The sequence below is a fragment of the Helianthus annuus genome, chromosome 2 (genome assembly GCF_002127325.2).
Source record: "Helianthus annuus cultivar XRQ/B chromosome 2, HanXRQr2.0-SUNRISE, whole genome shotgun sequence".
In the NCBI taxonomy this organism is placed as follows: domain Eukaryota; kingdom Viridiplantae; phylum Streptophyta; class Magnoliopsida; order Asterales; family Asteraceae; genus Helianthus; species Helianthus annuus.
In genome coordinates this window covers 30,032,659-30,104,747 of record NC_035434.2, presented here as the reverse complement: position 1 = coordinate 30,104,747, position 72,089 = coordinate 30,032,659, and the positions used below count along the sequence as shown (strand labels likewise).

The 72,089-nt window shown below is 38.5% G+C and overlaps 1 protein-coding gene, 1 non-coding gene and 1 pseudogene across 2 annotated transcripts; 1 reads left to right on the top strand and 2 right to left on the bottom strand.

Annotated features, from left to right (window-relative positions):
• Nucleotides 1-25,222: 25,222 nt before the first annotated feature.
• On the bottom strand, nt 25,223-49,458 carry LOC110880429 (annotated as a pseudogene).
• On the top strand, nt 32,451-32,556 carry LOC118489994. Its single transcript, XR_004888005.1, has one exon. It is a non-coding gene; the product is annotated as a small nucleolar RNA R71 (small nucleolar RNA).
• Nucleotides 49,459-57,817: 8,359 nt separating the features above from the next.
• On the bottom strand, nt 57,818-58,555 carry LOC110880430 (leucine-rich repeat extensin-like protein 5). Its single transcript, XM_022128952.1, has one exon. The coding sequence runs from the start codon at nt 58,553-58,555 to the stop codon at nt 57,818-57,820; it is 738 nt and encodes a 245-aa protein (XP_021984644.1).
• Between the last annotated feature and the right edge of the window lie 13,534 nt (nt 58,556-72,089).

The following is a 72,089-nucleotide window of genomic DNA, read 5'->3' as shown; positions in this document are numbered from 1 at the left end:
CTCTTTCGGTTTTGATCGTCATCGCTGCCAATTCTTGTTTCAGCCCTGCAACAATCTCAATGTATTTGTTGATTGCAGTTTGCTTTTGAAAAACTGTTGCTTTCAGAAGATTCTTCATCTGGATATCCTCATCACAAGCTCCTTTGTACAAGTTCACTTTGCTGCTTAGGAGATCATATGACTCCTTTATGCTTCTCACATTCTTTGAGCTTCTCCAATTTAGCATACTTTGTATCTTTCTCGGCACAATCTTTGCAAGGTACTAAACACTTTGCACAAGGTTTTTCAACCTCTACAATCTTTTCAACTTCAATAATTTTTTCAACTTCGATAATTTTTTCAACTTCGACAATTTTTTCAACTAGTTTCTCCACCACCTTTTCAATCACAATTGGTTCTTTCTCAACTTCTATCTTCACTTCACTCTCTTCAACCTCGACCTTCTCTGCCGATTTTTCTTTAATTTTTGCCTTATCAGCTTCTATCTTAACTTCAGTCTTTTCTTCAGCAACCCTTCTTGCTTCCATTTCTCTCTTCAGTCTAGCAGCCCTTTTCTCTTTCAATATCTCTATTTTAATATACTATAAGTATCCAATTGCTTTCTATCTTTATTAATATACTCTTCCTCATCATCAGTGTCTTCATCACTTCCTGAAGATTTAAAAATCGGTTGTCTTCTAGGACTGCTCTTAGATTTGATTGATTTTTCTTCCGAGGTTGAATCTTCAAAGATTCGAGCAGCAAATGCTTTAGAAACTGAAGGTCTAGAAGGATCATAATCATCCCAATTGAAATCTTTCGGAATCCTTTCATCTTCTTGATTTAACAGACCAAAACAAGCTTTACCCTTTGATTCTTCAATCGATATAGTATGTGAGTGTGAAGATTGTTGTTGATATGGTTGTTGAGCAACCTGATGATAAATTGCTTTTCTATGATAATCGTTGTTTCCGAAAGGATCTTGTATTCCGGTTGCTTCTCTGTTTGTATACTCTCATTTAAAATGTCCTTTTTCTCGGCAATGAAAACAAGTAACCTTCGATTTGTCAAAACCTAGCTGAGATGTTGCAGCTTCACGAAGATCATCTGATGTAGTGCGTGAAGTGATAACAAAGAACAAACACGTTGATTCAGCAAATACCCGTGTAGGTCTTTTCCCAACCCCAAAATTCAACCCAAAGGGCACGGAATTTGAAGTGAAAATTCAGTAGTTTCAAAATTCATTCTGATTGTTCAAGTTACTAGAGGGACATATAAATAAGAACAGAAATTCGAAATGGGCCTAAAAAAGATAACGGGCCAAACACAAGCCCAAAACAAAATGCCCAAAAATACTTAAAAAAACATAAAAATGCAAATAACTAATGGAAATAAGCGTTTTTTTTGGCCCCGACGATGACCCAAACTGCCATAGGCTTTTGCAGCAAGATGGAGCTTGTTCTCACGTTCGTTTCACCTGGTCGCACGCCCAAAACGGACCCCCGTAGCCCAAGTTAGAGCCATTTTAGTGAAGCCCCTTTTGTTATGCGATCTTGGGCCTCCAAATACAAAATGGCCCGCTCATGCACACTTGGGCCCGCATCACCATCTCTTCCGGTGATCTGTTTAAACTTTTCTACTCTTCTCAAAATGCTAGCTAAACACCACTTGATATCCATCAACTCAAGTTCTTCAGAATCAATCTGATCATAATCTTCTTTAGTAAGCATCGGATTTCCGATTCGTCTAGCAACTAAGCTTTCATATGACTCTAACACAGTAACAAGAGATGGCATGTGTTGCTTTGCAATATCTGGAGAAAATTTTTGACCATTTTGAATATTTAATGTAACATTGCATTGCATAACTTGACCATTAAAGTTTGTTGAACTTTGTTGTTGATAACTTGGTGTTGAGAAATTTGGTTCAAAACTTGAATAAGACGAAGAATATCCACTGCTCTGATTTGTATTGTTTGCATTTGTTCCGGAAGTACCATCAGCACTGAACGCAGTCTGAATCTTTGGACTCGGAGTGGTCTCTACTTTGCTTCCTCTGTAGTATAGACTAACATCTTGTTGAGCACCCGGACTTCTCATCGTAGCAGTTTTTCGAATTGATAGCTCATGTTCTTCCAATTTCTGGATAAACATACTCAAATTCATATCTTCAAATTGTCTGTTATGCTTTAAAATCAACAGATATGTTCCCCATTCATTCTGTGGTAACGCATCGGCTAGCTTATCAACCCATTCATCATCTTTTTTCTTGATGTCCAATCTTTTCATTTCCATGACAAGATGACAATATCTCTCAATAATCATTCTTGTTGTTTCACCTTCAAGAGCTGTAAACATATCAAAAGATTTTTTTAGTAATGCTCGTTTATTTTTTATCATATCAGCACTACCCTTAAACTTTTTAATCAACACTTTCCACAGTGATCTAGCAGTTCCCTCATGTTGAAGCAAAACAAAAATATCTTCTTTTACCGCTTGTTGGAGAATGCTAATCATCATTTTTTCACTTGTGTATTTTAATTTTTCATTAGGTAAAAATTGACTTAATTGATTTTCATTTCCGAGGTCATCTTTCGGTAAAGTATAATCTTTTTCTAAAGAAACCCATGCATCAAACTTATTAGCTTGCACCCATTTTTCAAAACGGTTTTGCCATCCTTTAAAGTCCTCAATATAAATAAGCTTTAGAGGTTTTTGGAAAGTTCCTATTTCATTCTCAATCCAACAGTTTCAGCAACGGTAACTGGAGCAACCGGGGCAGTAGCAAACGCATTGTAAAATTCGTTTTCCATGTTTCGGTGAAAAGATTTACAAAAGCACAATGTTCAAGCTAGCTGGAGTTTCAAACGAGCTGAGATCAAACAATCTGGTACTTCAAATGAGTTGTGGTTTCACACCGTGCGAACTGATCTGAGTTTCAAGCGACCTGATCAACTCGTGCGACCTGAGTTGTTCAAACCGTACGACCTGATGTTGTTTCAAGCGACCTGATCAACTCGTGCGATCTGAGATGATTTCACTCAACCCGTGCGACCTGATTCAAACCTTCAAATGGCCTGACTCAACTTCGTATGACCTGAACTCAAACCGTGTGACCTGGTTTGAGTTACATGCAACCTGATAAGCTTTTCACACGATCTGACAAGATTTTCGAACGATCTGAGCTATTTTCGAACGATCTGATATGTTTTAGGTTGATTTTGTCAGATTTGATCAATTTTTAGGTTGAATTTGGTTCTGATTTGTTCACGGATTGATTAAAACTCAGTTTTACGTGTTATATCACAAAATCAGGTCATTTTAACCGTAAATTCGTTGAAATTTTGAAGAAAAAGTGTAGAAGAATGAGTAGAAAGAAGTAGAAATCAGTTTTATCCGTGAAAACAAGCTGAAATGGTAAGAACTCTTCATCCTGAGCTCTGATACCACTTGTAGGATCGGGGATTCGATCAAACGAGTCGTTCAGAAGAGATCTCGATCAATACGAAAGGCGGAATCAGACGTATTGATGTTATAGCAGCTTGATTTGCACTTAGAATCACTTTAACTGTCGATTGTATTGATTTGAAAATGATTACAGATCGTTCGACACTTCGGCAGCACTTTGTCTCCGGAATCAGAATGTTACAAATGAAATCCAAGACTCACCTATTTATAGGAGATCCAGATCGCACGAACCTAGTCCACACGATCTGGTCCAGGTCGCACGACCTAGCCACTTCGCACGAACTGGTCACTTCGTGTGAAGTGGCTGGTTCAGACCTGTTTCCCTTTTCTCTCGAACAACGTGTCCTGGATTATCTATTCTATTACATGACTCGATACAAGATGAAATCAACAGACATATGCACTAACACATAGCCTCTACGATTCACACATAAATCGCATCTTGTAATGTTAATCAAAATTTCATAACTTCATGAATGTCAAAAATTCGACATATCTTACGATCCCCTTAACTTGGTGATCGTTTATATATATTCAAATCCGAATTTGGCCTTCGATTGATCCTTTAATTTGAAGATTTTGTTGAGCTAGGGTTTATACCCCTGTTTTCTTGCTCCCGGTCGATCGACACACACACACACACACACTATGTGTGTATGTTGTGTTTTCAATTTTATTAAATAAACTCTTGTTTCCTTTTTAACGGTTTTGGTCCCTCAAGTTTTATTTTAATTATTTGGGACTAGAACTCCATGTTTTATTACTTATTTACACATCACTAACTAGGTTAATTATTCCTAGTTAACTTAGTGGGTTCAAGGAGTTACAACCCGTTTTATTTTAAGTCCCGTTAACTCGGGCTCCTTATAAACTTTGTCTTCTCAAAGCGTTTGCTCTTTTTTTATTTATTATTAGGCTTATTTTTTTAGATCCTAATAACTACCGGGTTGATCTTTACCGCTAACGGTATTTTACCCGCTCTTTTGTATGAACGGGGTTTTATAACCAAACCCATTTTCAGGGCGTCACAAGTCTACACCCTTAAAGAGGTTTCGTCCCCGAAACCTTGCTTACGTAGTTCATTGGTTTAAACCAAACGAAATTAGCTTTGTTTTCAAGGCATTCCTTCTTTTTGGTCTATAGTTATCATTTGTATTGACGTGTGCGTCTTCCATGTGTAACGCCTCATGGGTCATAACTTTTATCACGTATTTCTTATTTTTGTCATCTATTTGACCGAGTTGTCATTTGATCACCCTGTCACTAAGTTTGTCAACATGTTTACATCACGCTAATCTTATATTGACGAGCGCTTTACATAGTTCATAACCTTACTTTGACTTCGAATGGTTTTACCGGCTAGACTGATTAGTCACCGTTACTTCATACCCCGTCATTCAGGTGTACCTTATTGCCATCCTCGGCTTTATGTGAATTCGTGATCTCATACTACTTATGTTTTGTTAAATCGTTGCTTTTGACTAAAACTGAACTTTAGTTTAACGTTTTTCTCTTTAACTTATGTCAATTACTCTTATCAGGGAATTAACGACCAAAGATTTATTCCTTTCCGTTATTATTTTACGCGGGGAATCATAACTAGTTCCCACGTTTTACATTATCGACCTGTAGGTTCTTTCACTTAGCCTCGTAGGCTATTTTATTAGATCTTCACATTTTTAAGGTGAAACCCCTATAGTTTGTTTCTTTGTATTTGTGACCCGAGGGTCATTCTGGTCCATAGACCTTAACACTTCTTCTAATCCCGAGAGTTGTGATGATCCCGTAGATTCATCTTTTATTCATGTCATCCTAAAAATATACTTTCGGTGTCAATGAACCCTTTTTAAGTTTAGAAATCATTCATTTTCATTCTTGAATTCTATGGACCTTGACTGTAGTCTAAGGCTACATTCGTTTTCTTTTTGGACTAATCTTCTGACTCTATGACTTCTTACGTCATTTACGCGTCAGTTTGTTCTCCGCTTACGGCCGTTACCCAGTTCATACCCATACTTCTTTACAACCCGTTACCCAGGTTGTTTATCTTTATGTTTTTAACACTCCTATTTCACTAGTTTGTGTTATCCTTTCTATATTCTTTTACGACCTATCAGATAGGTTCATTAATATTTCGTGCTTCCATTATTTGGTTTTACGCTTACTTGGGCTATCATGTATTTATACTTTATTTGGCCAGTTTGACATATTCGTGTGAATCCATCACTTATGACAGTCAAACTTTATTCTTTATTTAACTCATCCAACCTCGAAATAGTTGAACATCCCTATCAAAATTCTGTTTGCAAAATTTTATTATTCCTTTAGTCATAACTCATAGATCCGAGTCTTTTGACTTTTTAATCTGCGTTCCCGTCTCTTGGTTTACGCATATATTCAAAATCCCACCCATCTATCGGGTATTTTACCAAAGTCATCATCAAAGCAACTGTTTTTGTATTCATTTAGACTTCGTTTTAATTTGTTTGGTCGTCTTAGCGAAATCTATCGCTTTTATTCAACCAAATCCTTTGTTCTTTATTCAATCCGTTTGACTTGCCCGTGTGCATTTCATCACTTATGACAGTCAAACTTTATCCCTACGCCTTAGCATTCTTATTATTCGGTTTGTATTTTCATTTACTTTGATTCTTGTCCCTTCCCTTGGGCTCGTCATTCTAGTGTAATACGCTTCCGTTACCCGACTTGCGTTTAGATTTATTATAAAACATTTCACTTATTTGATCCGTTTTGGGTACCTTTTTAATTCGTCCCATTCACCTCGTCCTTACTACATCGGACATAAATGTGTCCATCATAAGAGGTTCATGGTATCATTTGTTCACTACTTACTTGGCCAGAGTAAGCGATCAACACATGACACACATGACCTTTTTATAATTTTCACATCACGCCCTATGTAAGTAACGCCTCTATTTATTTCTATATCTTTGATTTCATTCAGTAAAACTTTATTTAATTGCTAAACAACGATCATTAGTTTTACTCGTTTTGCACTTGAACATATAAAATGTTTTCTTTTTATCAAACTATTATGTAATCACATTCGTTAATGTGATCACTACTTTTCTCATTAGTATTATATTGAGAATTATTCACTTGGATAATTACTCCCGTCCAAGTTTCTATATGAACTAATCCTGTTATTGCTTTGTTATTGATAATCGTGAATAACACATGTTTCTATTTAATTTTTCTTGGAAACATCCTGAATAGGTTCTATTCAGGTTTTTCCAAGTTTTTATCTTACATATGCAACAATCAGTCTCTATGTACTTGTTGCGTATTACTATTTGTGCAATAAATCTAAAAACGTGCACCTGGTAAATGCTTCCCCTAACGTGCTTTCCTTGCTATTAACCTTATTCGCGACTGTTACACGATTTAGGTCCTTGGTGAGTATGCTCTGCTCATCATACTTCGGACTATTCCTTCGTCATATCCGCAATTTGTTCAACGCTCATCATCTTCAGATGCGAGTGTCCTTCAGCTAAAACATTCGCAAAATTTAGTAATGTCGACATCAATAATTGCCTGTCTTGTAATACCAGGCTTTCTACTATACGTGTCAACGCACGTAATTTCGTTAACTATATCAATCATTTTAATTGGGGTAACGTGTTGTTAGGATCTGAGTTTGTTTGATTATGTTGTTTAACTAAATGGGAGAGTAAATCAGAGAAAAATTAATTGAAAGTAAACTTTGTAACACAATCAAAGAAAGATAGTTTTCATCATACACGATTTCGTTAGTCAAAACATTGTATCGATTACAAAGGTTCAACTATGCATGCATGTATACTAACTCCCCCTTAGCCTGAGCTCACAAGTTTGTTCGTACAAGATGATTGGTGCAAAAGAGCTAATAGAACAGTACATGTACTGTTCTATTTATAGTACAAATCCAACCACTGAGCATCTTGGCTGACGTCACCTAGACAATGACATCTAACAGGCTAACCAACTCTAAACACTGATACATACAAAAACACTGTTACATTCAAATGCTGATAACTAAACACTGATGCTCCTATCCGCTGTTGATGCTTAAGCACTGATGTCACAGAGAAGTGCTTTCTTCATCAGTTGATCAAGCCTTTGATATAGCAGCACTTAGTCTTCAACAGAGCTTTGGTAATCAGCAGTAGATAAGTCTTCATCAGTCTTTATAACCAACACTCTTTAGAAGAACAGGTGTTAGTAGATCAGACTTTAGTATCATCAGTTGTTAGAGACACTGCCATTGGAGGGAATTAGATACAAACACTGTTATGATGGATCAACTATTTGAGAACCATTTTTGGCTTTTTGTATCATCTATTCTTCAAGTACTGATTGTATGGGCCAACAATCCCCCATAGAATAGATGATGCCAAAACACTTCTTTATTTTTTATCTTTATTCTCTCATCAGCCTTTCCCTAACTTGCCCTTTGAATTGGAGTTCAAAGTTCAGGGAATCTTCATCATCTTCATCCCTATGAAGTTGAAGTTCTAAAAGATCAAAGAGGTCAGCTGCACTAAGACCTAGTGCATCATCCCTTGATATGTGTTCAACTCTACCATTGGACTTGATCAAAGTCAATACATGTGTATTTTTATCAGACTTCCACTTTAGTATTTTTGAGTTTAATGGGTTTCTTGGGGGAGACTTTATTTGTGATGAGTTTGGGGATGGAGGTCTACTTATTAACCTTTTCACAGTTTCTTGAAGTTTCAAAGAAGCAGGATCCAGTCCATACAACAACTGATTCTTGATAGCCAGTTTCTCTCTTTTCATTTTCCTCATCCATCTGTTGTTGTCTTTTCCTTTGATTTAAGTCTTGGATGGATACATCAGAGGATGAGAACAACTTTGTAAGAGAGAGGGTCTGCTGCTTTGGCTTATCAGTGGTTTGATCTTTGTAAGCTGGTTTCTTGGGGGCTGAAGGATATGTTTCTCTTAGTTTTTCTAACTTATCATATATCTGATCAATATACTGCCTGGACCATCTTCCAATAGCCCTAGCAATCCCATACTTGGTTCCTACCAGCTCAGCTCTCTTCCTTTTGTATTCTAAGGCAAGATCTGCACTGGACTTTTTAAACTTGTTTCAGTCAGCTGCAATCTTCCTCATTTGAGGATCATTCTTCATTCTTTCACATCTGTTTGCTTCTTCCTTGAGAGCTGTGAGAGGCCAGTCTTTGAATGATGCTCTTGGGCAGGGTATGGTTTGTCTCTCATGATAAGTTCTATGAGATCTTTCCTTAGCTCCTTTTGAAGATCAGCAGTAGGAGGCAGATTTGACATATTTTTGCTTAAGTCTCTTGCAAAGTCTTCCAGTTTCCTGACTTTAGTTAGCCCATGCTGCATTCGACTTGACAAGTTGGTGTCACCTTTCCCTTTACTATCTTCTTTTGATATGTATTCAACATGTTTGGCTTTTAATTTCAGATACTCATCCATGTTTCTTGGAGTTCTGAAGCAATGAAGAGACGGGAAGGTTCTTTTGGATGGATCATCCTCTGTATAGAATTATAGCATTTCATTTTGAACTGCAACCAGTTACAGAGGATATGTTACTGCCAAAGGTATGTCTCTTGTAGGGTTGTGATCAGTGAGTGGTTGAGTTAGTGGATTTGATGTTGGTGATGGTGATGGTGTTGGTGTCGGTATGAATGGTTCAGGTGAAGTTTGAATGAATGGAGCAGAGGATATAGGAATTGGTGCAGGAATATCTTCTTCATTCTTTTCTTCTTCATGCACCATAAATATCCATTTTCTTGTGTAAAAGGATTTTGGAGGAGGAGGTGTTTTTGATTGAGGATGGGCTATGGGTGTAAGGGTTGATTGTGATGGAATTTTGGAAGTTGAAGAATCAGTGGATGGACTAATAGCTAATGAAACAACTGGTGTTTCAACCACTGTTGTCCTAACATCTGTTGAAACATTTGTTCTATCGACATCTGTTTTCTGCTTTTTGGTGGGTGGTTTTTGTGTTGAGGGTTTTGTTTTGGTGTAATAGTGGGTGGCTTTTTGGTACCAGCAGTGGTTGGCTTTTTAGTTTATTGTGGTGGTGAAGGTGATCTAGGGTATGTGGCAAGTGGAGGTTTAATATCTTTGTGTGATTTTTTTCTGTTGAAAGTGCCAAGATCCTTTGTCTTAATTTCCCAATCTTTCAACTCCTTTTGTTCCTTTTTCCAAATCCTTTCCTTTATTTCATTCTGATTCTGAATAGTCTTTTTATTAGCAACTTCTTCATTTGCTTGAATGTTCAGGGTTTCATCAATTCCCTTTTCCTTTTCTTTGACAGATGTTTCAGCAGAGGTTGCAGAAGACTTCTTTTCAGGCTCTATCTTTTGTTTTGGATTTTGTCTTGGAGTAGGCCTGCCAAAGTTTTTCATGTCATGTTTCTCCCTCTTTTTGGCATCATCATCTTCTTTTTCAAAGACAGCTGCAGGGGTATTGCCAGTCAATTTTACCAAGGCTTCTTTGATGCCCCTGATATCAGCCTGTGTATCATTATATCTTGCATCAACCATAACCCTTATGAGTTCCATTTGTGTGTTATGTTGAGCAGCAGCCAGTTCCCTTTGAGCAGATAGAATAGGTTGAACAACATTCCAAAGCTCTTGAGAGTACTATTGTGGAGTAGGTTGACTTTTGGAAGCTTCTACCAAAAACTTTATAGATTCATTGATTGTGGCAACAGTGTTTTCAATTGTAGAAATCCTCTCCGTCAAATCTTGATATTTTAAACCATCACCCAACTTAATGGGATCATCTGATTTCCCAATAGTGGTGGTTGTATCTGCTGTTGAAACAGGAGGAGTCTCCAAGTTATCATCAGCAGATGCCCCTTTTTCTTGGTACTGGGGACTTTTCTCTTCAGCAGTGGTTACCTTAGAAAACACACCATTGGTTAACTTGTACTCACCAGTGGTTACCTTGGTACCTTCAGAAGAAATTGCCTTCAAGGGAGTCTTACTTATGAAACTACTGTCCAGATGTAGATCAGTGGATCCAACATCTGTAGTAGCTGCTCCACTTGAACTACCAGCAAGAATTTCGTGAAATTCTAGTGGTGTAGCCTCCTCAGCTGTTTGTGGGTTAACCAAGTGAATTGGTTCAAACACAACCATTGTTGATGTTGTACACTCAGTTATGTGTGGGTGAGAGGGGCTGTTTTGTGTCTGAATTTCAATGGCATCAAACAGAGGTAGAATGGATGGTGGAATTTGAGATGAGGGGAGTGGTGTTGAAAGAGAATTTGCCCCGGGTGGAGGGCTGTTAAGCATACTCTCATAAGAGGGAAATACTTCATATTGTGGTGTCCCTGTGCTTACAACATGTTCCTTTTATGAGGAAGCATGAGGAGTTGAGGTTTTAGGTGGAGTGTCACACCCCGATATTTCCACGTATTACCGGTGGGGAGTATCGTGACGTAGTTGATATCATCATAGTCAATAATCACATTTTAATGCAGAGCAGAAGTCCTTGATGAAAATATTAATACAAATCGAAACGCAAAGTATAAATAAATATTATACAAACGATTGTATGTGGATCCACAGGCGGATCTAAAACATAAAGTAAAATATTGTTCGACAGACTTTAAACACTAAGAACTTGCAAGATTCTTTAATTAGTGCCCAGCAGCTTCCAGCCAATTTCGCGTAATACCTGCCACTTAGTCTTTTTGAAAATACGTCAGTTTACACTGGCAAGTACAATTAACTGACTCTTTTGAAAACATTTATGAAAATTGATTTAATTGCATAAGGCACAAATCTTTTGCAACTTGGGACAATTATATAAAATATCTTGTATGCAGATTCACATGTTTGTCGTACGTTCAGGGCCTGGGATAGAAGCCGGGACAAGATTAATAGACACACCACTAGTATAAGCCCACAAGAAGTTATCCTCACGAGTGGGATACCATTTTACATACGCAACTGCCAGGTGTATGCCTACACCCCGTGCTTAAGTCGGGGCCATTTCAAATGAATGAGCCAAGGATATGCAGGACACGGTCATTAACCCCCAAATGCTTAAATCAAACAAAACAGATTAAAACGGGTTATCTCAATGATTTAACCACTAATCGATTAAATATTCAATACTCGACCAAGCGGTAATAGTTTACCGTATCCCAAGCCCGTATAAGGGAAAATAAGTTAAAAGTATTTACCTGAGCTTAAAATGTAAAATTTGTACTCTCGGCCGTATATCCTACTCAACAAGTGTAGGTAGCCTTTACTGGGCTCCTAATCTGGAACGAAGGTTTTAATAACCTATTAGATTATTAACGGGTCTTATTTAAGTTATAAACTTAGACCGGTTAGTTTAAAGAAAGGTTTACGGTATGAAACGCGAGATTAAGTGATGACTGGATTGGAATGTGATTTAGACCCAACAAGTATGAAGAATTGTATAAAATGGGTAAACTAGATATATTCTGGATTTTGAAGCAAAAATGATAAGGTTTGATGCGTTTTGGTTAATTTATGCAAACTAGTTACATAAACCATACCGAATGCGTATATGCATAACGGGTAACCGGATAAATCAAGTACAAGTTTCGTAAGTTATTTAAAATATGTTGTGATATCAGTAGGATATCTACAATTATGCCCAAAACGAATTTAAAACCAATTTAAGCCCCGTAAGGGTATTTTGGTCATTTTAAGGTTTATAAAAGAGATTTAATAGTAAACTGAGGTTATGGTCTAAAACATTCAGTAAAAGTATTTATTTTATCAAGTTACATCAGTAAGATATCATACATATGTGAGGTTTACCATTTATGGCCAAACTATGCACCGTAGGGGCATTTTGGTCATTTCACATATGCTTTTAAGGACAAATTTGGAAGTCTGAGTTCACAACTTGTACTTACTGTAAAAATATTAAAATTTATTTATAAACTCAGTAGGTAACAAGTCTTAGGTGTTAAATATGGTTTTAACCCATACTATGCAACTATTTAGCGTAAAAGTCGGTAATTGGCGATATTGGAGATATTTATGGAATTCTGAGATTTTGATCAGTCTTGAATGTTCAAAATATTTTATTTTTCATATAACATCAGTAGGAAAAGGTTTGGTATGTTATTGATATGTAAATCTCATTTTATTAATGAAAAGGGCATTATCATCAATTACCGAATTCATACAAGAACTCTTTGTTATGGCCAGTATAAAATCTGACCAAAAATTCCAAAAATCCCTAAAAATTATATCATAACAGTAGGTAATGAGTTTGGTGCCAAAATTTGGGTTTAAACATGATTTATGTTAAAAATGCAATTTAATTAACAAAAAGTTTCATTTTACGATATCTTGCATAACATTAGTTTGAGACCAGAAACTAATGTCAAATTTATTGGACATACTTATAAATCAGTAATAAAGTTTTTTGTCCTCTCACTTTTTTCAAAAATCTCGTTTTTATAACATACGGGCATAATAGTCCAATTTAAGCATATTAACGGAATCATGCAAATAACTTAGATTTCTATGAGACCATGTAGTTATAACCTCAGAGGGTTATACTAACATATAATATGGTCACAAAGGAACCCTAAGGAATAACTAAACTAAGCTAATTCAGGTCAGAACCGAAAGTCAAAGCAAAAGTTTACTTTTGCGACTTTCGGTTGCGAACCGATCCTAAACTCAAAATTGTTGGATTGAACATGTCTAAACATGTTCTTATGATATTTACCAAGTTATTAAAGTGATAAAATTGATTTTATAGCTTCTACAATATCAGTTATAAATTTTATTTAAAAAAACTGACGCGTTTGACTTTTATTTTAACTACTTTGACCCGACAATTGACTAAGTAAACGTGATAATTAGGAGGTGCCCTTTTGAGGGATTATCACCTACTTAATTACCATCACATAGACATTTTCAATTCGAATAATGGCTAGACCGTTAGTGATTAATCACAAAGTCAAAGTATAATTACGATATCTTTGACTTTCGGTCATTACACTAAATAAAACTTAACTACAGAAGCTAAGAACACTTACAAAGGTCCTTAGCACGAAATCTTGAACTTATAGAGCTTCCTTTAGGTCCAGGTTGCTCCAGAGGTAAAGAAGTGAAGTAAAAATGAAGTGTGCAAGTTCCACATGAACAAACAAGGCCCTTTATTGTTAGTGCATGCATCTGTTGACTTCATCTTGTATCGAGTCTTAGACTAGGATTGTTAGATCAGGGCACGTTGTACGAGAAAATGTCAAAGTTTAAGATGTTTACAAGCTGATTTCGCTCCTAGGGATGATTTCGCTCCAAATGATGAAGTTGCATTTTCGAGCGGAATCACTATGCTATGATTCCGCTCCAACTGACTCTTGGACATTTCGAGCGAAATCACGAGTACTATAAATAGGAGTACAGGAGCGAAATCAGTTATGAGTTCTTGTTTACGGATACCGAGGTGCTGCCGGTTTTCCGTTTGATTGTACAAGCTGTAATATCAATCAAAAGTGTGTTTTAAGTGAATTGCTAGCTGTTTCTACATCAGTTACTTGTTTTCCGCACCTGTAACTGACAAAAACTTCTCTGATAAACTCGTTCGGGTCAGCAAACAATCCTACAAGTGGTATCAGAGCCAGGTGGAGGAGTTCTGCAGAGATTAGCTGGATTTCATCAAGATTTCTTGTTTCTACGCCTTCTTTCTTCAACAGAACAAGATTTACCGGTCAAAACCTGTTCAAACTTTCACAAACTGTGTATAAGTACCTATTAACAAATCCCTGATAGTTTGAGATCAAAATTCGCAGTAAAAAGGACAAAAATGGACCCCTGAACTGATTTCGCTCGAATGGACCTTGTCTAATTTCGCTCGAATATTGGACTGCTTCCAGGATACTGGTTCTGAGTGATTTCGCTCGAAAATTCTTTCTGATTTCGTTCCAGGCTGCCACACTTCTGATTTCGCTCCTACATACTTCTGATTTCGCTCCAATTTAGTGTGTGATTTCGCTCCAGAGTATCAAAAAGTTAATTTCGCTCCAAACTTGTTGATTGATTTCGCTCCAGAGTATTAAATAGCTGATTCCGCTCCAAAACACTTTGCTAATTTCGCTCCTAAAGGCATTTGTGTAATTTTGCTCGAAACTACATTTGGGTTAGTTCCGCTTGAAAGGTGACTGTTTTGAGAAACGTGATAAATAAACATGGATTCTGAATTCTACAATGCTTTTGCTACTTCGACTACTCCAGCTACGATTACTCAAAGCATGAACATGGAAAACGAAACCGGAACTTTACAAAAACCCCCAAAGCTTATGGGAATGGAAGAGTACCATGTATGGAAAAAGCGTTTTGAAAATTGGGTATAAGCGAACCATCTGAAAAGCCTGGGAAAGTATTGAAGTAGAATATGTTAGACCACAAAGTAGTTTAAATCATGACAAAATTATTTTCGAATTTACCGAAAAAGAAAGAGATAGTTATCGAGGAGAAAAAATTGTAAGGCCCTATAGTGGTGTAGGTTTACGCCTATCTTTATCAAACATAATTATCGGCTATTGGGCTTAGCCTTGTAGTGGGTTAGATAATATTGGGATAAGCCATGTGGGCTATTTAAGTGATTTGGGCTTGTTTGGTTAGTAATACTGTGCATGTGGGCCTGGCCCAGTCTGTAACTAGGTCACCCTATGTAACTATAAATAGGGTGAACCTAGTTCATTATCAGGTTAGACAATTTTAGAGACATTTTAGAGTGGTTGTTCAGATTATTGTTCTTCCTAGTCTTTTCGAGTTTGTGTACCAGACGGTTCTTAGAAACCGTGTGCACTTTCGTAATTCAATCATTCAAGTTCTTGTTCTTATCACTTTCATCAGTATTCAGCGCTCGTGATTGTGATTTTGATATCCGGTTGATAGTTTTGGGACTTACAAATTGGTATCAGAGCCTAAGTAGTCTTGCGAAGGCTCGGTTCGTTGGATATCATTCGAAGAACAAGAAATATTTTTTTGGATTCGAAGAACACGAAGAACAGGGTTGAAGATTCAAGAATAGTTAGAAATTTTCATATTTGATCTGCTTTGGAAAAGTATTAATTGTGTTTGCTCTTATTTCGGAGATTATTGGTGGAAAGAATCAAGGAAATTGGTTTTCAAAATTATTCCTTGATTTTCGAGATTTGATTGGCTGCCTCGTTATTGTGTGAGTTGTTAATTAAAATTTCATCTTCACGGGCTCCTTGTGCGACTACGGATTTTGAGGTCACTTGTGCGATCTACTTTCAAAATTCAAAGGCTGCAACCACCTCATTTCTTGTGCGATCAGATTATTCTTGTGCGACTACAACAACAGATCTTGTGCGATCGAAACCTCTTGTGCGATCATCAAAGTCTTGTGCGACTACGGAATTCTTGTGTGATTACGATCTTGTGCGATCCAGCAGTCATCATCAACAAACAAACAACTGTCATTCATCATCGTCTACGGCTGCCGTTATCTCACCCGATCATCATCGAAATAATATCAGTCATCATCCATCTCCGTCAAACAATCACTGATCCATTACAACACCATCACGTTCACAGCACCATCTTCATCACCTCCGTTTCGGTATCGAGTTCGAGTTCGGGTTTCCGTTATTGTCACTCACCATAACAACCACCTGAACATCACCTTCATCGCCGACCCGTTCCGAACTCCGTTCACCTGCAACTTCTGTCCTTCACCATCTCCGTCGATCTCATTCACCTGCAACAACGGTTCACCTTCGGTCATTTTCTTTGATCCTTGATCACCTCCGTCGTTAACCATCCATCACCTCTATCGTCATCATCGTATCACCGTTTCATCTCCGGTCACAGGGATTTCGAATTCATCATATTCACTGTCGTTCATCTCCGTCACTTCTGTTTCCTCATCATCTTCAACCTATATCCGACGTTAAGAATTGAAGAAGACGAGTAGTAATTGTTGTGACTGCGTCTGATTTCTGAAATTAGGGTTCGGGTGGGCTTTGATCGAAGAAGACAGTAGTTTCGTTTCTTTTTATTAATAATAATAATAATAATAATAATAATAATAATAATAATAATAATAATAATAATTATATAATTATTAGTTAATCATTAGATAATCATTGCTTTAATATTAACAATATAATATAATTATAATATTAATTAGGTTTTCTTTTATTATATATAAAATATTAAAAAAAATTATAATAATTGTTGTATTTTAACATAAAAAGGGGTTTCGTTATTGTTTGGTAAAAAATTTTTGACAGGTTTGGAGGCGCGGTGCAGAAAGTTGATTCGTGCGTGTGGTAAAGGGTTTCAGTTAAGGGATCACATATTTGGGGGATCACACTTTCGGGGGATCACAACTTCTGGGGATCATACTTTCAGGGGATCACAGTTAATCTTAAAAATGTCTTCTAAGAGAGAAGTGCTTGAGCAGGAATTTCAAGGATTCAGATACTCGTATGGTGAATCTATAGAAGCACTTACAGGCCGCTTTGCTGAACTGCTCTCTGAAATGGAGAAGGCTGAGATTGAGGTGTTTAATTGCACGAGCAACACAAAGCTTCTAGATGTTCTAAAAAGGATTCCAGATCAGGCAAACTGTAGTTGGTTTAGAAATGTTAATGAGATAATTGTGACAACCGACTGCTACTGTTACAAAATGAAGCCGGATGAGCTGATGTCACTCATCAAGTCATATAACAATGCTGACAACCAGTCTACTCAAGATATTCAAATGAATGACTACACTTCTTCTGAGGCTGAGGTATGTGTAGACGATGTTTGTTGTACTGAAAAATGTAGAAAGAAAGTAAAAGGTTTTAAGGAACAGGCTCAATCGCTTTCTATGCAACTTCAACTTACCAAATCCAGTACCTACGAAGTTAAAAAGAAACTGGATGGGTATAAGGAAATGGTAGAGGCTCAAAAACGTGACATTCGACAGTTGCATAGTGATCTAAGCGAGGCAAAATGTCGATATCTCCACTTCAAGGAACTATCTGAAAAATTAACTGTTGAATTAAACAACTTAAAATCGACTTTCGAAAATACTGAATTTAATTTCAAAAAATTTGATGTTTCATGCGAAAAGGTCGAGAAAATGATAAATCAACAGTTAAAGTATAGCAAAAAGGAAGTGAGGAATAAGGGATTGGGATTTGTATGCATACCTCCACCATACAATCACAATTACACCTCAATTCCCATGACTGATGAGGAGATAGCCGACTTGCCTGAAATGGAATATGGGAAGCCTGAGGATAGAAAGGTAGAGCCTGTTAAGCCGAAGAAAGTCAAAATCACAAGGCCAGATAAAACCAAAATTGTTCTAGAAAAACAGGCATTTGATAAAACTTTCGTGAAACCTGCTGATGTTTTAAAGCAAACCGAGACTCTAAATTTTGAGAATAATGCGAACATTGACAAACATTTTCAAGTATTAGATAATACTGTGTTAAGTTTTTCTCAAAATTCATCTGAAGTGCAACCTCAAATAAAAGAGTCTGAATTAACAGAGCCTAGAGTTAATGTAGACAACATCGAGTTTGCCATGTTAAGAGGTTTGACTGAGTTTGTGAAAGAATTCAATAAGAGCAAACAAAATGAATCTGCTTCGTCATGTGACACATCTTGCGACACTTCTGAGACATCCACTTCTGAGAAATCAGAAATGGGCGAATCACCTAGTGTCAATAGTGCATCACCTGAGGAAGCAGAGGCATCTCAAACTGAATCATCAGCTTCATCTGATTCAACCAGTGACTCCTATGAAAAGACTGACTGTGATAATTCAAAGTCAGTTGCTTCAGTGGAATCAACAAATGAATCATCTGAAACAGTTGATTCAAATTCGATCAAAGAAGAATCAGAATCGACTTCAGGAGCTTCTGTTGAGTCTAATGGTAAAACGACTATAGAAGTCCGTGCGGCAAAAAGAGAGACTGATGCTTATAACCAGGATATGCTCAATAGGGGTATAACTAATATCCATATTTTAGCAACCACTGCTGCTGACCCAAACCTGGAACAAATGCTAGCACCCCAACATCCTGACCAACCCATGGAAGTAGAAAACCAAATAGAAATGCCTGATTACAAACCGGAGGAGATACCTAGGGTACCTGCACCTAATTCTCTAGACCCAAACAATTACGACCCCTGGTGGGACGATGTTAGGGACTACGTGCAACAAAACCCAATACAGGAAAATGTGCCAATACCCAACTTAGGAGCCTACCCAGGATTAGATCCTCAAGATCCCTACAACATTAGTGATGCATATGTTAGGGAAATTTTAGAGAATCCATACCCGTACCAGGCCCCTATGCCTCCATATCAGGAACCCGTACCACAGATTCCAAACCCAGTCCTAGAACCTGCACCCCCAATGAGTGTAGAAAATGTCCAAGAACTTAGGACTTTCGGTGAGGAAATTTTAGAAAGCAGTGAAAGAATGCGACAGGTGGGAGAACGCCTCGTATGGAAATACGATGAGCGTAATATGGATTTTTGGATGAATCCGTATCAGTGAATATGATGGCAGGAACGGTAGTAGTAGTAATAATAATAATAATAATAATAATAATAATAAAATAATATATATGTGTATGTGCTAGAAAAAAAATACGGATGCCTACTATTAGTATTGTAGCTTTATATTTCAGTCGGTATTGTAATTTAAATTTCAGTACTAGTGTGTAATGATGCATACTATATAAATAGAGTAAAAGTCACAATGCTCGACGCTTTTGGTTAAAAGTGCGTGTCATGTGATTGACTATATTCAAATATTAATTGTGATATTAATATTTGGTAAATGTTTAAAATTCAGATGGCCGACGAGGGAAACCAAGATAATCTGAATAACGATAACCAGAGTAACAATAACGTGGTTAATGAGAATCTGGACAACAATAACCAGGGAAACCAAATGGATAATAGTGCCATTCAACACATAGTGGCACAAGGAATTATAGATGCAATGCCATTCATTATTCAAACGGTTCAAGAAGCGAATAATAAAAGTAAGCATAGCAGTAAACGACCAAGTGAACCGGAACACAGCGTGAACAATGAACCCGTACTTCAAGCGCCCATTCCCAAAAGAAGAAGAACCATGCCATATGGTTGTTCTTATAAAGAATTCTGGTCCTGTAAACCAATAGAATTCTCGGGCAATGAAGGACCCATTGCAACCCTACGCTGGATAGCGAAAACTAAGGCTGTTCTGAAAATAAGCAAGTGTGCTGAAGAAGATAAGATAATGTTTGCTTCAAATCTGTTTAAAAATGCAGCCTTAGAATGGTGGAACACTATCCTCCAGTCAAGAGGAAGTGATAGGATTTATAACATGGAATGGGAAGAGTTCAAAAATATAGTAGAAAGGAAAGTTTGCCCTCCCAATGAAAAGGAACAGATAGCAAATAAGTTTCTGAATCTTAGAATGGTCGGGGTAGACAGTAAGGGTTACACTACCACATTCTTTGAATATGCTAGGATAGTACCAACCCTTGCATCACCTGAACCGGTATTAATCTCCCGTTATATCTGGGGATTAATTGGAGAGATTAGACATGTAGTCAAGGCAGCTAGACCCCAAACCATAGAGGAAGCTGTAGAACTAGCCAATAATTTGATTGATGAACTAGTGCGAACTAGAGAAGAAGACCAGAGAAGAAACCTATCCCAAAAGCTTACTCAAGAATTCCGTTCGGGGAATTTCAACCGTAGGAACGTAGGTTCTACCTCGGCACCATACTGCAAAGACTGCAGAAGGAAGCATTCTGGAAGATGCTCTATTTATTGTAATTTCTGCAAAGCCCCAGGACACAAGGAAGAGAATTGTAAGAAGAAATCCAGTAATGGATTCTGCTACAACTGTGGAGAAAAAGGTCATATTAAGACAAACTGTCCAAAGTTAGCTCCAGCTGCACACAACAAGAACACTAAAAATACTAGAGCATTCGTTCTAACTGCAGACGAAGCTAGGATGATTCCAGACGTCATAGCTGGTATGTTTTTAGTTAATGATATTTTTGCTAAAGTATTATTTGACTCTGGTGCAAACCAAAGTTTTATTAATACTTCATTTTGCAAACTCCTAAATCAATCATTAACTAAACTACCACAAGAGTGCCTAGTAGAGACAGCAAATGGAGAAACCATTAAGATTTCTGAATACTTACAAGGAGCAAGAATAGAAATTTTTAATCAAAAATTTATTGCAAACCTTTACCCAATGAATCTGGTAGAATTTGATGTCGTGTTAGGAATGGATTGGTTAATAGCCAATAAAGCCAATATCTTATGTGATCAAAAGTCAATCCAAGTAAAATCACCAAGAGGTGAAAAGATCACAATTAAATGAGATAAACCATCTAGATCCACTAAATTCATCTCTGTGATGAAAACTGCGAGTTATATAAGGAAAGGATCTATAGTGTATTTGATTTCTATAATCACTAACACTAAAGGAAAAGAATTAAAAGACATTCTAGTAGTATCCCAATTTTCAGATATCTTTCCAGAAGAATTGCCAGGACTACCGCCAGACAGGGAAGTTGAATTCAGAATTCACCTGTTACCAGGGACAGCACCGATTGCCAAAACACCCTACCGTTTGGCACCCGCTGAAATGCAAGAATTGAAGAAACACCTAGACGAATTATTGGAGAAAGGATTCATATAACCAAGCTCATCACCATGGGGAGCGCCGATTTTATTTGTTAAAAAGAAGGACGGATCAATGCGTATGTGCATTGACTACCGTGAATTGAACAAAGTCACGATTAAGAATCGGTATCCATTACCGAGGATCGATGATTTGTTCGATCAACTTCATGGAGCTCGATTTTTCTCTAAAATCGATTTAAGATCAGGATATCATCAATTAAAAGTACAGGAAGAGGACATTCCTAAAACTGCATTCAGAACAAGGTATGGTCATTATGAATTTACTGTCATGCCATTTGGTTTAACCAATGCCCCAGCCGCATTTATGGACATGATGAACCGAATATGTAAGCCATATTTGGAAAAATTCATAATTGTCTTCATAGATGATATTCTAATTTACTCTAAAAGTAAAAAAGAGCATGCAAAGCACTTGCAATTACTTTTAAGTTTATTGAGAAAGGAAAAGCTTTATGCTAAGTTTTCAAAATGTGAGTTTTGGTTAGAACAGGTACAATTTCTCGGAAATTTAGTTAACCATGAAGGAATTCATGTAGATCCAACAAAGATCGAGGCAATTACCAGATGGAAAACCCCTGAGTCTCCAACCGAGGTTAGAAGTTTCTTAGGATTGGCCGGTTATTATAGAAGATTTATTCGAGATTTTTCTAGAATAGCCATTCCTTTAACTAAGTTAACCTGTAAATCTGTTAAGTTTGAATGGGGACCAAAACAAGAAGAAGCTTTTAGAATCCTTAAGCAAAGATTAACCCATACACCCATACTAGCGTTACCAGAAGGAACTGAAGACTTTGTAGTCTATTGTGACGCTTCTAAGTTAGGATATGGATGTGTGTTAATGCAACGTCAAAAGGTTATAGCTTATGCCTCTAGACAACTTAAGAGTCATGAAGAAAATTATTCAACCCATGATTTGGAATTAGGAGCTATAATTTTTGCCCTTAAGATTTGGAGACATTATCTTTATGGTGGTAAGTTTACCATTTTTACAGATCATAAGAGTTTAAGGTATGTCTTCGGGCAAAAAGAGTTGAATATGAGACAAAGACGCTGGATGGAGTTACTTAGTGATTATGATTGTGATATCCAGTATCATGCAGGAAAAGCAAATGTGGTGGCTGATGCTTTAAGTCGAAAGTATCATGAAAAGCCAAAAAGGGTACGTTCTCTTAAATTAAATCTACAAGTAGATTTAAATAATCAGATTAGAAAAGCACAAGAATCAGTAATCAAGGAGGATACTGAAAGATTAAAAGGAATGATTAAGGAATTAGAACAAGGAACAGATGGAATTTGGAGGTTCCATAAAAATAGAATGTGGATACCTAAATTAGGAAATTTACGTCACCGTATATTAGAAGAAGCTCATAAGTCTAAATATACGATGCATCCAGGAAGTGATAAAATGTACCAGGATTTAAGGAAAAATTTCTGGTGGATAGGAATGAAAAAGGATATAGCAGCTTATGTTTCTAAATGTCTAACTTGCTTACAAGTTAAAGCTGAACATCAGAAACCCTCAGGTTTGTTACAACAATTAGAAATGCCAGTTTGGAAATGGGAATTGATAATAATGAATTTTGTTACCAAATTGCCCAAAACAAGAAAAGGTAATGATACAATCTGGGTGATTGTAGATAGGCTAACCAAATCAGCTCATTTCCTACCAATGAAGGAAACTTTTAGTATGGAACAATTAACCAAATTATATGTAAATGAAATTGTTTCATTACATGGAATTCCTTTATCAATTGTTTCTGATAGGGATAGCCGCTTTACCTCTCATTTTTGGTCAAGTTTCCAAAAAGCAATGGTAACAAATTGAATCTAAGCACAGCTTATCATCCTCAAACAGACGGGCAAAGCGAAAGGACAATCCAGACAATGGAAGACATGCTTAGAGCTTGTGTAATTGACTTCGGAGGTAATTGGGATGATCACTTACCTTTGATAGAATTTTCCTATAACAACAGTTATCGCACAAGTATCAATGCTGCACCATTCGAAGCACTTTATGGACGAAAGTGCAGAACCCCAGTCTGTTGGGCAGAAATTGGAGAAAAACAACTATCTGGACCCGAGATAGTACAAGAAACAACTGATAAAATTATTCAAGTTAAGGAGCGACTGAAAGCAGCACGTGATCGACAAAAGAGCTACGCTGACAACAGACGTAAACCATTGGAATTTCAAGTAGGAGATAGAGTATTATTAAAAGTCTCTCCTTGGAAAGGAGTGGTAAGATTCATCAAAAGAGGAAAGCTTAGTCCCAGGTATATTGGACCTTTTAAGATTATTAGAAAAATAGGACCTGTAGCCTATCAACTACAACTGCCATAGGAAATGGCAGGAATACATGATGTATTTCATGTGTCGAATCTCAAAAAGTGTCTAACTGACGAATCACTCGTAGTACCTCTCAAGGATATAGAGGTTAATGAACAACTCAAGTTTGTAGAAAGACCTCTACAAATTGAAGATAGGAAAATTAAGAATCTCAAGCATAAGAGATTAGTTCTGGTCAAGGTGAAGTGGGACTCCAAAAGAGGACCTGAATACACATGGGAGCTTGAATCAGAAATGCAAAGGAAATATCCACACTTGTTCCAGTAGATCTCGAGGACGAGCTCTAAAACAAGGTGGGGAGGATATAACAACCTCGGTAAAATCGATGTCCTCCTAATAATTTTTACACCCTAATATATCTTAAAATGTCTCAACATGTCTTTATATGCACCCCGTATGTGAAAACCGAGCCAAAATAGATTATTATATATAAAAATAAATTAAAAACCCTAAGCTGAGGCGGGCCGCGTAGGGCCTCACCTTAACTTAACGCGGGCCGCATTAGGATTTAACCGGACCCCGCTGAAATCATTAGTTGATGCGGGCCGCGTACGTGTTCGTTTAAGTTAATGCGGGCCGCGAGCGACCTAGAATGTGGCACAGCCCGGTGATGACACGTGTCATCACCGTGTCAAGTCTAGAGGGTGACCCAGCCAAGCTACGCATTGACCGGAGGTCAACGCGGGCCTGTAGGCCTTGTGCTCATGTCACGCGGGCCGCGAGAGGGTGCGATTTCAGCCCTATAAATAGAGGCCATCGGCCTTCAGTCCGTCTCGCTCCTTTCCTTTCTTTCTTTCTAAATTTCTGTAGTGGCTTTATTATACCCGGGCGTTATACCCCCTAAAATAGCGAGGTTCTGCTACGATGTAAGTATTATACCCCCTGGAGACGTATTAGATAATCTGCCCGATTGATCTAGGGTTCCGTAACGGCTGTCGTGGTTCTGCCCAACGTAGTCGTTGGAATGCCGTCTCGGGGAGAATATTACTAATGTTAAAATGGGTTATTATACTAACACACGTGCATTTGTGTAAATTATAGATATTCACCAGGAAACCCTAAAGTATAAATTAAAACAGCAATGTGAGTTGATCCACTTTTTGTAAATCTTTTTGTTAACTGTTTTTACAAAACCTTAAATATTTCTTCATGTGAAAGACAGTTATTGAGTATTTGTAAGGGTACAATTATGATGGTATATTTGGGATTTTGTATACAAAATTTGTTACCACCTGGGGAGAGGAGTAACATGACCATAAGTCAGATGACAGTACCATGGATGTTAATTGGTATTACCTGTAAACAAATGTAATTGCGGATGCGCCCTCAATACTGTACACTGTGAAAAATGGTTTCATTTAAACTTCATTAAACTGGGATTCACTCACCAGTATTTCCCACTGACAAAATGTTTTTAAAACGCGTTTCAGGTAACAAAATGTGAAAGCCAAATAGAAGCCAGCTGGACAGCACTGAAGGCTTGGAAAAGTGGCAATAAAGTTACCTAAAAAGAAATAGATGTTTTACTAAATAAAATAGGGTGTATCCCTATGAAATTACATGTACTGAAAACTTGGGTTTTACCCATGTGTTTAATATTATAAAATGTGGTGGTTTACTCTGATTTAACATTTCCTAACTACGGTCCTGATGAAAATTCCCGCTGCCAAATTGGATAAATAAACGTGATACCACCGAAACTGGCTCACGGCCGCCCGTTCCCGGCAACTAGGGATCGGGGGCTGTGACATCATCTGAGTTCTCAAAAGTCATGTTATTTGTTGATCGAAGTTTACAATGACGAAAGCAGTTCGCTATTGTATTTGCACGAACATCCATAGTCCATGCTGAAATTGCAAGATTCATTGCATCTAATACATTTATTTTTGCTGGATTTGGAACCCCTAATTCATAACCCTCCAAAAGACTTCTATAAAATCGACGACGATAATGCATCTTAAAAGCTCGTATGATCCCCGGGTCACAAGGTTGAATTTTTGAAGTTGTGTTTGGTGGCAAAAAAAAATAATTCAACATTTCGTAATCCTTCAATAATTTTTGGATGAGCAGGGCAATTATCCACAATCAAGAGAATTTTTCTTCCAACCATTTTTTTATCAAGTTGGCGAACATATTCTTCAAATAACACACCAGTCATCCAAGCTTGTTTGTTATGTTGGGATTGAACCCTATCAGAGGAACAGATAATTAAAGCCAAAACTGGATCAGAACAGTGGATTCTGAATAAGCAGATGCTGATATACAAATCTCTCCCCTTGAAAGTGATTACAACTACTGATGACCTCCTATCTGCTGATCTTACCAAACTGCTGACTCATAACTGCTGCTCAACTAAAGATCTGATGGAAGACTAAAGTCCTGCTAATTCAATCTACTGCCTTGAGTCAAGCACTGCTGATCCGGACAAGTGCTGCTAGATTCACAGCAGTAGAAGGTTGCAGCAGCTGTTCTAAAGTCTGTTTTGTAATAGAATGTATTAGTAGTAGTTAACACAAGCAGTGTCTGTATAGATCAGAGGTTAGAGTTTGTTCGGAGGTTAGATGTCACTTTCATGGTGACGTCAGCAAAGATGCTCAGTAGTTTGCAAGTGCCTATAAATAGTTCAGTACTTTGTACTGTTCTATTAGCTCTTTACATCATTCGTCTTCTTTGCACGAACAAACTACTGAGCTCGGGCTGAGGGGGAGTTTGCATTCATACATCTATCTTTGTAATCGTTGTTGAAATTAAATTCAATCATTCGGTTCATTGTGTAAAAGATGTTTGATTAAAGTATTACTCTCATTTGATTGTATGCAAAGTTTGTTTTCATTTTAATTCCGCTGCACAACTCATCCATTTTCATCTTAACTTCAAACACAAAATACAATAAAAAAGAAACTCAGATCCAACAATTGGTATCAGAGCCTGGACAGTCAAATTTGATTTAACAATCATTTTGACGTAAATAGTTCAGCTCAAAACAGTTGATACTGATCGTTTGTTCGTCGTTGAAAAACAGAGTAAGGATTAATCACCACTAAAGTTGATTTCTCAGTACCTGTAAAACAACAAGAATGACGTCACAATCTCAGGACGATAAAAACAACATTGGTTCTCTCTTTAAACCACCTATGCTAAAAAGAAATGAGTACAACATCTGGCAGAGGAGGATGGGTCACATCCTCGCTCAACAAAGCACAGGTTGTTGGAAGTCTGTCATCTTTGGTCCTCATGTTCCTACAGTGCCAAGTGCTGAAGATGCTAAAAAACAAGTTCCAAAACCTGTTGAAAATTATACTGAAACAGATTATCAAAAGTTTGAACTAGATGCTAAAGCATTTAGTATCATAGCATCAGCGCTGCCCAACAAAATATATGCTGGATTGTTACATTGTGACAATGCCAAAGAGTTGTGGGACGCGCTTAAGGAACAGTTTGGAGGTACTGAAGAGGTCATAGAAAACAATAGGGAAATCCTGAACCAACAGTATGAAACATTTTGTCATGTTAAAGGTGAATCACTGACGTGATGTCGTGGGTCACGCAAATTTAATCCCCAAACAACTATAGTTAGTGGTAAGAGGGTATCGAACTCAGGGAGTATGTGGAAAATGTGTTGATTGTATAGCTTTGTATTTAAACTAATATTAAACTAAATTGCAGAAAATTAAAATTTAAGATTGTGGATTGTTGTTTTAGAAAACTAAATTAAGAACTAATTCAAATCAAAGTTGGTTGTGAACAATTAGGAGAGAACAATGATCACCCTAGGTTTCAGTTTCTTTAAACAGTTGTGTGCAATTTCACTAGAAAGAGTTACATAGACATAACTCGTGTATATGTGATTGAAGTGATAAAAGGGAACAAAGTACTCGGATTAGATAACGCGAGGTTGTTTCCCGATGACCTATTAACCAATAACCAACCCTAATCCTTCCCGTGATATCTCGGTTGCCAACGACACCAAGAACGTACGATCAAGACTAGAAATTGCAATATGGATTAACACACTACAAACAATCAAACATACACCATGACATTCAAGCAACGCAAGATATCATTCTAGAAATGCAGAAATTAAACACACAAAAGTCTTGGAAACATTCACCTAGGATGATCACCGAAGAGTTTAGCCAGACATGGCTCGGTGAATCATCATCAACATCAATCTAATGTTCATACAAATTAAAAACACAAACCGAATGATTGGAAATGTTCAAAAAGCCAGCTTCTACTCCAAATTCGCCCCCAAAATGTCCTCTAACTGTCCAATGATGAGATAATACCCAAAAGACACCCAAAAACCGATTATAATATGGCAGTTACATTTTTCCTCGCATGCTCCACCGTAAATTACGGCTCCACCGTAATTTACGGTGGTCAGCATTTTGTTACGGCTTGGAGAGCCTGGTTTACGGTGCAGAAAACAACCAAATCCATGTCTACCGTAAATTACGGTAGAACCGTAATTTACGGTACTCAGCAACTTTGTCTCCTTTGTTTTGTCTTTTGTTCTCCACTCGACCCGTTTTCCACCCAAGCCTCCAAAAACTGCTTTTGATCCATCTTTTCACTCCTAAATCGTACCTGAAACATAAGCATCGTAGTTATCTAATTCAAGATAATTACACGGCTAATTGGAGGATTATTTCATATTTTAACATGCTTAAGGGTTGTCCAAAGGACCACCCGTCACATCCCCATACTTAACCGTTGCTTGTCCCAAGCAACTCATCAACATGGTTTCAAAACAAGTGATCAAATCAAACCAAACAAAACATGCAATTTCTTTACCAACCCCTTTTTAACACCCAAGTAATACACCCCTCACAAATTCTCTCCTCTCGGCTACAAGTGAAAACTAGCAACGATAAGCTAGACACACACTAGGCAAACGGGTGGATGCACAATCAAAAGCTTGTACCTGAATCAATCATTCTCCTATAATGGGTCAAACATGAATGCAAATCAAAGGGACTTAAAGGTTGTAACGTGGCTAGGTGTATAGGTAGGAAATGGAATATATATGAGTAGCGAAAAATTCAACCCGGTCTTTTTATTACAAATACCAAAAAAAACAACTAACAAATGCGCACTACTATATACAAGACAATTAAGCCCCTTCTCTTTTTTTTTTCTTTTTTTTTTTTTTTTAATCAAGCAACGCTTTACTCTTTTTTTTTTTCAAGAAACATTACCACATTAAACAAAACTACTTCACTCACAAGACTACTAATTCTATCACTAACGCTATAAGACCGGGTCAAATTTGGGTAAATTTTCAAGTAAGTAGCTAGGGGAAACAAATGATAGGCTTTAGGCACAAAATTGGGCAACTAAATGACCAAACCCCCGCCCCTCTCACTACCATGCTCATATATATAACTTATGAGGTCCAACCCCCCAAATCCCACACTCGCTCACACCAACGACGAGGCTACCTAATGCCCTTATCCTTTCTACATTCATGTCTAACTAAGGATTCAAATCGCATTCAAGCACAAGTTCTAACGCACCCCCACCCGTAGCCACTCTCATCAAAGATTATTTATATACACGTGTGGCTACAACTCTCACCAAGAATGAAAAGGGTAATAAGGGTTGCCGGTGCATTAACTTGGGGGTAAATTAGGGCGATAAGATTTCACATTGTTTTGCTCGGCTTAAAATTTTTCAAAAATCTTACAAAAATTTCCCCCCATCCCCACACTTGGGATACATTGACCCCAATGTATGGCTTTGGGAGGCTTTGATCACTAACTCAATCAACATCCACAAAAAGCTTCTCATCTCAAACCCCAAATTTCTTTTTGTATTTTTTTATTTTATATTTTTTTTTATGTTTTTCATTTTAAACACAACACCACCAACCATCGCCAACCCAATAATCAACCACATGATCAATCACCACCCATCCTCCCAACCATAATCAACATAAACCAACAAATATATACAAACTATACAAAAGAGAAAATACCACCTGATCAATAGTAGCGCGGTCCTGGAGGCCCAAAGATGGATGACATCATATCATTCCACTCTCCAAACCCGAATGCGCCGCTACTGCTTCCCTCTTGTTGTTGTGGTCCCTCTTGCCGCAATCACATGTCCCAACACAATGCCCTCTTGCACCATGAAATGACTTTTCTCCCAACTTAGCACTAAATTTTTCTCAACGCACCTTTTCAAAACCTTTTGCAATTCGTTGAGACAAGCATCAAAAGTAGTGCCAAAAATGGAGAAATCATCCATGAATACTTCGAGCGACTCTCCAACCATGTCCGAGAAAATACTCATTATACATCGTTGAAAAGTTGCCGGAGCATTACACAAACCAAATGGCATTCGCCTAAAGGCAAAGGTGCCATATGGACATGTGAAGGTGGTCTTGTGTTGGTCATCCGGGTGTATGGCAATTTGATTATAACCCGAATACCCATCTAAGAAGCAATAATATTTTTGACCCGACAATTTTTCAATAATTTGGTCAATAAAAGGTAGCGGGAAATGGTCCTTAGAAGTGGCGGCATTCAATTTCCGGTAGTCAATACACACCCGCCACCCGGTAACCGGTCGGGTGGCAATTTGTTCACCGCTTTCATCCTTGACTACTTGAATGCCGGCCTTCTTAGGCACAACTTGGGTGGGACTCACCCAAGCACTATCCGAAATCGGATAGATAATTCCCGCATCCAACCACTTAATTACCTCCTTTTTTACTACCTCCCTTAGGTTCGGGTTCAACCGCCTTTGAGCTTCTCGTGTCGGTTTGGCATCTTCGGTTGTGATAATTTTATGCATGACGATGGATGGACTAATTCCTTTGAGATCGGCAATCGTCCATCCAATAGCACCCTTGTTCGCTTTTAACACCTCCATCAACGCTTGCTCTTGTGCCAACTCCAAATTAGAGGCAATAATGACCGGTAAAGTGTCATTATCCCCTAAAAATACATACTTCAAGTGGCTAGGCAAGTCCTTGAGCTCTAACTTTGGTGGTTCCTCCAACGATGGTTTTGTACCCGAATCGATTTCCACCGGTAGACCCTCGAATTGGTGGGTCCATGGTGGTCTACCTTCTTTCATTGCCATAGCATCTTGTGCTTCCTCTTCAACCCGTAGTGCATAAGCATGTACCTGTTCAGAAAAGTCACACAGGCAAATATCCAAACCATCCTCCTCATACTCATGCGGGTTGCATCCATCTACTATGTCTGCAATGAAACACTCATCAACACCGTTAGCATTAGAATTGTTAGTAAAAACATCCAAACGCATTTTTCTGTTTCCAAATGCCATATCAACTGTACCAAATCTACAATCGATAATAGCATGTGCGGTGCTTAAAAATGGCCGACCCAGAATTATGTTTTGTTGTTGTTTAGGGTCCGCCGATGAGTAATCCAAAACTAAGAAGTCCACCGGGTAATAAAACTCATCAATTTTTACAATAACATTTTGAACCATGCCCCGAAGCAAATTATGAGACAAATCGGCCAAAACAACCGTCGTCTCCACCCTTGCTAATGGACCAAAGTCATATTGGTCGTATAAGCCCCCCGGTAAAATGCTAACTCCGGCTCCGAGATCTAGCAACGCCTTAGCCATTTGAAAATTACCCACTTGCACATTAATCAATGGCGTGCCCGGATCTTGGAGCTTAGGAGGAAGCTCCCCATTTAACACCGCACTCACTTGCCCAGTCAAATCCACCCGCTTAGGTACTTTCTTTTTGTTTTGCCTCTTTTGTGTACATAATTCTTTTAAGAATTTTGCATAAGCGGGAACTTGTTTTATTGCATCAAGGAGTGGGAGATTTATTTTAACTTGTTTGAACATATCCCACATTTCCTCTTTTTGAGGACCCCTTGACACAATAAAATTTTTCTTTCCCGGGTCAAGTAAGGCCGATGGGAATGGAACTTGACTCGGTTCACCCTCAATTTTTTCATTCTTTTCACTTTCACCCAATCCCGGTTTTTTAATAATTGGTTCTTTTGGTTTAACCGGTGAAAGTTCATCATCACTTTCCATTCCCGTGATATCCTCAACCACCCCCTCAACCAATTCGGGTGACAAATTGGCCTTAAACTCTTTCCCACTTCTTAGAACACTAACATGGTTAATATTAACATTACCTCGTGACGAACCATGTGAAGGGTTTACCTTAGTGTCGCTTGGAAGTTGACCCTTACCTTTCTTCAATTCCGCCACATCGGTTGCTAATTGACCCATTTGGGTTGTTAGTGATTGGATGCTTTTATCACGAACCTCGTCTTTTTGCATTCGCACTTCGTCTAGTTGGTTCCGTTTTTGCATCTCCATTTGCATGCTCTTTAGCATCTCCATCACCTCGTTTCCACCCGAAAGTCCCCCTTGTTCTTGACCCGTTTGGTATTGTTTTTGATACCCTTGGTTATTCCCGCCTCGGTACCCACCTTGGTTATTGTAAGATGGCCGTGAACCAAAATTACCTTGGCTACCTTGAAAATTCGGGTTCGCTTGATTTGACGGGTTCCCATATCTAAAGTTCGGATGGTTCCTCAATCCGGGGTGGTAGGTGTTTGAATTCATGTTGTTGTAGTTCCTACCACCTCCTCCTTGACCTTGACCTTGAACCGCATTGACTTCCTCGTATTGCCCTTCCAACATTCCTTGGCAATTTTCAGCCGCATGACCTATTTCATTACACAAAGCACAAACATTATATATTTGGTTAGTGGTTTGAACATTACCATCATCTATGGCGTGCACTTGTGGTCGGTTAGTGGTTGGTCGGGCTCTCCTTGAAGCTTGGGCCTTCCTTTTTGATGTAGTTGCCATGCTTTCCAAAAACTCCCAATCTTCATTCTCATAATTCGTTCCAAACGTCCCTCCGGTGATAGACATCAAATCACGTGCGTCTTCGGCACTCAACCCCTCATGAAAGGCGTTCATCAACTCCCATAACTCAATTCCATGATGAGGGCAGTTTTTAATCATCATGTTAAAACGCTCAAACGCCTCATGGAACATCTCACCGTGTTGTTGTTGAAAGCTTCTCAATCCCTTCCGCGCATCATTGGTCTTTTGGGCGGTGTAGAATTCATCCAAAAAGGTTTGTTGCATCTCCCCCCATGTATATATTGATGCCGAAGGCAAAGTGTAGAACCACTTCTTTGCCTTATCCTCCAAAGAAAACTGAAATAAGACCAACTTGACTTCATCGGCCGAAAAACCTTGACTCCCAAAAGTGTTGCAAATTGAGTCATAAGCCTCTAGATGGAAATACGGCTCCTCCGTTGCTAACCCTTTGTACTTCGGTAAACTTTGCAACGAGTTTGTTCTTACTTCAAAAGTTCTCCCTTGGTTGTTGTGAGGGATAACCACCGGTGAAGGGTTTTGAGTAATGATTGGCCTGAAATGTGCCTCTATTCCCCTTGCTTGTTCCCTAAGATGCCTTCTTGGAACACCTAATCGGCCCCTTGGACGAATAGGACCCATTGGTCTTGGTATAGGCCCTTGTGGTGCAATTGGTTGTTGGGGCATCGGTGGGTATTGATTCAGCCTTTGAAATTGTGGGTGTACATGTTGTGGCCTAACTTGTTGCAATGGAATGGGTTGTTGGATTGTTGGCCCTTGTGGTCTTGGCCGAATGTGTTGTGGTATAATTTGTTGTTGTGGCATTCCACCAACACTTGCCATTCCTTGAAATTGACTTTGCAAATACCCAAACTCCCCTTGATCACCATAACCTCCATAACCGCACCCATCATCTTCATAACCCTCATAGTCTTCAAATCCCTCATCATAACCATCTCCTTGAATTCCCGAGGTCTGCCCAAATGGGATGGTCGAATACTGAAAGCCCGACTGTTGTTGTTGTGGTCTAAAAGATGAAGTAGTATGCACAATAGTTGAATTAGGTGTAATTGTGAAGGTAGATGATGATTGACCCGTAGTTGGGGGAAAGAAGTGAGATAATGGTGGGATTGTGGTGGATGGATCGTATGTGATGGTAGGCTCAGTTTGAGTGGTGATTGGTTGGGTGACATTGGATGGTGTAAATTCAGCGGTGGTATTAGGTAATGTAGTGTTTGGTGATGGTTGAGTGGAAGTAGGTATAAAGGATGAGGTTGTTTGACTGATTGTAGGTGGAATCTGAGAATCAGCCATGATGTTTCTCGGTGTAATAGGTGAAGTGGGTGAACCAATGATTTTGTTTTCTCGCACTAAAACTCGGTTTTGTCGTAGCGTTCTTTCAATTTCCGGATCAAACGATAGCGGTGATGACCTGTGAGAGCCTCTAGTATGCATACACCTGAAGTACCTGCACACTAAACACAACCAGCGTAAACCCGAAAATAACAAACAAAACTATTAAACTAACACACGTTGCGCACTACTCCCCGGCAACGGCGCCAAAATTTGACGTGATGTCGTGGGTCACGCAAATTTAATCCCCAAACAACTATAGTTAGTGGTAAGAGGGTATCGAACTCAGGGAGTATGTGGAAAATGTGTTGATTGTATAGCTTTGTATTTAAACTAATATTAAACTAAATTGCAGAAAATTAAAATTTAAGATTGTGGATTGTTGTTTTAGAAAACTAAATTAAGAACTAATTCAAATCAAAGTTGGTTGTGAACAATTAGGAGAGAACAATGATCACCCTAGGTTTCAGTTTCTTTAAACAATTGTGTGCAATTTCACTAGAAAGAGTTACATAGACATAACTCGTGTATATGTGATTGAAGTGATAAAAGGGAACAAAGTAATCGGATTAGATAACGCGAGGTTGTTTCCCGATGACCTAGTAACCAATAACCAACCCTAACCCTTCCCGTGATATCTCGGTTGCCAACGGCACCAAGAACGTACGATCAAGACTAGAAATTGCAATATGGATTAACACACTACAAACAATCAAACATACACCATGACATTCAAGCAACGCAAGATATCATTCTAGAAATGCAGAAATTAAACACACAAAAGTCTTAGAAACATTCACCTAGGATGATCACCGAAGAGTTTAGCCGGACATGGCTCGGTGAATCATCATCAACATCAATCTAATGTTCATACAAATTAAAAACACAAACCGAATGATTGGAAATGTTCAAAAAGCCAGCTTCTACTCCAAATTCGCCCCCAAAATGTCCTCTAACTGTCCAATGATGAGATAATACCCAAAAGACACCCAAAAACCGATTATAATATGGCAGTTACATTTTTCCTCGCAGGCTCCACCGTAAATTACGGCTCCACCGTAATTTACGGTGGTCAGCATTTTGTTACGGCTTGGAGAGCCTGGTTTACGGTGCAGAAAACAACCAAATCCATGTCTACCGTAAATTACGGTAGAACCGTAATTTACGGTACTCAGCAACTTTGTCTCCTTTGTTTTGTCTTTTGTTCTCCACTCGACCCGTTTTCCACCCAAGCCTCCAAAAACTGCTTTTGATCCATCTTTTCACTCCTAAATCGTACCTGAAACATAAGCATCGTAGTTATCTAATTCAAGATAATTACACGGCTAATTGGAGGATTATTTCATATTTTAACATGCTTAAGGGTTGTCCAAAGGACCACCCGTCAATCACTGACGCAACAATTTGAGCGGTTCAGTTGTCTCATCAATCAACTGAGGCTTGTTAAAACCACTTTTACAAACTCAACTCAAAACAGCAGGTTCCTCAGGTCACTGCCAGATAAATGGGACACAATAGCGTTTGTCACCCGAAATTCACCTGAGTTCAAGGATCTGACCTTGACCCAACTCCATGGTCGACTCCTGACCTACGAAAGGGAGTTGAACCAGAAAAGGAAGTTACAAGAGTCAGGGAAAACCGTTGATGATTATTCATTCGGTAACACTGCTCTTCTGGGTCAAGAAGAATCTGGTAGTAGTGGTAAGGATCAGGGTTATGATCACTTCATTGACATAACTGCTGGTGCAAATTTTAACAACCCTGATCCTCACTCTACAGGTTATGCATTCACTGCAAATGAAAACCATATGTCAGACAATTTAAGTTTTGAACTAAATGATCTACAGCATTTTGACCCCACTGATCTAGAGGAAATGGACATCCTGCACCAACTGGCCTTGCTAAGTGTTAGAACTAGCAAGTTTTATAAAAGAACAAGGAGAAAATTCCCAGGGTTGCATGGGAATCTAAAGGTTGGGTTGGATAAATCGAAAATCAAGTGCTGTAAGTGTAACAGGTTAGGACATTTTGCTAGAGAGTGTAGGAGTCAAACAACTGGTCCCATAATCACTCACCCTAGTTCAAATCCTAGACCTCAAAATCAAAACACTGTGCACTATGCCCAATATGCCCCTGTAGCTCATGTGAACACTGCTCACTATGCTGTTGCTCCTGTGCCAGTGCATTATGTCCAAACAGCTGCTCCACAGATTCAATATGTTCAAACCCCTGCTCCCCAGGCACAAGTGCAACCTGCACCACAAACCACTGCTCCAGTAGCAACACAACCAGATCAACAAAGTTTCTTTACTCAAGAGTTTGTTGACTGGAGTAGTATACCTGAAGACCTCAGTGATGAAAACTTTGCACTCTATGCTTCTAATGTTTCTTCTCATGATGAATTTTGTTTGATGGCATTAGAGTCAATACAGGAGGGTGTTGAATCTGAAGAGAAACAGCTGGTCTCTGAAACAGTGGATGAGGTGATTGAAGCAGTGGTTACTGCTGTGGCTAATGAAGTACTGTTGGAAGAAAGTTCAGGTACCCTGATTGCACCACTGACAGATCTGTGGTCTGTAGAAGATAAGAAAGAAGAAAAGGCAGGTGAAAAAGAAGAGAGAGCTGGTGATGAAGAGAATACTCAGTGTGATTGTGCAATGATGGCTGCTGCCAAGGTATCACCTCAAGTTCTAGAAAAACTATGTTCTGACAATTGCATTATTGCTTTTGCTAACATCAAAGAGGTGAATGAAAACCTTAGGAACAAAATCTTAACTGATGAAGTCAAATTTGAAAGATCTTTAAAAGAACTTAAAAACAAATTGGCTGAAAAAGAGAAAGAGATTAGCAGCATGAAAGAAGAGCAAAGCATAACCAAAACCCAACTCCAAACTATGGTAGAAAAATACCAAGTTTGCAAAAAGGAGTTAGAATCCACCCAGATCACATGTGAGAAATGGGTGGAATCATGCAAAGGGTATGAGGTTATGCTTGAGAAACAGATAAAAAGCAATGTGAAATTTGGGGTTGGTTATAGAAAACATGATGATGAAAACACTGCTTTTGAAAAATCTGTTTCAACCACTGATGTAACTGCTGAGTACATCCCCACAAACAAGAATGGCCAAGAAGTGAAAATCACTGACAAACTTGGTAACAAAATCACACTTGACAGACCAATGGGCCCCTTTGCTTTTGAGGAGATTGAAAATCATCAATTTAAACCAAAATGGTCTGATGAGTGTGAAATTCTTGAAAATTTCAAGCCAATGGACTTTACATCAACTGATGGTGTTAAAGCTCCAAAAGCTAAAGTCATTCCTCTTAAGGACATCCCAGCAGTGGTTAAAACCCCTGCTGCAAAGGAGTCTGAAAAAAGGAAGAAGAAAGAAAAAATTGATAACTTGTTTTGTGAATTTTGTGAGAAAAGGAACCATCTAACAAAAGACTGTTTCCACTTAAAAGCTTATGATATAAACAAAACAAGTGTCATAGTTTCGGCTGAAAGCTGCATTGTTTGTGGTAAAACAAACCACAAAACTCAAGCATGTGTGTATCTCAAAAACTTTGACATCAAAAAGAATGAGTACCTTGCTAAAACATCCTTGAGTCCATCAGCATCACCATCTGTCAAATTCACAAAGAAACAACCACTGTTTGTGCCAGTTCAAATAGCTGTCACAAAACAGCTGAACCAAACATCTGTTAAAAGAGATGTTTAGGTTACTGATGCACCTCCTGCCAATCAGTTCAGAAAAGGCAAGGAAAAATAGTCTTACCAAAGGATTCCACACGTTTATGAGGTCTACAAAAAGCCCTTTAAACCCAGAGTGAATAGGCATCCTTTCGGTTACCAGCAGGTGATTGGGCAAGACCCTCAACAGTGGTTAGCAAGGAACAGTACTAAAACTGTCCAAACCCCTGACTTAACCACTGTCCATCACACTGCATCCATACCAGACACTGTTGAGACTCCATCCAAAGCCCTGTTGGCTTTGGAGTCCTTAATGAACTAATCCTTTCACTTCATGTGCAGGGAGCTTCTGCATGCTTTGATAGTCTTTGGTATGTAGATAGTGGAGGCTCCAGGCACATGACAGGATGTAAAGCCCTCCTTAAAGACTTTAAAATCCATGGTGGGGGTGATATATACTTTGGAAATAATAGTAAAGGGAAGGTTTTGGGGTCTGGAATAGTGCAATCTGGCAATGTAAAATTTGAAAATGTCAATCTAATAGACAATCTAAAATTCAACCTTCTGAGCGTATCTCAAATAAGTGACAAAGGGTTTGGGTCATTCTTCACAAAAGATTGTTGTAGGATTGTTGGACCAGAAATGGTCAAAAAGATTGAAGCAATAATCAAAAATGGTCAAACTAAACTTGTTGCTCAAAGAAGTGGCAATGTTTATGTTGTTGACATGTCAAAAGAGTGTCCCAGAGCTGATGCCTGTCTGTTCTCAGCTGCCTCTAACAAAGAGACAGAACTTTGGCACAAAAGACTGGGGCACACAAATCTTAAGACAATAACAGAAATTTCAAAAAATGGTTTGGTGAGAGGCCTACCACAAAAATTGTTTTCATGTCCTGAACATTGCATTTCCTGTTTAAAAGGAAAACAGCATAAAAGTTCCTACAAGTCCATTGAAGAGTCCAAAACAACCCAGTGTTTGCAAATGCTACACATGGATTTGTTTGGCCCAGTTCAAGTCATGAGCCTTAAAAAGAAAAGATATTGTTTGGTTATAGTTGATGACTTTTCTAGGTTTACATGGACTTTCTTTTTGCACTCTAAAGATGAAACTGCAGGCATTTTGGAAGACTTTGTGACACAGGTTGAAAAGCAATTTGACCTTCCAGTGAAAAGCTTTAGGAGTGACAATGGCACAGAATTTAAAAATAGGGAGTTGGATGCCTTCTGTGTGAAGAAAGGGATTGTAAGGCAGTACAACATCCGTAGAACACCAGAGCAAAATGGGGTTGTTGAAAGAAAGAACAGAACTTTGATTGAGGCTGCCAGAACCATGCTTGCATATTCAGGTTTGCCATTAACTTTCTGGGCAGAGGTAGTAAACACTGCTTGCTATGTCCAGAACAGAGTTTTAATAACCCCAGGCACAAAAAGACTGCCTATGAAATTCTGTATAAAATCAAACCACTAATCTCATACTTTAAGGTATTTGGCTGCCCATGCTTTATTTTGAATTTAAAAGATTCCATTTCAAAATTTGCAGCCAAAATTGATTGTGGTTATTTTCTGGGATACTCAACCACTGCCAAGGCCTACAAAGTGTTCAATGCACGGACCAAGGTAATGGAGGAGACTTTGGATGTAAAGTTCAATGAACTTTCATCAATGAAAATCCCAGCAAATCCTGCTGAACTATTTGATCTTGAAAAATTCACTTTTGAAAATACTGCTGTCAAGACTAACAGTGCAGGTCCATCAGAGGATACAACACCAGACTATGGGTATGAAGTCATCATCCCTCAAAGGTCTGCCACAAAGGCGAAAGCATCAGTTGTTCAAATAAAGCTCAACCACTGCTACATCAACAGTTGTTGACCAAAGTAGCCCATTCACCACTGCTTCCACATCCTCAAATACTGCTGACAAAAGTCCTCAAACAGTGGATAAAAGTCAGCAGTGGTCCACTCCATTACCACCCATTCCACCACCTTTTGAAGCCACTACTGGGTCATCAAAGTCTTCAGCAGTGGTTAGCTCAGATGATACACATTTGCAGTCTTCACCAACAAATGCCATCATACCATACCAAGGAGATTTAATCTTCTTGAGATCTCATCCACCTGATCAAATCATTGGCAACATCAACGAAGGGGTGCTCACAAGAAGCCAAACCCAAAACATTTGTCTTTTTGCTGGTTTTCTATCACTTCATCAGCCAGTCAAGTACCAAGAGGCACTAAAAGACAACAGCTGGGTAGAAGCCATGCAAGAGGAGCTCCAACAGTTTAAGAGACAACAAGTATGGGAGCTTGTACCACTGCCAAAAGAGGTTAGTCCCATTGGCACAAAGTGGGTCTTCATGAACAAAACAGATGAAAGGGGCATTGTTGTCAAGAACAAAGCCAGGCTTGTGGTTCAAGGTTACAGACAGGAAGAGGGGATTGATTATGATGAAACATTCGCCCCTGTTGCAAGATTGGAAGCTATCAGATTGTTCCTGGCCTTTGCTGTCAACCACAACATGAAGGTGTTTCAGATGGATATCAAAAGTGCTTTCCTCTATGGTACATTGCAAGAAGAGGTATATGTATGTCAACCTCCAGGCTTTGAGGATCCATTTTATCCTGATCATGTCTACAGGCTAAACAAAGCCCTCTATGGCCTGAAATAAGCACCTAGAGCCTGGTATGAAACTCTTTCCAACTTTGTACTCTCAAATGGTTTCAAAAGAGGTACCATTGATAAAACACTGTTTCTTAAATGGAGAGGGAAAGATTTAATGATTGTCCAAATTTATGTGGATGACATTATTTTTGGAAGCACATGTACCAAAATGTGTGAAGAGTTTAGAGAACTCATGACAGCTGAGTTTGAAATGAGTGCAATGGGTGAGCTGCAATGCTTTCTTGGTCTCCAAGTACAGCAATTGCAAAATGGAACTTTCATTCATCAAAGCAAATATGCTAAAGACCTTTTAACCAAATTTGATATGAATGATTGTAAACCATGCAGCACACCCATGGCCACAAATAAGCTGGTCATGTCTGATGAAAAGGATGAGCTGATTGACCAAACACTCTATAGAAGCATGATTGGGTCCTTATTGTACCTAATTGCATCTAGACCAGACATCATGTTTGCAACATGTGTCTGTGCAAGAAGTCAATCAGCTCCTAGAAAATCAAATCTCATTGCTGTAAAAAGGATTCTCAGATACATAAAAGGTGCTCCCACACTTGGTATCTGGTATCTAGCTAATGGGAATATCAAGCTTTCAGGTTTTTCAGACAGTGACTTTGCTGGATGTCACACCACAAGGAAGTCCACTTCAGGAGGGTGCCAGTTTCTAGGTGATTGCTTAGTCTCTTGGCAAAGCAAAAAGCAAGCAGCAGTTTCAACATCCATTGCTGAGGCTGAATACATTGCTGCTGCAAGCTGTACAGCCCAACTCCTGTGGCTTCAAAATCAGTTACTGGATTTTGGTATCACTGCCTTAAAGACACCACTCATGTTGGACAGCCAGGCAGCAGAAAATATCATCAAAAATCCAGTTTCCCATTCTACCACAAAGCACATCGACATCAGACATCACTTTGTGAGGGATTGCTATGAAAAAGGTTTGATTTCTCTGCATCATGTCCCAACTAAAGACCAGCTGGCAGATGTGCTCACAAAAGCACTTGATACAGCCACTTTTGAAAGCTTGGTCTCTAGGATTGGGATGCTAAACATGGAATAACAAGCAACATCTTGTTTTTCTATGAATAAAAGCAACAAAATGTTTTCAGAAAATCAAAAATCCATCCTTAAAAATAGCTTAAAAATGAAAATTTCATTAAAATCCTTAAAAGTCTGCCATAACCACTGATTCTTCAAAAGCCTGCTCTACTTCAAAAAGTCTGCCCACTGCTGAAAGGCAACCTCTGTTCTCTCATTCCTTGATAACCACTGTTGTTCAAAAGCAGTGTCTTATCCACTGATATGCTACCCACTGATAGTGAAAATCATCCACTGCCCCCTTTCCACTGCTTTCATCAGTTGCTTTCACCAAAAGTACTGTCCTTCATTTTCACCAGTGGTTGTCACGTGGGCAGTACATAGCAGTCAGACTTTTTGTAACGGCTGCCACGTCAGCATTCACTCTCTCTCCTATAACATCCCCACTCACCATCAAAATAGGGTTTTACTGTCGAATTGAATTCTTAAAAATTCTCTTCTCAAAGCAGTTTTTCTTCTCATTTCTCACAAATTTTGTTCGATCGTTTCATTTCAAAAATGACAAAATGGAAGCTCTCTGTAAAACCCACATCAAAATCATCGAAAACAGCCTCTCAAAACGCAACTTCCACTGAAATTACATTCAAAAAATCTCACAATCTCCTGGGTCTTCTCACAAAACCAGGAACCACAGATGTTTTCGATTCCATTATCACCATCATGGCAAAATCAAAGTACAAAACTTTGCTCACCGCCGACGCACCCATCTACTTGGCGACCCAAAGGGAATTTTGGAAGAATGCAACCCTTGAAAAACAAGGAGACATTGCAACTGCAATCCAATCTTCCATAAAAGGTAAAGCTGTCCACATTACACCACAATCCATCTCTGAAGTCTTTCAACTCGATGACCAGGCAGGTAAAACTTCCTTCACTAAAAACGAGTTGCACATTGACTTCATTGAAAGAGGGTATGAAGCCACAATGATGAAGAAACTAACCTTAGAAAAAGGTTATTTTCCTCCTGCACCAAGATTTCTATTTCATACCCTCCTCCTATGTGTTTCAAAAACAAAACCACTTCTTTTAATGAGATCCCTATAAAGATTCAAAATCTGGGATATGCAATTCTTCAAGAAGAAAATTATAATTATTCTCGGGAAATCTTTAAAGATTTGGTTAATAATGTTGAAAGCAAATCATTCTTGCTATTCCCAAGGTTTTTAAGCTATTATTTTCAAAAGAAACTCAGTAAGGATGATTTAGCTTTAATAAACCAAGGTGAAATAACTGCAATAAACTGCCTAACATCTGAAACTTTTTCACGAATGATAGCACCTTGCAAAACACAAGCAGGGGTACCTGAGCAGAATTTAGCAGCAACCACTGCTCCTCAGGTATCTGCTGCTGAGCCTACTACTCTAGGTGATCAAAGCGGTAGACCAACTGTTTTGAAACCCACACCTACAAAACCCAAAAAGCTTGACAAAAAGACAAATCAAAAACCCCCCAAACCAATCAAAATGGCAACTCTGGAGGATGAGATACCAGAGTTAATGCCTGTGACAACACAAATGTCACAAGAAACCACTGCTGCTTCTTCCTCACAGCAGTTGGTACAAATATCTCAACCCATAACCATAACTCCTCCTGCTTCTTCACAAAAAGAACAGGTTGTACACAAAGGGCCACCACATCATGATGCTCTGGATACACTCGTCTCCATCATCCACAGCTCAATGCCCGGAGCAAATTTGATTTCTACACCTACCATCACATCCTCAATTCCACCAAAAACACAATTACTGTTGGATGCAATTGATTTGAACCAGGCATTACTCAGTCCTTCTCAATCACCTGTCAATATACCTCCACAAATGACTGAGCCTGCTGTATCATTCTTTGCTAACCCACCAACACAACCTGAGGAGGTTACACCCATTAAGTTACAAGTAACTCTTTGTGGTAATCCAAGTGAAGCAGCCACTACAACTGTTGAACCTACAGGTTTAAAGTTGGACAGTGGTTAAATCAATAAGACTTCCTTGGAGGCAATTCCTTTTATAGCACCTCTGCCAACCACCAGTGGATTTATTTATCCTACTGGCAACATCAAAAGGTTGTCAAGTGTTAAAGGAAGAAGACCCCAGTACCAAGAAAAAGGGGCATCAGTGGTTAAGGTTTGGAGTAAACTCCCTACTTCTACCACTGATAAAACCACTGTTAGTGGGAAATCAGATGATCCCATTAAATTGGGTGATGGTTTAAAGTACCAGAAATTGACGGCTCGTGTTGAAAAACTTGATAACTCTGTTGCCGAACTCAAAGATATGCTACAACAGTTGTTACAAGTACAAAAGGTACAATCCACTGCTGTTCCACCTCAAGCACCTGCTCTCCAACAGGCTCCTGCTACAAATGAGCACTGGAATCCATTTCAACCTTTTCTCCATCATCAAGCACAAATAGAAGATCAGCAACATGAAAAACATGTTCAACAATTGAGAAATGCTATGGAGTCTAGGTACAAAGACACTCAGGCTGATCTAAAGGCTCTCAAAGCTCAGATCTTGCACTCCACTCTCACTGCTCCTCCACCAGTGTTCTTCATTGATCAACTCCCCGAAGATAATGCCAAAAAGGGGTAGAAAATTCAGGAATGGAGAAGGAGAGGAATAACAGATGGTCTCTACCTCGCACCAGAAATTCCAATATGACCAAACAGATTCCTTTGCCAGATGGGAGTAAGAAAATTGATGTGACAACAAATGCACTTGCAGAAGCACTTGCATGTGTAAAAAGGGATAGAGAGGCCAAAAAGAAAGCCAGGGTGGATTATCCGGATCAGGGTACTTCAGGGTCAAGAGATGATGAAAATCTCATTGATGAAAAGAAGAAGCCTACTAGAAAAGTAAGGCTACCCAAATCCATTCCGGTCAGACGTTCAAAGTCTGCTCAAAAACCACCACCTAAAACAGCTGTTGTAACTCCTGGTGTATCAGCTGTTGTTGGTACTTCAGTAGTTTCAACATCTGTTCCCACTTCAACACACACCACTTCAACACAAACTACATCCAATGCTTTACCTCCATCACCACCAAAATCACAATCACCTCCTGTCAAAAGGCAGAAGACAGCAGTTGTTATAACTTCTGCGGTAAAGACAACAGTAGTTGGAACACCAGTTGTTTCAACAACTGTTAGTCTATCACAAACCACTGCCACTACAACCACCTTTCCATCCAAAACATCATCAGTCCCTCCTCAAATAAAGAGGAGAAGGCTAATTCCTAAAGATGATGTCACTTCACCATCCCCAACATCTTCAAAACCTTTAGCTCTTGTCAATATACCAAAACCAGTTCCACTCTCTTCTATTCCAATGCACAAGCTTTTACCTCCTGCAGGTGTTCAATTTCCTCTTGAACTGGAAGCAGTTAGAGAAGAAATAAAATCCTTTTATACTGAGGATGACCCTGCCAAAAGGAGTTTGCCTTCAATCAAAGGATATCCCTGGCCCAAAAACATTGAAGAATATTTGAAGATAAAGGCCAAGCAAGCAGAGGATATCTCGAAAAGAAACACACAAGGGAAATCTGACAAAGAAGTATCAAGATACTACCAATATCTGCTCACACAAGTCAGTTCCCTAGAACGTTTTGCAAAGAATGTCAGTCAACAAATTTCAGAAAGAGCAGCTGAAACTTTGAAGAAAGACTACATTGAAAGCATTATGTTTTACAAGAAATACAAAGGAGAGAGACACATGTACAAAGAGTGGACTGTTCCAGAGCTTGAAGCTGAAGCAGCCAGAATTCAAGATATGATAAAAAGGAAAGTCACTCACACTCCTCCTGATTGGGCAAAGTTCAAAAGGAATGTACCTGAAAAAGCAGTTGGAACTAAAGAGAATGAAAGAAGAACTGGTTGTTGCTGAATTTGGCACTAAAAGACAAGTTGCTAGATGGAAAGAAGATTTGGTCAGGTCAACCTACAAAAGGTTGGAGGAATTAAGAAAGAAAGATCCAAAAATTCCTCAAAAACCTGACTACCCTGTAGCAGCGGTTTCAAAAGGACCATCAAAGCTGCAAATCAGGAGAGCCACTGCTCCAGCTGGTAATGCCATCTACAAAAGGACATAAAGCCAGTTAGGAGCTGAAACTGTTCAAGAAATTCTTGCTGGAAATGCTGTTTTAAAAGAAGGCTTGTTAAGAATGTGACAACTCGTAGTTTGAGCCCACTTCTGTGTAACATTATGTGCCGATGTGAACTATTACGATTGATATGACGTTATGATTCTGTGTTTTGTGTTATATGAGTGCATGTATGTATGTCATAAACAAACCGAACCACACAACATGGCCTTTGGGCCGTAATATTTGTACTCGAGATGTGGGGCTCGGCCCACTCTCATGCCCGCAAACAAACACCTCTTTAGGGGTTATTGCCCTTAGTTAGTAACAACACACACACACAAGACTCTCGTCTCTCTCTCTCTCTCGGTTTAGGCTGAAACCCGACGGCATCCACACGCACAACCGAAGATCTTTCTTACTCGGATCACCTTTGTGTACTCTAATCGGTTAGTGTCTGATTATGATTGATGATATTATTCTATGTGTGATAATCTAGTATGATGATCTAGGGTTCATGATAGTATGTTTGATTTTGATGTTAACTATTAATGTTCATGAATCGGCTATTATATGTGATTACCGGATATATATTGTATGATGTGTTAATGGTATCTTGGGTTTGATTATGATTTAGCTGGGAAATTGTTATGCTTTAGGGTCTAAACCGATTTATGTTTGGTGAAAAATTGATGTTCACGCTTTGATCATGACTAGGGTTCATGAGATTTATGTTAAAACTGCTTGTTTGATTCGTTTGAATGGTAAACAAAACTGTTAATTGATTCTGATTGAATTGCCAAAATTATGCATAATCTGTTACGGAATTTAGATGCTACAAATCAGGAAAACTGTTACACACTTGGTTGCGACACATGGTTGCGAGTCGAGACCATAGTTGCGGGTCTAGTTACGACTCGAGACCCCACACCGGTACACACATAGCACAACTCGAAACCGTGGTTGCGAGTCCAGTTGCGACTCGTAACCAACGCACACCGACACAAAACAGCATGAACCGAAACCACTGTTGCGAGTCAGGATGCGACTCGTAACCAGACCATGACAAACCGAAACCACTGTTGCGACTCGTAATCTCTGTTGCGACTCGAAACCCCTCGTTGCGACTCGAGACCTTTCTTTGTTGCGACTCGAGACCATATAACCGTACATGCTGATATTGGGTCTGCACAATACGAGCCCAACTGATTGGGCTGAACACTTGGACTTTGCTTGTTTACGTGACTGTTTACGTCGATGCCTATACGTGGATTATGATGTCGAATGCTTGTACAACTTGTATACGAATCTGATTGGTATGATAACTGTGGTAGGACGTGGTTAATCGCTCTATAACTTAATTGAACTGTGTGAATCATACCGAGCAACCCCAGGTGAGTTCATTGCATTTTCTCAAGCATGCGTCCCGGTGGTTTGGGACAACTAGTAAACATTTGGACGGGAAACATTGGGTAAACAACTTAATCGGTTTTGGTCATTGCCTGGAGGGCAATGGGGGTAATTAGTTGATAGCGCTATTAGGTACTAATTATCTGGGTTTCACTATGGTTGTTTAGAGGCACACTCCTCGGTTACGTAAGGGCGGTTCCCCTAGGGTAACTAACCGAACAACATAGTGGGTTGCTAAGAGGCACACTCCTCGGTTACGTAAGGGCGTAGTCCCTAGGGTAATCTAACTTGAGCAACATCGTAACATATCATTGAATCGTATTAACATATATCTGGTAACACAACGCGTAATAACACCTTGAACTCACCAGCGTAGTCTGACACACTTGTTGCATGCTTGTAGGTCGTTAACTTTGGAACGTGGACTTGCTGTCTGGAAGTGCTGGAGTTGTCATGGATCGAAGCTATTGGATTACTCGTATTGACACATTGGTTTTGATTTATTCTGAAACGATTACTAAACAATTTACTATATGCTTCCGCTACTCAACATTATTGAATTGATAACATGTTTTATTAAGTATTTTCTATTGGTTCAATGTGATTGGTGGCTCAGACTCTGATGTGTAACACGCCTCGCGGGGGTTCCCGCAGGTGGTATTTTGGGGGTGTTACAAAGAACGTTAAAAGAAGAACTTGAACAGGAAAACTCTGCTACCACTGCTCAGCCAGTGATGAACAGGCCAGCCTCACCAAATACTTCTGCAAATAAACATCTCCCAAGAAACCCACCAGGCTCAAAAATACAAAAGTGGGCAACTGACAAACAGACCTGCGTATTGACTTTGCTCAAGTCTGGTGGAGAAGTGGAGAAAATGTCAAGGGAACAAGCTCTTGGCCTGAGTCTTGAAGATTTGCAGGATCTCCTTGATCTTCCACTTAGCAGGGATGATGAAGATACAGATGCCCTTGACTTTGAATTACAATTTAAAGGTCAGATAAGGGAGCTGTTAATGAGGCAATAAAATATCCACAAATAATGAAGGGTTTTGGCATTATCTGTTCCAGGGGGAGATTGTTGGGATTGAACTCTATCAGAGGAACAGATAATTAAAGCCAAAACTGGATCAGAACAGTGGATTCTGAATAAGCAGATGCTGATATACAAATCTCTCCCCTTGAAAGTGATTACAACTACTGATGACCTCCTATCTGCTGATCTTACCAAACTGCTGACTCATAACTGCTGCTCAACTAAAGATCTGATGGAAGACTAAAGTCCTGCTGATTCAATCTACTGCCTTGAGTCAAGCACTGCTGATGGAAGACTAAAGTCCTGCTGATGGAAGACTCATAACTGCTGCTCAACTAAAGATCTGATGGAAGACTAAAGTGCTGCTGGATTCACAGCAGTAGAAGGTTGCAGCAGCTGTTCTAAAGTCTGTTTTGTAATAGTCCACTGATTTACTATATTAGCAGTAGTTAACACAAGCAGTGTCTGTATAGATCAGAGGTTAGAGTTTGTTAGGAGGTTAGATGTCACTTTCATGGTGACGTCAGCAAAGATGCTCAGTAGTTTGCATGTGCCTATAAATAGTTCAGTACTTTGTACTGTTCTATTAGCTCTTTACATCATTCGTCTTCTTTGCACGAACAAACTACTGAGCTCGGGCTGAGGGGGAGTTTGCATTCATACATCTATCTTTGTAATCGTTGTTGAAATTAAATTCAATCATTCGGTTCATTGTGTAAAAGATGTTTGATTAAAGTATTACTCTCATTTGATTGTATGCAAAGTTTGTTTTCATTTTAATTCCGCTGCACAACTCATCCATTTTTATCTTAACTTCAAACACAAAATACAATAAAAAAGAAACTCAGATCCAACATGTTAGCACGGTACTCACAGTTCAGACTGTTCAAGTTTACATTCTTGAAGCACCTTGGTTTAGCATATTTCCCAATAATCCATAAAGGAAGTTTTTCCGAACCATCCTCATTACAGCAAATAGCAACAGTTAGTCTTTCCTTGTCTTGTTTTTTCCCTTCAAGCTGCATTGTTGCAAGGGAATGATCCGGTTGAAGTCTAAAAAACAAACCTGTTTAAGATCAAAACATGTAAATAATTACATCACTAAAGTACAAAATATAAAATAAAATAATAAAAAAGCAAACCTGTTTCATCCATATTAAAGATGTCTTTCATTTCAAACTGATCAACTTTGTCTCTTATCGATTTTAATTTGTCCTCCATGCCCTCCATTTCAACAGATCCACTCTCTCCAAAACGTCGGAAATTTTTAATTCCATATCTTGCGCTGAACTTTCCAAGCCAACCAATAGAAAAAGGAAAGCCTGGAGTATCCACTGGATACATATCTTTCATGAACTTTTTCGCCTTCTCGATGATTAGTTCACCTGCCATATTCACATGTTCTTGATATTGAAGAATCCATTCATAGAGAGATTTTTCTAGGTCAGGAAATTTTGCCGGTTTGTGTCGCTTAACATCGCCTCTTTCGGGAGCAAGTGAGAGATACTCTAAAGACCGCTTAACTGTATTCGATATTGTCGCTTGACTCACCTGCAGACCATAGTTACTATGAACTCATTCTTGCAATTGCTTTTGAGTGAGACTTGGATTATCTTTGTTGTGCTTGCATAATGCTCTTCGAATCTCGTCTGTCATTGTTGTTTTTTTTTTCACACCTTTAAGATGGGAAGCCATGTTGTGTGTATGATTTGTTTGTGTTAACCTATTTTGATCTTGTATTTATATAGAAAATATTTTTAATGTCCATAAGGTGATACATTGAACACAAGAAGCATAATAAGGTGGGAGATTGAAGGTTTCTTTCAAGTTGGGCCATTCATTTGATATACATGCATTGTATACAATAATTAAGTGGAAGCTTGAAAGGTGTTTGTAAACTAAGTATTCTACTATAAATTAATAAAATATTAATTAATATATAAATTAATAATTATTAATTTATCGATTAATTAATAACTCTTTTAATTAATAAATTTTGGTGGTCCCAAGTGTATTATTTTATAGAGTTTCTACTGTAGAAAAGATTGAAATTGAAAGAATTAGAAGACTCTTACAAAGTTATTCTAGTTCTGATTATATAATTGACCGAATTTATCTAACTGTTGCAGGTCTTGAAGCATTTCAAGATGAAAAGCCAAAGAAGAAGGATACTGGTAAGAAACAGAGTGTTAGTTATAACAAGTGTCCGCCTCCGATTTGGGATGGATACTCTCCTAGAAAACCGAATGAGATATAAAGTTAAAATCCGAAACAACTGATGAGTTACCAGAAAACATTGACATCACGTTCACATCGTCTGACACTGATCATGAGTCTGAGTTAATAAAAAAGGTGGTCGATCAGATGTTGGAAACAGACGAGGAGTCGGAGTCAATGTCTGAGTCTGAAAGTCCGGGATCATCATCAGTTGACAGTAAAAAGTTGTCGGTTAAACGGATCTACAATAAAGAATTTCTTTTATCAAAATCTAATTTGAAGGATGAAAAGTTCGAAGTTGCATACACTTTGAATGATTCTGACAAATTATTTTCTGATAAAGAATTTCCAAGAAAAGTGTTCAAACTGAAAAGATCAAAAAGGTTTTCAAATTAACAGAAATTAATATTTCTAAAATAAAAGATGTAAATCTTAATGCAAAACCTAAAAAATACACTTCAAGAGTTCAGCAACGGTTAAACAAGAAAAAAGGTTACAGTTCTGATTCTGGTTTTCAAAAGAAACCAAATCATAATGGTAATTTAAAAAAGAAAGGCTTAGGTTTTATTCCATCTGAAAATTATAACCATGAAAAAACTTCTAAAACAAATACAAAATTTGTTCCAGGGACAAGTTGTGAAGAGGAATCAAAAAGCTCATTCTGGAAGCAATCAAACAGAGAATTCCTTGCCAAGAAGCAAGTGAAAGTGAAGAATGGAGCTTAACAAAGAAAGGAAACAAGAACCTGTTACAAATGCAATGAAGTTGGTCACATTGCATGGAACTGTTCTCAAGCGGTAAAAACAAAACAGGAAGTTTCTAAAAAACTCAAAGAAAAAGTTGTTGAGAAAAATGAACCACCAACTTACAAATTTAAAATTTTTGAAAATTCAATATATGAAGTTGGTGAGTGTTCAAAGACAAGTTTTTATAAAAAGAGAGCTAAGCATGACAATCAAATGTGGGTCGTTAAGAAGTTTGTTGAAAAATTTGGTGATGAATCTGATTCCACAAAGTCAGAGGAGCTACAAGTTGAGGTTAAAAAAGAAAACTCAGTGCCTCCAATAGATGATGTTAATTTTCCACCATTGAGGGCTGAGAATTTTAAATCAAAAGTTGGTAAGGTTGAGATCTCGAATCAATTCTATTCTGAGAAGAAAGAATTTGATGTTGAGAAAGTGTTTAATGGAAATGTTAAAAAGATTGTTGGAAAAATGGTCGAGGGAAAGGCTAAAGGGGTAAAAGATTTTTATGAAACAAAGAAAGCAACTTATTACCCAAGCGAAGTTGAGGAGGAAACATCCAAGTTTGGTCAGGCTTGGATGGCTGTTTTTCACAAGTAAAATCCTGACTTGCCGGAACTCGCAGGTTGGTAATTGGGGAGTAGGAATCGGCATCTTTCTTGAGAAATTAACAAGTTGGTAACTGTGATATTTCGATTCTTCAGTAGTTAATCAGGGACATTAAGTTGTACATGATTTTCTACAAATGGTATTTTTGTGATATTGTCATATGTTTTTCAAATGGTACAGAAGTTAGTGAATTTACAAGTGGTTGAAAACAATATGATGAGTTTTCCCCTACAAGTGGTAAAATCAACGAAACTTATTTTCCGGAAAAACCATTTTGATTAAAATAAACTTAAGTGTTTTGAAATCATAATGGGAGAATAGTTTGTTGTAAGGGGGAGTTCTGATTGTTTATGCCAAGTGGATGGCGAATTGAAGCAATTCACAACTGTTGTTATTTTATTTGTATAGTTTGTTTTCAAGTTTCTTTAAATGTTTTTGAATTTTAGGGGGAGTAAGGAAATTTCAGAAAATCCAAAAACATTAGAAAATTTGAAAAAATCCAAAAACATGATAAAATCAAAAAGAGTTTTGTTGTAAAAAGAGGAAATGATAGTAAATCAGTGGACTATCAGAGCATGCTTAAGAATTGGAAAGTCAAATGTGATAAACGGTCTCACTATGGATGTGCCAGTAGGTTTTTGCACATTCAGTAGATTGTTTTCGGGATATAAACATAAATATCAAATACTTACTTATATCATGGGGAACATCTCTCGGATATATGGGTAACCCCCGAAATCTTGTTTGAAAGATTTTCTATTTCTGACATACTAGGTCTTTGTGCGTGGTGATATCTGGGGTATTATACCAGGACTTCTGATTTTGCGGGAGCAATAGCCTAGTCCTCGTATAATACTTTGCAAAAGCTTTAATCTTAAAGCCAGCCCTCTACTAAAAATTTGAAAAATATCGAAAGATATGTATCAATGGCAGTTGAAGAAAAGATCCCCAAACGGGACACACCTAAAGACGAGCGGTCATCTCTCTGCATGAACGGATGTTCTGACCTGAGCTTTCACGGTTTCGCATTTACCTGTTTACAGATATCATTAGTGTATATTCATCTGTAAGACTGAATATAGAAGTCTGGATACGGGAGTATATTTTGAGGTGGGACACGCGAATAACTTCAAGTTCTTAAAACATTAATCTCGTATCTCCAAACTGTTGAACTTTGTGTGAAAATTTAAGTGGATCAGTATACTGACAATCTAAGTGAATTGTTTAGAACTGAAAATGTTTAAAGCTTAACGGTGTTAGTGATTTGTCTAAAAAACTGATATGATCCTCTTACACAAACTCACAAAAAGATTGATTGTAAATATTTCTTTATTGCATTTCTTTAAAATCAAAAATCCAAAAAGATTTTAAGTGTGTTTTAGCATAAATTAAAAAAACTCAAATCGAAAAAGATTTTCTACAACTGTTGTTGAAAAGCTGATTTTCAAAATTCCATGCTAAACATGATGAACATCAATTTGAGGGGGAGTTTGTATAATGAGAAAAATATTTGAGTGTTTACTTTCAAGTGGTTCATCAGATTTTAATTCTTGCATGTGGTATATAAATTTGCCAAATTTTAAATTTGTGAAATTTATAAGGTTGAGACTGTGCAGGTTAGTCAGGGTTCAGATACTAATTCAGAATGATAAAGAGCCAGGTTCCAATACCTGTGGACTTTGTGATTTCAAAACGCCAAGCTGAGATCCCAGTATATCGAAAGGGGGAGTCTGAAGTCATCCAAGGGAAGATTATTTGTTCGAGGGGAGTTTGTTGGTGCTAAAGAAAAGAGAAGAGAAAAGATTAAAGAAGTTTTACACTGTCAGATACTTCAGAAAAAGCAGACAGACAGATAAAGACTGAAGACGTTGAAGACTCGACTCTTAAGACTCGTCAACATCCGAGGGGGAGTCTGTTGGTGCATACGTCTGTCGACTTCGTCTTGTATCGAGTCTTGCATTGTTCAGGGCACGAAGTTCAAGAAAACATGTCAAAAAGCTAATTTCGCATGAACTAGGTAATTCCGCACGAAATTACCATCAGGTAATTCCGTACGGAATTAGCATGTATATCCGTTTGAATTGTAATTCCGCTTGTACCTGATTTCGTTTGAATCGTTTGGTGCGGAATCAGTCAGCCTATAAATAGGGGTCAGGTAATTTCGTTTGAATTAATTCATGTATGTGTGTTTCCGAAGCCGAGGTGCTGCCGAAGTGTCATTTCGCTGTAAAACTGTGTCAAATCAATCAGAAAGACATTTAAAGTGAATATCTAGCTGAATCAATCTCAATATGTCTCTTTCCGCCTTTCATATTGAGTAGAACGCCTCTGAGCGACTCGTTTCGGTCGGTAAAACGATCCTACAAGGTTATTCTCCCAGAAAACCAAATTGGAACAACTCAAAAGGCAGTCAATATAAAGTTAAAGTCTGAAACAACTGATGAGTTACCAAACAACACTGACGTCACATTCACATCGTCTGACACTGATCATGAGTCTGAGTTAATAAAGAAAGTGTTCGATTAGGTGTTGGATAAGGATGAGGAGTCAGAGTCAAAGTCTGAATCTGAGAGCTCAAGTTCATCAGTTGACAGTTCGAAATCATCGGTCAATAGGGTTTACAATAAAGATTTTATGTTATCAAAAAATAATTTAAATGACGAAACAATCAAAGTGGCGTATACTTTGAATGATTCAGACAAATTATATTCCGATGACGAATTTCCAATTAAAAATGTGAAAATTGAAAATATTAAAACGGTTTTTAAATTGATACGAATAAAGTTTTCAGAAATAAAAGATAAAATGGGATTTTCAAAACCTAAATATACTTCAAGAGTTCAACAACGTTTAAACAAAAAGAAAGGTTTCGGTCCAGGTCATCAAAAGAAACCGAATCATAAAAGCAATTTCAAAAAGAAGGGGTTGGGTTTTGATGTTGAAAATAATCAAAATATTAAAGATTTTAAATCAAAAACTGTATTTGTTTCAGGAGCAAGTTCTGAAGAAGAGAAAAAGAGCTCATTCTGGAAGCAATCGAACAAAGTGTTTCTTGCAGAAAAACAGAAACATGAGAAGAATGAAGCTAATCAGAAAAAGGAGACAAAAACCTATTACCGATGCAAAAAAGTTGGTCATATCTCCTGGAACTGTCCAATGGCAACCAACATACAACAGGGAGTGTCTTCTAAACTCAAAGAGAAAATTGTTGATAAAACTGAACCACCAATGGACAAATTCAAAGTGCTTAAAAATTCTACATTTGAAGTTGGTGAGAGTTCAAAAAGGTTTTACAAAAGAAGAGTGAATCTTAATAACCACAAGTGGGTTGTTAAGAAATCAGATGTTAAATATGGCGATGAATCTGACTCGTCAAAGTCAGAGGAGCCACAAGTTAATCTAAAAAGAGAAAATTCAGTTCCGCCAATGGATGACGCAAACTTTCCACCATTGTGGGCTGAAAATTTCTAATCAAAAGTTGGAAAAGTGGAAATCTCGAATCAATTCTATTCTGAAAAGAAAGAATTTGATGTCGAAAAGGCTTTCTATGGCAATGTGAAACATATCTTTGGTAAGATGGTCGATGGTAGGCCCAAAGGGGTAAAAGATTTCTATGAATCAAAAAGGAATGTTCAAAGATCAAGTGAAATTGAACAGGTTACACCCAAAGCTGGTCAGGCTAGGGTGTCTGTATTCCATGCTTAAAAAATCCTGACTTGCCGGAACTCCCAGGTTGGTAATTGGGGAGTAGGAATCGGCATCTTTCTTGAGAAATTCACAACTGTGATATTTCGATTTACAAGTGGTATTGTTGATAAGAACTTACAAGTGTCATATTTCTTGAAAAATGTTTGTGTGAAAAACCTACAAGTGTTTGATTTTTACAAGTGGTTAAAGGAAAGGAAAAGTGATTGTTTTTACAAGTGGTTAATCAAGGTCATTAAATTGAACTTGATTTTACTTTCATACTAGTGGTTAAAGAACAATGTGATGAAACCCCATGATGTGTGAATTCAACAGAACTAATTTTCAGGAAAACCCATTTTGATTAAAACAAACTTAAGTGTTTTGAAATCATAATGGGAAAATAGTTTGTTGTCAGTGGGAGTTCTGATTGTTTACATCAAGTGTATGGCGAATTGAAGCAATTCACATCAGTTTGTCATTTTATTTGTACAGGTTATTGCGTTCATTTTCAAATTTTCCTTGAAAATCAAAAATTGAAACATATTTTTTATTTTAGGGGGAGTAAAAAATTTAGAAATTTTGAAAATTTGAAAAATCTAAAAACATGATAAAATCTAAAAAAATCCAAAATCATTAAAAACACATTTTTGATTTTTTCAAAAAAAAAAAAACTAGTCTGAGTTTTTGTTTTGAAAAAGAGGAAATGATAGTACATCAGTGGACTATCACAACATGCTAAAGAAATGTAAAGAAAAATGTTTTTAAACGAGTCTCACTGATGATGTGCCAGTAGACTTCGCACGACTAGTAGATTGAATTTGAGATATAAACCTAAATATCAATACTTACTTATCTTGTGGGGAACATCTCTCGGATATATGGGTAACCCCCGAAATCTTGATTCTGAGATACTAGGTCTTTATGCTGTTTGATATCTGGGGTATTATACCTAGTCTTCTGATGTTGCGGAAGCAATGGCCTAGACTTCGTATAATACTTTACGCGCTTTAAAAAGCTTACCCTCTGCATAAAAATTGAAAAATATCGAAAGATATGAATCAATTGCAGTTGAAGAAAAGATTCCCTAAAGGGAACACACCAAAAGTCGAGCCTTCATCTCTTTGACTGAACGGAAGTTCATACCTGAGCTCTCAAGGTCTCGCATTAACCCAGATACAGATATCAAATTGGTATACTCACCTGTAAGACTGAATCTAGGGAATTTTGATACTGGAGTATATTCAGAGGTGGAACACGCGAATAAGTTTAAGTCCTTAAAACACAAATTCGTATCTCGAATCGATTGAAACTTGTGTAGAGGTTTAAGTGGACAACAATACTGACAATATAAGTGAATTTGTTTAAAACTTAAAGTCTAAAAAGGTCAACGGTGTTAGTGATAAGCCTCAATAACTGATATGATCCTCTTACACAAACTCACAAAATATTGTCTGTAAATATTTCTTTATTGCATTTTAACATACTGCTTTTCATTAAACAAAAGCCCAAAAAGATTGTGTTTTTAGCATAAAATTTTGAAAAATCAAAAAGATTTTATTTCATCTTATTTTCGGCAACTGATGTTGAAAAGCTGTTTTTCAAAATTCCGAGTGCTAAACATGATGAATAACTGGTTTGGGAGAGTTTGTTTGAAATGAGAAATGATATTGAAATGATTAAATGGTTCATTAATTTGAAACAAAATTTGTGTGTTTTGAATACAAGTGGTTTATTTGAGAAATGTTAAACGATATCTACAAGTGGATTCTAAAATTGTTAAATTTTAAAATTTGTGAAATTTACTTTTGGGTAGAGTATATGCAGGTAAAAAACTTTAAAAGAGCGAAGTTTCGACTCCAGAGGATTTCCGCATAAGCATATGCAGATTAGAGCCAGATTTCTGATTCTGTTGCTACGGAGAGCCAGGAGACGTTACTGAACATGTGAAAGCCTGTAGATAGAAAATTCCAGACTGTGATCCCAGCTTATCGAAAGGGGGAGTCTGAAGTCGTAAGAGCCAGATACAGATCTTGGAATAGCGCTCGAGATATAAGTTGCTAATGCTGAAGAGTTTAAAGAATCAAGATATCTGATCAAGAAAATTAGAGAGAGGATAGTGCCAGATTGAGATTCTGATAAGAAGAAGAGAAAGATTGATGAGGATGCTTACAGAGAAAGACATTTTGGAGAGAGCGAGAAGACTGATCAAGACTGAAGACTCGACACACTGAAGACTCGTCATCATCCAAGGGGGAGTTTGTTGGTGCATATGTCAGTTGACTTCGTCTTGTATCGAGTCATGTAATAGAATAGACAGACCAAGACGTGTTGTACGAGAAAAACGGGAAACAGTCCAGAAGCAGTCGCCTCGCACGAACTGACCAGTTCGTACGGACAAGACTAGTTCATGAGGACTGGGCCAGGTCGTGCGACATGGGCCAGGTCGTGCGACCTGGGCCAGCTCGTATGGGTTGTTTGGTGCGACCTGGGCTTTCCTATATATAGTGGGTCTTGGGATTTCATTCGTAACTTGGAGAACTTTCTAATTCCGGTAGCGAAGCTCTGCCGAGGTGTCGCCAGCTCGTGTAATAGTGTTATATCAATACAATCGACAGTTAATCTACTTCTAAAGTGTATATCAAGCTGAATGAAGATCAAATCAATGAATTTCGCCTCTGATTTAGTCTAGAACTCTTCTGATCGACTCGTTTTGATCGATTCCCCGATCTTACACTAATAATCCCTCTTCTTTTCCCCTTAATGAGGTTTGCCAATCCTTTAGAAGACCGCGGCGACTTCTACGCTCTTTGTCTACCCTTTGTTCCACCTCATGCAACCTCTGGAGAATTTCTTGTTGCTGTGGTTGCTGGATTTGGGGTTGAGGCGGCTACTGCTGCTGAGGTTGAGGAGGTGGTGGGTATTGATACTCATATCCAGGGTACCTAGTTGGGTACGTAGGTGGAAAGGGCCCAAGGTAGAGAGCATTGAAGTTTGCTGCCTCTATGTACGGATCGACAGCAGGTGCATTGTTGTAGTTATAACCCGAGTAAGCTTGCTGCTCAAACGGGTTGTACCCAGCTGCACTTGGGTACGATGGAATTGGGTTTTCATAACCCATGGGTGGTCCAGGTGCGACTGGTGCGAAGTCGACTTCAGAAACGGCGTTTGGAGGCCCACCCATTTGCGGGTCTTCATAAAGCATAGGGTAGTTAGAGGAGTGTTGGGGGGTGCTAAAATGAAAACCCCCACGCACGGACATCCGTGCACTTCTTCTCCGCCTCGATGGTTCTAGAGGTGGTGGCTGCTCTGGCGCTGGTGGTGGCGGTGGCGTGACCGCCTGAAAATGTGGGTCCTCAGAAGGGACCTGCTGGTGTGGCGGCGAGTTGTGGTGAGGGGGAGTATACTCCCACTTATACGTGCTCCATCTTTTGGCCCAGATATCAGGGCCCCTGTAAGGCGAACCATGAAAAGATGATCCGCTGGAAATCTCAATGGTATGCGTCGGCGTCCCTGATGGCGGCATCTCAGGATCTGGATCATCGTCCACATCCATGTTTTGGTACTCGGGAAAATGGTCAGCTGATCCCAAAGGGTTTTGGCCATCTGGTTCTTCAATTTGGTTCATTGGGTTGAACCAGCTCTGGAAGTAAGGTGTTGCAAAGGAATGTAAGAATGGTGTGAGTTGTGGGACTCATCGCCCTGATTCAGCCAGAAGGAGTCATGGTACGATGGTGAGGAGCTAAGCGAAACAGAACGTCTCGCAGGCTCAAGGTAGGTCCTCCAGTCCTCATGAGGACTTGATCCGAGTTATGCAGAGGGTGTGCGCCGGTGAGATGGCCCAGCTTCATGATCGTTCCTAGTTACTATCGGTGCTTTTCCTCATCCTCCACATCCTCTCACTCTTTGTGGCATGTTTGCTTGTAATCCTGTCAAAACAAGATAAACAACAAAAAGATATAAACCAATTAAGATTAGGATTAATCCTTGGTCTTTTGCCTAGACTCGGAAGTCAAGGAATGTGCAACTGTGTCATTGAGGTTAAACACAAAAGGCTAGTGTTTAATTCCCTCAATGTTGGCTCTGATACCAACCTGTCACACCCTGATTTTTCCACGTATTACCGGTGGGCCCGGTGGGGAGTATCGTGACGTAATTGTCATCATCATAGTCAATAATCACAGTTTAACGCACAACGGAAGTCTTGTATGAAAATATTAATACAAATTGAAACGCAAAGTATAAATAAATATTATACAAACGGTTGTATGTGGATCCACAGGCGGATGTAAAACATAAAGTAAAATATTGTTCGACAGTCTTTATACACTAAGAACTTGCAAGATTCTTTAATTAGTGCCCAGGAGCTTCCAGCCAATTTCGCGTAGTACCTGCCACTTAGTCTTTTTGAAAAATACGTCAGTTTACACTGGTAAATACAATTGACTGACCCTTTTGAAAATATTTATGAAAATTGAATTAATTGCACAAGGCACAAATCTTTTATAACATGGAACAATTATATAAAATAATCTTGTATGCAGATTCACATGTTTGTCGTACGTTCAGGGCCCGAGATAGAAGCCGGGACAAGATTAATAGATACACCACTAGTATAAGCCCACAAGAAGTTATCCTCACGAGTGGGATACGATTTTACATACGCAACTGTCAAGTGTATGCCTACAACCAGTGCTTAAGTCGTGGCCATTTCAAATGAATGAGGCGAGGATATCCAGGACACGGTCATTAACCCCCAAATGCTTAAATCAAACAAAAGAGATTAAAACAGGTTATCTCAATGATTTAACCACTAATCGATTAAATATTCAATACCCGACCAAGCGGTAATAATTTACCGTATTCCAAGCCCGTATAAGGGAAAATAAGTTAAAAGTATTTACCTGAGCTTAAAATGTAAAATTTGTATTCTCAACCGTATATCCTACTCAACAAGTGTGGGTAGCTTTTACTGGACTCCTAATCTGGAACGAAGGTTTTAATAACCTATTAGATTACTAACGGGTCTTATTTAAGTTATAAACTTAGACCGGTTAGTTTAAAGAAAGGTTTACGGTACGGAACGCAAGATTAAGTGATGACCGGATTGGAATGTGATTTGAACCCAACAAGTATAAAGACTTGCATAAAATGGGTAAACTGAATACATTCTCGATTTTGAAGCAAAAATGATAAGGTTTGATCCGTTTTGGTTAATTTATGCAAACTAGTTACATAAACCATACCGAACACGTATATGGATAACGGGCAACCGGATAAGTCAAGTACAAGTTCCATAAGTTATTTAAAATATGTTGTGATATCAGTAGGATATCTACAATTATGCCCAAAACGAATTTAAAACCAATTTAAGCCTCGTAAGGGTATTTTGGTCATTTTAAGGTTTATAAAAGAGATTTAATAGTAAACTGAGGTTCTAGTCTAAAACATTCCGTAAAATTATTTACTTTATCAAGTTACATCTGTAAGATATCATACATATGTGAGGTTTACCATTTATGGCCAAACTTTGCACCGTAGGGGCATTTTGGTCATTTCACATATGCTTTTAAGGACAAGTTTGGAAGTCTAAGTTCACAACTTGTACTTACTGTAAAATATTAAAATTTATTTATAAACTCAGTAGGTACCAAATCTTAGGTGTTAAATATGGTTTTAACCCATACTATGCACCTATTTAGCGTAAAAGTCGGTAATTGGCGATATTTGAGATATTTATGGAATTCTGAGATTTTGATCAGTCTCGAATGTTCAAAATATTTTATTTTTCATATAACATCAGTAGGAAAAGGTTTGGTATGTTATTGATATGTAAATCTCATTTTATTAATGAAAAGGGCATTATCGTCAATTACCGAATTCATACAAGAACTTTATGTTATGGCCAGTATAAAATCAGACCAAAAATTCCAAAAATCCCTAAAAATTGTATCATAATAGTAGGTAATGAGTTTGGTGCCAAAATTTGGGTTTAAACATGATTTATGTTAAAAATGCAATTTAATTAACAAAAAGTTTCATTTTACGATATCTTGTATAACTTTAGTTTGAGACCAGAAACTGATGTCAAATTTATTGGACATACTTATAAATCAGTAATAAAGCTTTTTCTCCTCTCACATTTTCAAAAATCTCGTTTTTATAACATAAGGGCATAATAGTCCAATTTAAGCATATTAACGGAATCATGCAAATAACTCTGATTTCTATGGAACCATGTAGTATAACCTCAGAGGGTTATACTAACATATAATATGGTTACAAAGGAACCCTAAGGCATAACAAAACTAAGCTAATTCGGGTCAGAACTGAAAGTCAAAGCAAAAGTCTACTTTTGCAACTTTCGGTTGCGAACCGATCCTAAACTTAGAATTGTCGGGTTGAACATGTCTAAACATGTTCTTATGATATTTACCAAGTTATTAAAGTGATAAAAACTGATTTTATAGCTTCTACCTTATCAGTTATGAATTTTATTTAAAAAAACTGACCCGTTTGACTTTTATTTTAACTACTTTGACCCGACAATTGACTAAGTAAACCTGATAATCAGGAGGTGCCCTTTTGAGGGATTATCACCTACTTAATTACCAACACATAGCCACTTTCAAATCGAATAATGGCTAGACCGTTAGTGATTAATCACAGTCAAAGTATAATTACCATATCTTTGACTTTCGGTCATTAAACTAAATAAAACTTAACTACAGAAGCTAAGAACACTTACAAAGGTCCTTAGCACGAAATCTTGAACTTATAGAGCTTCCTTTAGGTCCAGGTTGCTCCAGAGGTAAAGAAGTCAAGTAAAAATGAAGTGTGCAAGTTCCACATGAACAAACAAGGCCCTTTATATAAGAAATTGAGGTTCTAGGATCATTGCAGCTGTTATGGGGAGTCACCAGATGTTAATAAGTGTCCCCATGGCAGTAAAAAACCATTTGCACAGTCCCTGGTATCGAAAACTAGCATGCAATGGCGGTGGAAGGGCTACAACATGTAGTTGTCCGGTGAACTGTCGCTGGCAGCTTGGTCGCGGCCCGCGAAGACTTCAGCGGTGGCTTACGCGCCCCGCGAGGACCCTTGATTCCGGTAAAAATTTTGTAAATTTTGCATTTTCAGTCCTTGGTCCTTTTTTAAGTTTAAATAACCTTCGCTTGTGCACTATTAACCCCCATAGTTAACTTTTAAGAGTCTTGGGTCACAAAATAAACACCGTTAAGCTCCCTGTTAGTTACGGGATCACCCGAAAGGTCTTATTTTCAAATGTTGATGCATTTGATCCCTATTTCTTGGAATTACCACTTAATTCATTTATATGCATCGAAACTCCATGAAATCAATATCCAACATTCTTGAGAATATAATAAAATATTACAATGCTTCGGGATCGTTAAAAGGTCACTCAGAGGTAATATTTAACATGTTGACACGTTTAACCTCTGTGCTTTGTAAATTCAAAATTTTTAAGCACAAACGGCTTCTTGCATCAGATATTATACTCAACAAATAACAAGAACATCGTGCAAGGTTAATCAGAGGCACAAGTTTGGCATGTTGACACTTTTGATCCTTCCACATACATCTTTTTACATGATCAGGGTTTATGACACATGTCATCACTGTATTGGACATGATTTTGCGAGGCGTTACATGGAGATCTTTCCAACTGTTGTGAGGAAGTAGCAACAGTGGTTTGTTGTGATTTGTGTGTTGTCACTGGGTTAACTTCTAGGATCTCATCTTATAGAAGGCCCATTCTAGTGGGTTTGGTGGGCTTGATGGATTTTTTTCTTGGTCTTTTTGGGGGATTTTGTTAGTGGGGGTTGCACAGTAGTGGTTGTGCTACTGTGTTCACCAAGAGCAGTGGGCTCGACAAAAGAAGTCTTAGGAGCAGATGTGGACTCATCCAAAATTTGCTCAGACTCCTCTGTTTGTGTTTTAGAAACTTTTGACTCTTTAGCCATAAGGCGAGTAAATGTTTCAGAAGATAGACTGTTTATTTCAAAAGGTGTTCCTTGTTCTAAAACTTTTGCATTTTTTTTTTGGAATTTTCTGTTGTAAATAATAGCTTAAGAACCTAGGAAACAACAAGAAAGCCTGTGGCTTCTTTTCTTTAACATTTTTCAAATTATTGACCAAATCAGCAAACAATGCTTGGGAGTAATTGAAATCACTTTTGGACAAAATAGCATACCCCAAATATTGAATTTTTAACGGAATTTCATTGAAAGAAGATGTTTTATTTGAAACACATGTGAGAAGGGTATGAAATAAAAATTTCATAGGTGGTGGAAAATTGCCTTTTTTGCATTGTTGCCTTGGACAATTGTCCATCATACCCTCTTTCGATCAAATCTAGTTGATACTCACTCTTAGGGAATGAAGTTTTACCTGCTAAACCATTTGTCTAAAAAAACCTCTGAGATGGTTTGTGGAGTTATGGCTTCCAAAATACCTCCTACTTTTGATGAAATTTCCCAAAGCTTTTTATCTTGAACTTCAAGCTTAGCATTTGCCCAGAAATCTCGTAGGGTATCTTGGTAAATTGGTGCATTACAGGTAAGCAAAGTTTTGTACTTTGAGGATGATAGGGCATCAATGATGGAATGAAAGTCTGTATTTTTGCTTGTTTTTTTCGAAAGTACAGAGATAATTGTGTGGATGTTTGATGATGAGAGCCATAATCAGAATGAAAAATCGCAAATGACTGAGTGAGAAGTGAAGAAGAAGAGTGTAACCGCTCTGTAGAAACTTTGAATTCGATACGGTGGTGAAAACTCTGTTTGGGGGTTTTATCAGGGTTTTTTTTAAGGGGAAAATTGAATTGCTGACGTGGCAGCGGTTTCAAAGATCAGACGGTTAACATCTACCCACGTAGCAACCTCTGATGGACGTTAGTGGAAGATAGTTGTTTGGAAACCACTGATGGACAGTATCAGTGGTTGAGAACAGTGACTAATTTTTGTCTATCAATGGATAGACATCAGTGGTTGAAACACTGATGTTTAATCAACAGTGGACAACAATCATAAGAAGAAACAGAGGTTGTCTTTCAGTAGTGGGTGAATTTTCAACAATCAGATGTTTGAAACAATCAATGGACATGGACAGACCTTTAAGGATTTATGAAAACATTTCATTTTAACTATTTTTAAGGATGGAGTTTTGATTTTCTGAAAACATTTTAATGCTTTTTATTCATGGAAAAACAAGTTTTGCTTGTTAATCCATGTTAAGCATGCCAATTCTAGAGATCAATCTTTCAAAGGTGGATGTGTCTAATGCTTTTGTTAGCACATCTGCCAGCTGATTTTTAGTTGGAACATGATGCAGAGAAATCAAACCTTTTTCATAGCAATCCCTCACAAAATGATGTCTGATGTCAATGTTCTTGGTGGTTGAATGGGAAACTGGATTTTTGATGATATTTTCAGCTGCTCAACTATCCAACATGAGTGGAGTCTTTAAAGCCGTTATACCAATATCCAGCAATTATTTTGAAGCCACAAAAGTTGGGCTATACAGCTTGCAGCAGCAATATACTCTGCCTCAGCAGTGGATGTGGAAACAACTACTTGCTTTTTTGCTTTGCCAAGACACCAAGCAATCGCCTAGGAATCGACACCCTCCTGATATGGACTTCCTTGTGGTGTTTCATCCAGCAAAATCACTGCCTGAATAACCCGAAAGCTTAACATTCCCATTAGCAGGATACCAGATACCATGTGTGGGAGTACCTTTTATGTATCTGAATATTCTTTTCACAGCAATGAGATTAGATAGCCTAGGTGCTGACTGGGATCTAGCACAGACACATGTTGCAAACATGATGTCTGGCCTTGATGTTGTTAGGTACAAAAGAGACCCAATCATGCTTCTATATAAGGTTTGATCAACCAGTTCATCTTTTTCTTCAGACATGACAAACTTTGTGGTTGCCATGGGTGTACTACATGGTTTACAATCATTCATATCAAATTTTGTTAAAAGATCTTTTACATATTTGCTTTGATGAATGAAAGTTCCATTTTGCAATTGCTTAACTTGGAGACCAAGAAAGCATTGGAGTTCACCCATAGCACTCATTTCAAACTCTGTTGTCATGAGTTTTCTAAACTCTTCACACATTGAGTTACACGTGCTTCCAAAAATGATGTCATCCACATAAATTGGGACAATCATCAAATCTTTTCCTCTCCGTTTTATAAACAAGGTTTTATCAATTTTACCTCTTGTGAAACCAATAGAGATTAGAAAAATGGAAAGAGTTTCATACCAGGCACTTGGTGCTTGTTTCAAGGCATACAAAGCTTTGTTTAACTTGTAGACATGATCTGGATAAAAAGGATCCTCAAAACCAGGAGGTTGACAAGCATATATCTTTTCTTGAATTTTGTCACACCCCGATTTCCACCTGGCTCACCGGTGGGCCCGGTGGGGGATTACCGTGACGGAGTTGGCAACAATATAGTCAACCACACAATTATATGAATGCACAGCGGAAGCATAAAGATAAATATATTTCAACATTTAATGTAATACCAAAGTATCACCATTGTTGAAATAAAATCCACAGGGGATCATTAATAAGATAAAAATAATTGTTCAACAGACGTAGGCATCTTAAGCTTGCGAGACTCTTTATTGATGCTAAGGAGAGATATCCAGCCAATTACGCTTAGTACCTGCATTTAGTCTTTTTGGGAAAATACGTCAGTTTACACTGGTAAATACATTCAACTGACACTTTGGTAAAATGTTTAATAAAATTGATTTGAATGCACAAGGAACAAACTTTTTATAACTTGGGATAATTTATAATTAAATCTTGTAAAGAATTACATGTTTACTATGCGTTCGGTCGCCCGGGTCGTGCCGGGTTAAAGTTTAATAAACACACCCATAGCATAAAACCGTGGCGGGAAAGCCAACGGCTATACCTTTATAATTATGGACATAATGTCGGGTGTACGCCTACACCCGGATGTCAAGGTCGTGGCCATTTCGTAAAATGCTGCCAAGGATATCCGGGACATGGTCATTAAGCTCCTAAAGGCGTAAAGCCAACAAAACAAATTTTTAAACGGGTCACATTGATAATACCCAACTACTAATGAGTTGGGGTCAATTGCCCGACCAAGCGGTATTTTAAATACCGTAACCCAAGCCCGTATAACGGAAAATAAGTTAAAAGTATTTACCTTTGCAAGTATAAATCCTTAATCGAATAAATTGCAAATAACTTTTACCGGTCTCCTATTCTGGAACGAGGGTTTAAAATAACCTATTAGAATCCTAACGGGTCTTTAATTTAGCCGTAGCTTAGACCGGTCAGTTTCAAAGGATAGTTACGGTTTAATCGCGTGAAAGGCGAAAACCGAGAATGGAATGTGATTTGGACCCAACAAGTTTGAAGACTTGTTTTATATGGGTATAATAACCACACTCTGGATTTTGGGGTCAAAACAATATGGTTTGACCCGTTTCGGCTAGTTTATGTAAACTAGTTACATAAGCCGAACTGTGCACGCAAAAGGCGTAACGGGTAACCGTAAGAGTCCTACACTTGTTTCCTAAGTCAATATGCTTTAAAGAGGTTATGGCACCAGTAGGATACCTTCCATAATGCCCATAACGAGTTTAAGTTCATATTATGCCCCGTAGGGGTATTTCGGTCTTTTTATAGATTATAAAAGAGGTTTCTAAATTCTACAGGAAATCTGAGTTTTTCGAACAGTTTATAAAGTTCAAAATACTCTATTTATTATTTAAAATCAGTAGTAACTGGATTCGGGTCAAAAGACCTTGTAGAACTCAAGTTATGGCCGAAAAGGTATATTCGGTAATTACCGAACCGATGCCATAACCGCAGGTTATGAGCAGGCTAAAAATAATTAAAAATCTTTAAAATCCCAAAATATTATTTTACATCAGTGTGTAAAAGGTTTGGTGTCGAAATCTGGGTTTAGATAGGCGTTATGCTAATTGCGTTATTTAATTACTAAGGTTTCCGTAATTTGCGCGATTTAGCATAACTCCTATTCTGGACCTCGGATTGACGTGAAATTTCAGGGACATGTTTAGAATTCAGTAACTAAGGTTATGGTCCTTTCACATGTCCAAAATTCTCGTTTTAAATTGAAAAGGGCGTTACGGTCAACTTTTAAGCATTTATCGGAAAGGTGTAAAAGACTCGGACAAACAACGAACCGGTCACCGAGGGTCATACCACCATGTAACCTGGTCCTAAGAGAGTCCTAAGGCATATCTATATCTCACCATAACGGGTCAGAACTGAAGTCAAAGCAAAAGTCAAAGTTTTGCGACTTTCGGCTCTGAACCGGGTCAAAACAGTAAATGGTCGGATCAAACAAGCTTAGACTAGTTAATATACTTATTATCATGTTTTATGAGTGTTAAAACAGGTTACACACCATCTACATTACTGATTATGCATAAAATCGCAAAATAGCATTTCTGTTGACTTTTTCTAAGCACGTTTGACTCGACATTCGGACTAGTTAGAGGGGGAATCAGAGGGTGCCCTTTTAGGGGTTTAAAGCCCACATGATTACCAACATATAACTACCTTTGATTCGACAAACCACTGGACCATTTGTGATTTATCGCAAAGTCAATCGTTAATTACGACGGATTGACTTTTAAGCTAAACTATGCAAAAACTAAGCCACAAAAGGTTGGGCATACTTACAGAAGCTTGGTGCACGACTATAGATGTTAGAAGAATGCTTGAGAGCTCTAGAAGTGAACTAGAAAGCAAGTTTGAGGTGTGTTGAACATTGGTGCATCACATTGCCTTTTATAGTGAAAAATGATGCACAAGATCATTACAACTCGTCCTACAATTGTTCATGGATGATCAGCAGGTGTCCCTGAGTGCTAGGGGACATGTAGGGGCGCCCATGCTTCAATTAATGCATCCAAGATCATTCACAAGCTCAAACAGTGAATCTGTCCAAGATTTCTGCATCTGGGACTGTCACGCGACCCGCATTAAGATTCAGGCTTGGCTCAAGCGGGCCGCCTGAATCCTAATGTCAGTAACCGTATCCACAGATGGCGCGCGGCCCGCCTGAACTTCCTTATTTCGCTAATGCGGGCCGCCTGAGGCCTGAATTACAAGATTTTCAAATCTTTTGTAATCATTAACCTGACCTTTCGGTTTCGAAGGGGTAACTTTGCGATTTGGGCCTCGATTATTTACAAATAAGGGCCTCGTGACTATTACCCACATTGTTAAGTCCCCGGTTAGTTTAATTACTATCCGGAAGGCCTTAACTTTTATTGTTGACGCTTTTAACCCCTCGCATACGAATTTAATCATAACTTTCTCGTTTTAAAACGGAACTTCGCAAAATTTATATCGTATATTCTAGTGAGCGTATTTTACCGTTACAAAGCCTCGGGTTCGTCAAAGGGTCACTCAGAGGTATAAATTAAACATGTTGACACAATTAACCCCTGAAGTTTGTAATCTCTCACTTTCTTCCGCATTTCGCTCCGTACGATCCATGATTCATTCGTTTGAAGGTACAAGTATCATTTAGGGTTACTATACAGTATATTTACCTCTCGTTGACATTTTTAACCCTCGAATTTACATACTTTCAAGGTTTGTCAACTTTAGTCCTTTATTTAGTATTTCATACCACGTGTAAACTCTGACACGTGTCAACACATTATTGGACACAAAATTTCGAGGTGTTACATCCTCACCCCCTTAAGATAAATCTCGACCCGAGATTTACTGGAACAAATAAGGGTATTTTTCTTTCATCGTGAATTCAACCTCCCACGTGAATTCGGGACCTCTACGTGCATCCCATTTGACCTTCACAATAGGTACATGCTTCCTTCGAAGCTTCTTTACCTGTCGATCTTCAATCGACACAGGTTTTTCAATGAACTTTAAGCTCTCGTCAATGAGTACATCCGTATGCGGTATAACCAGTGATTCGTCAGCGAAACACTTCTTTAAGTTGCAGATGTGGAACACATTGTGGATACCATTTAGCTCCTCAGGTAAGTTTAACTTATAGGCAACTGACCCGACACGTTCGATAACCTCGAAAGGTCCTATGTATCTCGGGCTTAGCTTGCCTTTCTTACCAAAACGCATCACCCCCTTCCAGGGTGATACTTTATGCAATACTTTTTCACCTACTTCGAAGTGAAAATCTTTACGCTTTGGATCCGCGTAACTTTTCTGCCTATCTCGGGCAGCCTTGAGACGGTCTCGAATCCGGACAATCTTGTCCGTCGTTTCGAAGACTATCTCTGGTCCTGATAGTTGGACATCTCCAACTTCCGCCCAACAAACGGGCGATCTACACTTTCTACCGTATAATGCCTCGAAGGGCGCAGCCTTAATGCTTGTATGGTAGCTATTGTTGTAGGAGAATTCGATTAATGGTAGGTTCTTATCCCAACTACCACCCAAATCGATTGCACATGCACGTAGCATGTCTTCCAACGTCTGAATAGTACGCTCACTCTGACCGTCTGTCTGAGGATGGTAAGCCGTACTGAAATTTAAACGTGTGCCCAAGGATTGCTGGAAACTTTTCTAGAAATGAGACGTGTATCTAGCATCTCTGTCAGAGATAATAGACACAGGTATGCTATGTAAGGCTACAATCTTGTCAACGTATAACTGGGCCAACATGTCGGAGCTATAAGTCTCCTTGATGGGTAAGAAATGTGCTGACTTGGTCAGTCTATCAACTATAACCCATATTGTATCATTTCCTTTCCTCGTCTTGGGTAACTTGGTAATAAAATCCATAGTTACCATTTCCCACTTCCATTCGGGAAGTTCAGGCTGTTGTAGCAAGCCTGACGGCTTTTGATGCTCAGCTTTGACTTGCGCACAAGTCAAGCATTTGGCTACATGAGTGGCTACAGACTTTTTCAAGCCTATCCACCAATAATTTGCCTTTAGATCCTGGTACATTTTATCAGCTCCAGGATGAACAGAATATTTGGAAGTATGGGCTTCCTGGAGGATAACATCTCGTAGTCCTCCATAAATTGGAACCCATATTCGTCCATTTAATCGTAAAATTCCGTCCTTGCTAAGAGTTAACTGCTCCTCAGTTACTTCTAGCTTTTCCTTAGGGTAGTTAGCTTCCAACACAGCTTCTCTCTGTGCAGCTAACAACCTTTAAATCAAATTATTCTTCACTTTAATGCTCTTGGCATTGATTCGGATGGGTTTCACCCTTTCCTTTCGACTTAAGGCATCAGCGACTACATTCGCCTTGCCGGGATGATATCTAATTTCACAATCATAATCATTTAAAGTCTCCATACATCGGCGCTGCCTCATTTTAAATCCTTCTGGTTAAACAGATGTTGAAGGCTCTTATGATCAGAATAGATCACAAACTTGATACCATACAGATAATGCCTCCACAGTTTTAGTGCGAACACAACGGCACCCAACTCCAAGTCATGGGTGATGTAATTCTTTTCATGCACCTTTAACTGTCTTGAAGCATAGGCAATAACTTTGCCTTTCTGTATAAGTACGCATCCCATGCCAGTGTGTGATGCGTCGCAGTAAACTACAAACTCTTCGGTACCTTCAGGCAATGTTAGCACAGGAGCGTTGCTCAACCTTTGTTTCAAAATATCAAAGGACGCTTGCTGCTTGGGGCCCCAAATGAACTTTACTTTCTTCTTGGTCAAGGAAGTCAAGGGCGCAACAATCCTTGAAAAATTTTCAATGAAACGCCGGTAATATCCTGCCAACCCCAGGAAACTACGAATCTCTATAGGCGTCTTTGGCTCTTGCCAATTCATGACAGCTTCCACTTTAGCGGGAACCACTTGGATACCACGCTCGCTGACAACATGTCCAAGGAATTGGACTTCTCGAAGCCAGAATTCGCACTTAGAGAATTTGGCATAGAGTTTCTCGGATGCAGGAGTTTGAGAATACAGCGAAGGTGTTTCTCATGGTCAGCTCGGTTCTTCGAGTAGATAAGAATACCGTCGATGAAAACGATGACGAATTTGTCTAAGTACGGCTTGCAAACGCGATTCATGAGATCCATGAATGCAGCCGGTGCATTAGTGAGCCCAAAAGGCATCGCTAGGAACTCATAGTGACCATAACGAGTCCTAAATGCAGTTTTATGTACGTCTTCATCTCTGACTTTCAGTTGATGGTAGCCTGACCTCAATTCAATCTTCGAGAAATAACTTGCCCCTTGTAACTGATCGAACAAATCGTCGATCCTCGGCAAAGGATACCCATTCTTTATCGTGACCTTGTTAAGCTCGCGATAATCGTTGCACAGACGCATCGATCCGTCCTTCTTCTTGACAAACAGGACTGGCGCTCCCCAAGGAGACGAACTAGGTTTAATGAATCCTTTAGCTAGCTGTTCATCCAGTTGCGTCCTTAACTCCTTCATTTCGATTGGTGCTAACCTGTAAGGTGCTCTAGCAACAGGTGCTGCTCCAGGGATGATGTCAATCCTGAATTCCACTTGCCTATTTGGTGGCAAACCAGGTAGATCTTCCGGGAAAACTTCTGGATATTCCGAAATGACGGGAATGTCTTCTATCTTTGGTTTTGGCTCTTCAATAATCACTTGTGCCATGTAGATGACACAACCCTTCTTTAAACACTTTGAAGCCTTGAGCATAGTCATTTGCTCAGGCAATCCATACTGGGTATCTCCCCGAATGGTAAGTGATTCACCAGACGGAGTCTTTATCACCACTTGCCTTCTGTTGCAGACGATTTAGGCCTGGTTGTGAGATAACCAGTCCATACCCAGGACTATGTCAAAACCGGCCAATTTAAAGGGAAGTAGAGATAGAGGAAAAGAGTGGTTCTTAATGGCTATCACACATCCATCTAATACAGTAGAGACGGTTTCTATGGTGCCATCTGCTAACTCTACCTCATAGTTTACACTCAAGGTTTTGACAGGCATATTCAGTAATTTGCAAAATTTATGATCTACGAAGGACTTATCGGCGCCTGAATCAAAAAGTACTCTTGCAAAGATATCATTTACAAGAAAAGTACCTGTGATCACGTTATCATCTTGCACGGCTTCTTTCGCATCCATCCTGAAGACTCTTGCATTAGTCTTCTTGGCCTC

Excerpts from the sequence above, each read along its gene's own strand:
- LOC110880430 (XM_022128952.1), bottom strand. The coding sequence starts at position 58,555 with ATGAACCAAATTGAAGAACCAGATGGCCAAAACCCTTTGGGATCAGCT.